This window comes from Gallinula chloropus, assembly GCF_964237585.1.
Source record: "Gallinula chloropus genome assembly, chromosome: 14".
NCBI classification, from domain to species: domain Eukaryota; kingdom Metazoa; phylum Chordata; class Aves; order Gruiformes; family Rallidae; genus Gallinula; species Gallinula chloropus.
Window position 1 is genome coordinate 17,376,248 of NC_140099.1, and position 70,003 is coordinate 17,446,250.

The 70,003-nt window shown below is 57.0% G+C and overlaps 1 protein-coding gene across 1 annotated transcript; it reads left to right on the forward strand.

Annotated features, from left to right (window-relative positions):
• Positions 1–10,693: 10,693 nt before the first annotated feature.
• On the forward strand, positions 10,694–13,622 carry LOC311196875 (leucine-rich repeat and fibronectin type-III domain-containing protein 5; the record flags this gene model as incomplete). The annotated part of the gene is made up of 2 exons (XM_084270528.1): positions 10,694–12,081; positions 12,680–13,622. 2 exons carry the CDS (start codon positions 10,694–10,696, stop codon positions 13,620–13,622), a joined length of 2,331 nt encoding a protein of 776 aa, XP_084126654.1.
• Between the last annotated feature and the right edge of the window lie 56,381 nt (positions 13,623–70,003).

Consider the following 70,003-nt stretch of genomic DNA (forward strand, 5'->3'; position numbering starts at 1 on the left):
GCTGGGCAGGGATGGAGCTGAGCAGGGATGGATGGAGCTGGGCAGGGATGGAGCTGGGCAGGGATGGATGGAGCTGGGCAGGGATGGAGCTGGGCAGGGATGGATGGAGCTGGGAAGGGAGGGATGGAGCTGGGCAGGGATGGATGGAGCTGGGCAGGGATGGAGCTGGGGGCGGCGCGGGGGGCTCAGCTCCGGGTGGGTGCAGAGCACAGCCCTGCCAGGGGCTCTCCAGGCACTGCCTGCCCCGAGGGAGCCCCACGGGCATCCCTCTCCACGCCGGGGGCTGTGCAGAGCTGATCCAGGTCAGACCCCTTCCCACGAAGGGGCATCGCTTGGGCTTCCAGGCAGGGACACGTGGTGGATTAATTAGATAGTTAAGTGCTAATAGCAATTGAGCAGAGCTGTACTTGCTGTATGCCCCCAAGTTTGAATTTATTAAAACTCCTTTCTGTATGGCCTATTAATTTTTGATGACTTTAGATAAATTGCACTCAGCCTGAAAATAAATTAAAATGAGTGCATATAAATCATTTACTATTCCTGGCTCCTGCAAAACAGATTTCCCTTTCAGCTCCTGTTGTCCTTCTCTTATTACATGTGTGTTGCCTGCGCACATCACCGGTTACCGGGTGGGAAATCCAGGGGAGTATCTCCTGGGCAGGGCTGGGTTCTGTGTGGAAGTGCTGAGGCTGCCCTGGGCATGGCACCTCATACATGGCTCAGTACCCAGTTTTGCCACATCAGTTCTGATTTACCAGCCAACAGGCCAGACCCAAAGACCCAGCAGGTATCGGTCCTGCGGAAGGAAGGTCTGTGGCTCGTACCCAGTACTCCTTGGCATTGCATTCAACTTGAGAACTTAACATCCAGCTTATGTTTTATGATTCACATCCACAAGTGATGCTCAGGCAAGTGTGGAGCCAGCCCTACTAAGTGCCCGTCTGGCTTTGGATGGTGTAATTTACTCTGTGTTTATGCAGGAGAGCTGTGACTGAGGAAGGGATTGGCTGGGGCTGATCTCGCAGCGACTGCGAGGCGTTACTGCTGGGACAATAAATGTCCATCTGGAGTAAATCACTGTTAGTTTACTTTTCATTTCATTTTGAAGGCTGTGCAGAAGTGGGGCCGAGGAAGGAACGAGTTGTTTTTACAGCTCTTCATAAAGCCTGCCGACTGTTTGGGCTCGGGAATCTGCTTGTGATTAACCCCCAGCTTTGCTTGTCACACCGATGAGCCCCCACCCTTCTCAACAGCGCTGTCCCCTCTGCTGCTGTGTTCTCCCCATCACATTGCCCCTGGGTTTGGTGGGCACATCGTGTTTGGTGGACAGGTCAGGTTTGGTGGGCAGGTTGGGTTTGGCCATAGCACCCTGTCCCCCTTCGTGCCTGTCCCCTTTCGACCTTCAGGCTGGTGAAAGATGGTTGGGGAACATGGGTGTCTGTGCATTACAGACCTCGCTGTCTGTCTGTTAAAGGCAATCTTAGGAATCATTTCACTACATCTTTATCACAGGATCAGTTAGAAGGGGCTGGCATTGGGCATCCCATACTGAGGTACGGTGTCAGGGATGGATAGCTGCAGGGACGGGTAGCTTCAGGGACTTGGAGGAGGGCGTGTGGCAGGCTCTGTCATACATCCATGTTCTTCCCGGGGCCATTCACTCACTGTCACTGGAGTAACTCATCATCTTGGCTTCTTGTGGGTACCCTCATCACTCCCTGCTGAGCCAGGGAGCAGCCAGGCCGCACTGGTGGAGGGTCTGACCGCACAGATGGGTCCAGAGGCAGCAGCTCTTGGGAATCTCACGTGTCTTCCTCTCTCCCACAGTAACCACAGGCGCTTGCAGAGCTGATCCTACAGGCAGGTGCAGGGTTTGGGCCAGCCCTGGGGTTTGAATCTGTGACTTGATGCCTTCAGGCTTTTGGCCGGTGCCAGGATGGGGCTGCTGGTGTCCCCCTGCATCCCTCCTGGTGCTGCAGTGCGATTCCCTCTGCCACATGTGCCGGCAGGACTTGCCTGGCATGTCCAGACCCCTCTGCTGCAGGAGGGGGGCACGTGCCCAGACCCCTCTGCTGTGGGTGGGGAACACATGCCCAGACCCCTCTGCTGTGGGAGGGGAGCATGCTGGCTGCCCACAAACCATCCTGGCCAGGGGATGGGCTGGATTCTGGCGGGGCTGCAGCCCCCCAGCGCTGCCGGGGAAGGGCTGCTTCGGCAGGCGCGGTGATGGAGAGGTGTCAAAGCAAATCCCTTCCCGCTCCTGTGGTGTTTTGATGTTGTGAAAACACTTGGTTTCAAAAATGCCACAATATTCCAGTTCAGCACCAATGTTTTGATCAGTTTAAAGCTGGTTGGTGTGAACAGTTACTCCCTCCATCCCTTGGGCTGGCTCACGGCGTGAAGCTGCACAGTTAATTTAAGGGCATCTGTGTAGCATCCCATGTGGTGGCACCTTGGAGGTGGCAGGTGCCATAGCTCGGTCCTGGGCATAAAACCCACATTCACTTGCTCAGGCACCTGGGATGTTTTTTTTGAGGGCCCCTCTGCAGACCTCAGCCCCAGGGGGCTGCTGCTGGGGGGCTGGTGCCCCTGCTGCTGGAGCATCCCCCAGCCCAGCCCAGCGGCAGCTCCCACCCTGCACGGGGGGCGATGGGTGCTGGGGTCAGAGCTGGCTCAGGGGTGCTGCCACCCCAGGGGTGGGCAGGGGGCTGCAGCTGGCTTCCCACCCACCTCGGGCCTGTCCCAGCAGCACTGCGGGGCTGTGAGCTCTGGCAGCAGCTGGAGAGGGCCATGGATTTGGCAGAGGTGGTTGTGCTGCCGTCCTGCACCGCATCTGCCCGCGCGAATGGCTGCTGGGGTCCGGGGTGAGACAAGGAAGGGTGACTGTATCAAAAACAGTGTGGCCAGTAGGTCTGGGAAGGTAATTGTGCCCCTGTACTCGGCATTGGTGAGGCCACACCTTGAGTACTGTGTGCAGTTCTGGGCTCCACACCATCAGAAGGACATTGAGGTCCTGGAGCGAGTCCAGAGAAGGGCAACCAGGCTGGGGAAGGGGCTGGAGGGCAAATCCTCTGAGGAGCAGCTGAGGGAGCTGGGGGTGTTCAGCCTGGAGAAGAGGAGGCTGAGGGGAGACCTTATCACTGCCTACAACTACCTGAAGGGAGGTTGTAGAGAGGTGGTCGATGGTCTCTTCGGCCAGGTGACAGAAGATAGAACAAGGGGCAATGGCCTCAAGCTGCCCCAGGGCAGGGTTAGATTGGATATTAGAAAAAAAAAATTTACTGAAAGAGTTGTCAGGGCTGGACCAGGCTGCCCAGGGAGGGGGTTGAGTCATCTTCCCTGGATGTGTTCAAAAAAAGGGTAGATGAGGTACTTAGGGATATGGTTTAGCTTAGGATGGGAATGGTTGGACTCAATCTTCAAAGGTCTCTTCCAACCTTGTGATTCTGTGATTCTGTGACTGGCATGCTTTTTGGGGTCTGGGAAGATGAGCACTGTCGGGCTGAGCCAGCGGTGTTGGCAGAGCCCTGCCAGGCAGGACAGCCCTGTCAGTGCCCCGGGCTCTGGACCTGCCTGACCAGCCCGGTGGCTGCATCACTGGACATGGACAGAGCTGTGGGTGTCATCTCTGGATCTCTGCACGGCCTCTGACACGGTCCCCACAGCATCTTTCTCTCTAGGTTGAGAGAGATGGATTTGATGCTCGGAGTGTTCAGTGGATAAGGAATTGGCTGGTCACATCCAGAGGGTGGTGGGCAGCGGCTCTGGGTCCAGATGGAAGCTGGTGACAAGGAGAGTCCCTCAGGGGTCTGTGCTGGGCCTGGTGCTGTTCAGTATCTTTATCAGTGACACTGACAATGGGATTGAGTGCACCCTCAGCAAGTTTGCTGCTGACACCAAGCTGGGTGGTGAGATCAATGTGCTGGAGGGACAGGATACCATCCAGAGGGACCTGGCCAGGCTGGAGAAGGGCTCAGGGGATCCTCATGAGATTCAACAAAGCCAAATGCAGGGTCCTGCCCCTGGGTTAGGACAACCCGCGTTATCTATACGGGTCAGGAGATGATGTGCTGGAGAGCAGCCCTGAGGGAAAAGACTTGGGGGGACTCATGAACAAGTTGGACATGAGCCACCAATGTGTACTCAGAACCCGGAAGGGCAACCCCATCCTGGGCTGCATCCCCAGGAGTGTGGCCAGCAGATCAAGAGGGGGGATTCTGCCCCTCTGCTCTGCTCTGGGGAGACCTCCCTGCAGTGCTGCTTCCAGCTCTGGAACCCTCAGCACAAGAACATGGACCTGTTGGAGCAGGGCCAGAGGAGGCCACAAAAATGACCCAAGGACTGGAGCAGCTCTGCTGTGAAGCCAGGCTGAGAGAGCTGGGCTGGTTCAGCCTGGAGAAGAGAAGGCTCCAGGGGGACCTTATAGCCCCTTCCAGATCCTGAAAGGTGCCTGTAGGAAGCTGGGGAAGAACTGTTCCTGAGGGCATGGAGTGATGGGACGAGGGGGGATGGTTTCAACTGGAGAAGGGGTGCTGCTGCCTGTCCTGCCCGGTGCAGGGGCTCAGTGCCAGCCACACCGTGCTGCTCTTGGTGTGGGCAGCCGGCAGTGGGAGCAGGTCCCTATGTGTTTGGAGCACCTTGCTGGGGCAGGCGGGTGTGTGAGACCGTGCAGGGAGAGTGGGGAGCAGAACAGGAGGGCAAAACAAGCCTAATCCCTTGAAATCCCCCGTGTGCTCCCTGGGGTCTCCAGGCCTTGTGCCGCTGGCGGGGCACGAGCTGCAGGTGAGCCTGCAGCCCCCCAGCTGGAGCCCATGTGGGGGTCCTGGCCAGGGCGGTGAGCATGGGGCAGAGCCCTCAACGCAGGGCTGGCTGCAGGCTGGGCATGCTGCACATCCCCATGGCTCCAGGAGGGCTCTGGGGCTCCTCTGGAGACACAGGGAATGCTCCTGCTGGAGCCCTTCAGCCGTGACTCGGGATCCAGGGCTGGTGCAGGGAACCCCACATTGCCTGGACCTTCTCTAGGCCGTGGTGTTCTGAGTGCCATCTGCTCCAGACAATACGAAGCACTTGTAAAATGAAGTGCTTTAGGAGTAAATAAAGGGTAATTACCCTATTTTTCTCCTCAGTTTCCCAGCTTTATGGGCATGTTTATAAGCTGTGCTCTGCAAGGACAAGCACCAAGGCACTTTGTTGTGTAGAAGGCAGCACGGGTCTGGAAACAGAGCTTTTGGGGAGGGAACAGACCTTGTGCCCAGAGATGCAGCATCCCCATGTGATCCAGCAGTGCCGGGGTCTCGCCTTGCGCCTGCTTTAGCAGGGCTCCTGTGCTGGGACAGCCCTGATGCCCGAGGGACATGGCCCCAGCAGCTTGAGACCACCCTGCCTGAGCAGGGGGCTGGACGGAGGGTCTCAGAGGTGCTGCCCACCTCGGCAGTCCTGTCTTCTGTGAGGGGTCTGCCTGCATGGGGGCGAGTGGCCTTTACACCATTGCCCCTCATCTCCTGAACGAGCCAGGCAGCTGCCACGGTGCAAGGATACAGAACTGAGAGAGAGATACCTCATCTACCTATCTGTCAGTCTGTCTGTCTATCTGTCTGTCTATCTGTCTGTGAAGGTGCTGTGACATCAGTGATCACAGGGGCACTGGAACTGAGGAGGGATGTGTAGTTTGGCAGTGATGGGTGGCACTGCAGGCTGGGATACCCACATCCTGGGTAGCAGGGCACTTGGGAAGGAAGGCTGGAAGCAAAGAGGGTCTGTCCCTGCCCCAGGGATGGCCGTGGTGGTTGCTCTGGGCTGCCTTCTGGGAGGGGGTGAGGGTCTGCTGCCTCCGTGATCCTGGTGATGCGATGTTGTGTCACACATCTGATGCTCCTGCTCTCTGTCCTTGTGCCCTGGATGATGTCACATTTACACTCTCCTGCCTGGCACTTCCTGGTGCAGATGCTCTCATCTGAGCGGGAGCCCAGCCCAGGGAAGGGGAGATGGGGACCACTGCCTCCCCCACGCTGGAGTGCTGGCTCCCCACAGCTGCTGCACAGCCCTTCGGTCCTGGCGTGTGGGCACCAGCTCCCAGGAGATGCTTGGAGCATGCCTGGAGCTGCGGGTGGGGGAGGTGGTTCTGGCAGGCAGCGTTACCAGTGAATGGACACGACCCTCTTCTACCTCATCTGGAGGGTGACCTGGCTGTGCTGGGCAGCCTCCCCATGGTCCTGCATCCCTGCCAGGGACTCGCCGTGCAGGGAAGCTGTCGCTGTCATGCAGCAGTCAGTGAGTTTTTCTGGCCGGTTCATATTTGCACTCCTCCTCAGAAATTCAGCTGTGTCAATTTAGTGAGCGGCCAGTTGATTAAGAAAGCAATTAAGAAGTTAATATCCTGACCGGGTGGGCATTTTGTCCTGCTGTAAAGTAATGACTGTGCCATTACTGCAGCCCTGAAACTAAGAGTACCAGCCAGAGTCAGGGTACCTGAGCTGGGCTCTGGCTGCCAGCACTGCCTGGTGACACGCAGTGGGATGCTGGTGGTGGTGGTGCTGGTGGTGCTGGAGCTGTGATGGCCTCGCTGAGAGGTGCTCAGGCACTGAAGCACAAGCCAAAGCAGCCTCAGGCTTGGGAGCCCTGGATCTGGCTCCGTGCAGGGTTCCTGTGCAGTGCTCTGTGGGCTGTGCCGAGCCCGGCCTTGCCACGGTGGTCACCATCCTCCCCCCTCTGCAGCCCCAGGCAGGTGAATGTGCCGGCACTGAAAGGCAGACGTGTCCCCTTGTCCTTGGCTGCACCAGAGCAGGGGGAGACTCACCTTCACCCCCCACACCCTCCCATCCTGCCTGGCCTCCTCGCTGCCGATACTTGCTGATTTAAGCATCCTCTGCCCCTGGGATCCCCGGGTTGCAGCCACACTGCAGCGCTGTGGTCACCTCAGTTCTCTCTGGGAAGAACAGTTGGCTTCCTGCTGACCCGAGGAGGACTCTGTGGCTTTGGGAAAGGCCAGTGCAGTGCATGCCCACCTCAGTGCCGCGTACGGAATGCCCAGTCAGGCGGGATGTGCTGATGTTCTGCCTTGGAAGCAAGTGAAAGATGCCCAGTGCCCTTCCAGCCTCTGGTACAGACCCTCTCCCGCTCCCCCATCCCTGCATGGGGCTGCATTTTCACCCCAGGGGTTTTGGTTCCTCAGCTGCCTCCCAGAGAAGAGCCACTGCCAGCCCAAGTTTGCGGCTGGCTCCTGCTGCTGGCACCCCCAGCCACTGCCTCCTTTCCTGCGTGCTCCAGGGAAGGGGTGCAGACCCCCGCGAGCTCTCAGGCAGGCTGCCTCACACCTTATCACCGAGCCCTGCCGCCGGCGCAGAGAACAGCGGCCACTTCGCTCTCAGGCATCAGCCAAGGCGTGTGGCACGGCCTGGGTCTGACTGATACCAGTTCTGCTTTCTCCAGAAATCTCTTTAATTAAAATAATTGTTATTGTTCACTTTAATTAGACCTCATTACAGGGAGAAAGATTGCCTCCCAGAATGCCTCGCGCTGCACGCGCACCGCACCGTCTGCGGCTGGCGGCTGGGGAAGATGAGAGCGGCTCGGTGAAGCAGCTTGTTAGCCATCCCGCCTCCAGCGCCGGGCTGCACCTCGTTCTTCACGGGGACGTAACCTCTGGAGGCCCCTCGCCGCCTCCACAGCGGCGCCGCGCACCCAGGGAGGCCCCACAGCCAGCCCCGTTTGATGTCCCGCAGCTTTTGGATGTCCCGGGGGTCGGTGGGGTGCAGCTCTGTCTGTTGCGGTGTTTGAAGCCCTTGAACAATGACTGTGCTGCTGGATTCCCTCTGTAGCATGTCCCCTGCTCAGTCCTACAGCAAGTAGTGCAGGCGTCAGAGAGCCACAGCGGCAGCAGGCAGGCCAGCCGGGCGTCGGGAGGAGCTGAGGGCAGCTCGGGGCTCCTGGCTGCCCATATCTGGGCAGTTGCTCCTCACTGGTGTGAGAGGGCTCTGCAGCTGCTGGGGAGCTTCATACTCTCTGCTGGGGCAAGAGACCATGATCCTGGCCCGTGGTCCTGGCCCATGGTCCTGGTTTGTTGTCCTAGTCCGTGATCCTGGCTTGTGGTCCTGGCCCAGGGAAGGCTCCAGGTGAGGTTCTGAGTGTTTGTTTCCTTAGGTGCTTTGTTTCCGATTCAGCCAAGCACTTGGGTGTGTTTACAGACCATTGACCTTTGGGAAATTGAAGCTCCTTGTTCTCTGCTTAAGTAGCTTGAGCAGCTCTACACCATCTATCACAGCGTCTTCATTTATATGCACCCGCTTTAGCGTGGCTGCAGGATGCCTTTGGTGACTGGTGCCAGCCATTTCCCCATCCTTCATCCCCAGCAGGTGAGCATCAGCAGCTTCCAGGCGGTTTTTTCCCACCACAAAATTGCATTTGCAAAGACCTTGAGAATCACAACGTCTGCTGAGGCCTGGGGGGTGGGAAGGCAGTCAATAGCTCCTGTCCTGACCTTAGTGATGACAGATTATGTCTGAGCCAGGCACTGTGTTAGAGCTGGCTCTGAGCAGCTACCAGCGTGCTGTGTCGGGTTCCCCGGCGCGCTGACTGTGCGTAGCACCTACCCTCTGAACGGAGCCGGTGTGCTGGGAGTTGTTGGCTAATTAATTACTGCCTCCCAGACCTTGCTGCTCCCCTTACGTCGCTCACACTATGTGAATGGCCCCGCAGGGCCCTGGACACGTGGGCAGATGCTGCACTGAGCATCGTGAGACCTGCTGCTCCCAGAGAAGATGGGGAGAACCTCCCCCAGCAAGCAGTGTGCTGGGGTGAAGCAGCCATCGGGCTGGCTGAATGACGGTCCATTCCCGTGGGATCCCTTCCTGGTGGGTTTCAGACCATCAGAGCCTTCAGAGTGACTCCGACTCTTGAATGTAGCGACAGAAGGAGTTACCAGTGAGGATCTGGGCGTATGGCTGTGCTTGTGCGGACACAGGTAGTGTGTGAGCAGTGCACATCGTCCTAGGAAGCTCCCTTGCTCCCTGCAATGTGCTTTGAGGTCACAGTGGGGTTCCCTTGTGTTCTTTAAGCAAGCAGTGAGAGTCAGACCATGCTCTGCTTGGTCGGAAAGGTGCTTTCTGCACGGAGCTGGAAGCTGTGTCAGTGCTGGGAATGGAGGGAACACACAGGCTGACTCTCTAGAGTGCTCTCACAGCAGCTACTCCTTGGTCCCTGCTGTCTCCTGAGGTATCCCAGTCATAGGCTGCAGCCATGAGGCAGCGTACTGTGCTGAGCATCCCCACACAGGGTGCCCAGAGAAGCTGGGGCTGCCCAGGATCCCTGGCAGAGTTCAAGGGTGGGTTGGGTGGGGCTTGGGACACCCTGGGCCAGGGGCAGTGTCCCTGCCTGTGGCAGGGAAGCACTGAGTGGCTCTGGGGTCCCTCCCACCCACACCAGCCTGGGGTTCGGTGATTCTGTGAAGACCCAGCAGCGTGCTCAGGTTGTTTGTGGTGTGGACTTGGGGGTTGGAGTCACAGCCATGAAAACCCACGGCCCCCAGAAGTGCCAGGAAGAAATAAAGGGGTGGTGCTGTGGAGTGGGGTTTGGAACCCAGGGTTTTCCCTTGGGAGCTCGTCGGCTCCTCCTAGTTTTCAGGGCCCTGTGGATGGACTATAGAGGGACGGGACCATAGGAGTGGCAGCTGCTGTTCTGACATTAAGGGTCTTCAAATATCCCTGGCCAGTCAAGGCTCCTGCTTTCAGCTAGCTGTGCAGCTTCACGTCAGCTCCCCCCGAGTTCCACATCTTGCGACACACCTGCCTGTCCCCTCTGGACACACCAGTCCCCCCTCAGGCACGCCGGTGCTTTTTCGCAGAGCCATGGGGGATGCTGGCACAGGGCTGCACCATGATGTCACTGATGGATGGTTCCATCTGGCCGGTGTGGGCAGTGCTGTTATCTTCCTTGTTTCCCTGCTCTGGGAGGATCCCGGCCTGGCAGCGCGAGCGATAAGGCTAATTGAACTGTCAGGCTTGCTGGGGGAGGCGCAGCGCTGCCGGCTCCAGCAACCAGGGAAACAGCAACCACCTAAAATTAGCCCGTGCTCCATTTTTATTTAGATCCCTGTTGTTGTGGGGGCTTTTCTTGGGGTTTTTTTGTTTGTTTTATTTGCATTTTTTTGGGCTTTGAATGGCATAAAATTAGCTCCTTCTGCATTTACTCTGAGAATAGCACTCGGAGCTTAAAAAGTTCGGTGGAGATGGCTGTAAACCTGTTGCACCGCCGTAATACAGGCTGGTGGGAGCCCCGGCCCAGCCAGTGAGGTGCTCATGAAACAGCCCCTGTGTCCAGTGAGGACTTGGCCTCATGGCAACACGGCTCCAGCAGATGCACACGGATGCAGGAGGGGCCTGAGGGGCACGGGCGATGCCGGCTGCCCCCACGTTGTTCTGCTGTTTGTACGTACGTGTCTGGGTGTCTGTACGTACATGTCCGTGTGTCCATGTGTGTGAACATGCCCACCTCCCAGACGTTCCTTGGGAAGGTGGGGTAGAAGCTCTCGTGTTGGGGTACGGAGCGCAGTAAAGATGATAACACACAGTTCCATGACCCTCGGCGTCAGGGTGTAACCACGGGCCCTCGGCTTGGCGTGTTTGCTGTGCCACGTGCTCGCCTTGCAGGCACTAACGGACCTTTGCTCTCCCTTGCAGGCTCTTGACCCTGATCTACAATGGAAAAACTGCTTTTGTTTCTGCTGTTCATTGGCATAGCGGTGAGAGCTCAGATCTGCCCAAAGCGCTGTGTCTGCCAGATCCTGTCTCCGAACCTTGCCACCCTTTGTGCCAAGAAAGGGCTCTTGTTTGTTCCTCCCAACATTGACAGGAGGACCGTGGAGCTGCGGCTGGCAGACAACTTTGTCACAAACATTAAAAGGAAAGACTTTGCCAATATGACCAGCCTGGTGGACCTGACGCTGTCCAGGAATACAATCAGTTTTATCACACCTCACGCGTTCGCCGACTTGCGCAATTTGCGGGCTTTGCATTTGAACAGCAACCGATTGACTAAGATCACGAACGACATGTTCAGTGGGCTCTCCAACCTTCACCACTTGATACTTAACAACAACCAGCTGACTTTGATTTCTTCCACAGCTTTCGACGATGTTTTAGCTCTCGAGGAATTGGATTTGTCTTACAACAATCTGGAAACCATCCCCTGGGATGCGGTGGAGAAGATGGTTAGCTTGCACACCCTCAGTCTGGACCACAACATGATCGACCATATTCCCAAGGGGACCTTCTCCCACCTCCACAAGATGACCAGGTTGGACGTCACGTCTAACAAACTGCAGAAGCTACCGCCTGACCCTCTCTTCCAGCGAGCTCAGGTACTGGCAACCTCAGGAATTATCAGCCCCTCGACGTTCGCGTTGAGCTTTGGTGGGAACCCTTTGCATTGCAACTGCGAGCTTCTGTGGCTGAGGCGTCTCTCCAGGGAAGACGACCTGGAGACCTGCGCTTCCCCCACGCTCCTGTCCGGCCGGTACTTCTGGTCCATCCCCGAGGAGGAGTTCCTGTGCGAGCCCCCCCTCATCACGCGGCACACCCACGAGCTGCGGGTGCTGGAGGGGCAGCGGGCAGCGCTGCGGTGCAAGGCCCGCGGCGACCCCGAGCCAGCCATTCACTGGATTTCACCCGAGGGCAAGCTGATCTCCAACGCCACGCGCTCCGTGGTGTACGACAACGGGACACTCGACATCCTTATAACGACCGTGAAGGACACGGGCTCCTTCACCTGCATTGCTTCCAACCCGGCTGGGGAGGCCACGCAGACGGTGGACCTGCACATCATCAAACTCCCCCACCTGCTCAACAGCACCAACCACATCCACGAGCCCGACCCCGGCTCCTCGGATATCTCCACGTCCACCAAGTCGGGCTCCAACGCGAGCAGCAGCAACGGGGAGGTGAAAGTCAGCCAGGACAAGAAGGTGGTGGTGGCGGAAGCGACGTCCTCCACTGCGCTGCTGAAATTCAATTTCCAGAGGAACATACCTGGGATACGTATGTTCCAAATCCAGTACAACGGTACTTACGATGACTCCCTTGTTTACAGGTAAGGCAGCCACAGCCCGCCTGGGCCCGGACAGGCTGCCCGGCGCTGCTGAGGTTTGGTGCCCCTCGGCACGCTGGCTGAGCAGAGCCCTGCGCCGCAGCCCGTGCGGAGCCTCGGAACAGCTCCTGCTCCCAGACAGGGAAATGTCCTCGGGCGGTAGATGTTTTTAGATAGTCCAAGCAGACCTCTGATCCTCCGAACCAATCTGATGGGCAGTGAAGTTGGATGAGTTGAACAGACCTTGGGGGTCCCCGCCTTGTGAGGGCACAGGGAGTGGGGGGCCAGCCAGCCCCCTCCTCGCAGTGCTTTGTGGTGGTGCCCGTGCTGTTGGAGTGCAGAGGGGCTCTGTGCTGCGGGTGTGCCCGACGCACCGCTCAGAGCTCTCTGCTGGGCAATTTCATCAATGTTTTTGTGGTGGTCGCTCTGATGGGGGTCTGTGCCACGCTGCGCCGAGCCGAGGGGCCTGGCAGAGGGCAGCATCTGCTGCAGCAGTAGCGGGAGCCCCGGTGATGCTCACTGCGTCCAGGGGCTGCGGCACACGGCGGGGAGGTGCCTGGGGGTCTGCTGGGTTCCTCACGCTCGTTTTCTTCTCCCCCAGAATGATACCTCCCACAAGCAAAACCTTCCTGGTCAACAACCTGGCCGCTGGGACAGTGTACGACCTGTGTGTCTTGGCCATCTACGATGACGGGATCACCTCGCTCACTGCCACCAGGGTGGTGGGCTGCACGCAGTTCACCACTGAGCAGGATTACGTGCGCTGCCACTTCATGCAGTCCCAGTTCCTGGGCGGGACCATGATCATCATCATTGGTGGGATCATCGTGGCCTCTGTGCTCGTGTTCATCATCATCCTCATGATCCGCTACAAGGTGTGCAACAACAACGGACAGCAGAAGGCCACCAAGGTCAGCAACGTGTACTCGCAGACGAATGGGGCGCAGATCCAGGGCTGCAGTGGGGTGCTGTCGCAGTCGATGTCCAAGCAGGCTGTCGGGCACGAAGAGGGCATCCAGTGCTGCAAGGCTGCCAGCGACGGTGTGACGCCGTCGCCAGAGACCGGCTCCAGCCAGGACTCGGCCACCACTACCTCCGCTTTGCCTCCCGCCTGGACTTCCAGCTCTTCTGCCTCCCAGAAGCAGAAGCGGAAGCCGGGGCCAAAGCCAAGCAGCGAGCCGCAGAGCGAGGCCGGCAGCAGCGTCGAGGCCCAGAACACTAACAGAAATAACTCCACTGCCCTGCAGTTAGCTAGCCGACCCCCCGACTCTGTCAGAGGGGCCCCCACGTACAAAAGAGCACAATCAAAGCCAAGTAAGTTCCTCACTTTGCCAGCTGACGCATCCCGAGCCAAGCGCCGGCTCTCCCTGGGCGGTGAGCTGATGGAGTCCCGCTGCCCCGGCAGTGCCCGGGGCGCCAGCGGATTGCGGTCCAAACGCAGCATGTCCATGAACGGGATGCTGGTCCGCTCAGACAGCTCTGATCTGGATAGTGGAAAAGCAACTTTCTCCAGTTCTGAGTGGATATTGGAAAGCACTGTGTGACCTGCTTTTTTTTTTCTTTTTTTCTTTTTTCTTTTTTTTTTTCTTTTTAAATTTTAATTTTTATTTTAATGAAAAACAAAACACCAAACGTTGTGTGAAACTCCCTCTCCCGGGGATTTGGATTGGGAAGTCCACTGTTGTCTCGCTGATTAATGGCTTGTTCATGCGGGGTTCTGTCTAAGCCACCCAGTGCACACGGGGTTTTATTTAGTTCTCATTTGATTTTATCAGAACCGAAGGCAACGTCCAGAGTTTGTTAGTCCAGAGATTAAAAGGGGAAAAAAAAAAAAAAGAAAAAAAAAAAAGGAAGAAAAAAAGATTAAGGGGTGAAAAAAAGCATGAAACAGCACCAGTGCCTTCCCTACTCTAGGACTGGCTTCCTGGTTCTGCAGTAGCAGAAAACACGAGAGAGTTTTCACAGAAAAAGCCTTTTATAAGGGAAATAAAATTTCCTCCAAGCTAACAAATAACCACTTCTGGATCAATCAGTAAAATGATATTTTTAAAACGGTCAGACTGTACATTTCTTTTCCGTGACAATGGTGTTGCCTTTGTTTTTAGGCAGATGCTGTACAGGAACAACAACGCTGTGTTGTTATGTTGTGTAAAATAAAATACTCACTCCGTACACCAGCCAGCCTCGCGGTAACTGCCCGCCCAGCAGCTGTGCAGGGCCCGCCGCGGGGCCAGGAGGAGGAGGGTGCTGGGGCGAGGGGTCCCTCTCCTCCCGCCGGGGTCCGGCTCTCTGGGGCTGGGCGCCGGTGACGCCGCTGGGCTCTGCTGCCGGAGGGTCCCTGAGCACCCTCACCCCGCGGTGCTGGGTGCGGCAGCGGGCGCCACTCGCTGCGCACCCTCCTCGTCCCCGTCCGGGAGCCCGGCGCTGCCACCATCACCAGTCGTCAGGGCAGGGGTCTGCCCGCTGCGCCCACACAGGGCGTGGCTTGTGGCTCCGTGGCCAGTGGTCAGTGCAGGGCAGGCTGTGCCCTCCCCGTCGGCATGAGGCATGGGCGAGGGAATCGGGGAGCAGCCCTGCACCCCAGGTGCAGACCCCCAGACCTCCTTTGGGCCAGGTCAGTGAAGGTGACCTGGGTGGAGCTCCCTTGGGGCAGGATGTGGGATGCAGGATGTGGAATGTGGGGTGCAGCCCAGAGTGGCAGTGAGCAGGGCCAGCAGTGTGGCCCTGGTGCAGGGTCAGGCTGCAGCAGATGGGTGCGTAGCCATTCAGGGACTCGTGGTGATGATGGGGAGGATGAAGCTCATCTCCCGTCCTAGACGTTTCAGGGCCCGTTGCCTCTAAACTCTGTGGTTGGTTCCCATGTCCTTTGGTCTCCGTGCACAGCGAGGGGCTGGAGGTTGGTCTCCTCTTTGGCCTGTGGTTGGACTGCCCGTGGGGCAGAATGTTTTGAGGCTGTGTGAGGACACAGCGTACGGCAGTAGGTGACAGGGGCTGAGTGCCTTGCATTGTGCAGGTGGCCGACCTGCTGCTGCACTGCTTGTTCTGAAGCAGAGCCTGCAGCCACTGCTAACTAAACCCTGGGGTCGTCATATTTAAAAGAGAGAAAGCTTAATCTGCAGCTCAGTGTGTTCCCAGGTGCCAGGCCATAGGCTGGATACGGCTCTGCGGTGTTAGGAGGATGAATAGTTGTGTGTTAGGCCTGGTGCTGTTCTTGAGGGCAGGTGCCTGAAGACACCCTGGCTCTGACTAGGGCAGCACCTCGGCCCCAGAGCAGCTGTGGCAGGAGCAGCCCCCGGCTGTCCTGCTGGCTCCCGCAGCTCAGGCTCAGCGTGGGGTGCCTGCTGGGGAGGGGCAGAGGCTGGCTGGGGTGGCGTGAAGGACATGGAGAGGCTGCCTCTTTCTAAGAAAGTCTGTTTAGTTCCCTTGGGGAATTCACAGACCAAAAAAGGAGGTGAAGCCTCAAGATCAGAGTAGCCACTTCCTGCTGGGGAAGTTAAATAAAATGAACCCCCCCCCGGCTTTTGGCAGGAAGCCCGTGTGGTTGTGAGGGCTGCACAGAAGGTAGCTGTGACCGTGGTGTGCTGTCAGAGCCTGTGAAGGGATTGCCCAAGTTCTGGTGGTCCGAGAGCCCAGCCTGGGAAGGTGGTTGCGCGCCGTGTGCCATCAGGAGCGGGTCGCTGCAGGCAGTGCTGCCCCTCGGCCGGGGCCTGCCGGAGGTGTCCGTGCTACCTGTGCGTCTTGAGAACATCAAAGGTGCTTCATACGTTGTCTGAAGTCAGATGTGATTGTGTCCAACGTTCTGTGGAGGTGCTGAAACACTGATAGCTTCTCCTGGTGCAGGGGGGGTATTTTTATATTTTTCATTTCCTTACCCAGAGGAGCCCTTTTCTGAGCGCTCAGCTGAGTGTTGTGTCGCAGCGTGTCTGTGTGAGCAGCTCACAGGGACCCTGTGTCCCTGCCTGCAACTCGTTCTCCACTGATGGCGTAGGGCTGGCCAGGCCTGGGTGCCCGAGTGAGGAGCATCCCCCCTGGGAACGCGCTGCTGGATTGCTGGGGGACTGGTGCAGTGGGACGTTGTCTGGAGTGCAGGCCTGGTTCAAAGCGTGGGAAGCCTTCCAAGGAGGAAACGCTCTGTCCTTTCTGTTCTGCAAAACCAGAGGTTGCCAGCAGTCTGAGGCAGAGGAAGTGCTGCGACATCCCTGGACCAGAGCAAGATTGGCCTGTCTTCGTCAGGGTGCAGCACTGCAACACTTACCAACGCTTCCGAAATGAGGGCGCGGGCTCGTGGGCCCAGGCAGGGTGTTCCCCGTTGTGGGTGCCGGGTGCCAGCACATAGGGCGGTCCTGGGGGCAGTCCTGGCTTCGCCCCCCTGGGCATCACCGCCACGGGTCTGCTCCCCAGCTCTGCCTGGAGGGAGATGAGCCGCGGGTGCAGCCGTGAGCCCACGTCTCTTCACTGGTACCGGAGGAGAGAACCTGCTTCAGAACCACGTTGTTCAAACTGGGGGCTTGTCCCACCCCCCATCCCCACGTGCTGTTTCGGGGGCCGTTTGGATGGAGGAGCGGGGCGGTGCTGGGGGGTTGTTGTGCCTCCACTCTCGGTGCTGCCTTGTGTCCCGGGCGTGTTCCTTACACCAATACATGGTCCTGTTCCACCCTGGGTGCCACTGTGGCTTTATTTCTGCTGGCGTGTTCCCTGTGCCTGGGCAGCCCTGCTGTAATGTGGAGTGACCTGGGAACCGACGGCGACGTGTCCCAGGCCTGGCAAGGGGCTGCGGCTCCTGGGCATGTGCCGTCCCTGCTGGGAAGGGCCCTGCAGCCCCCGCCGCCTGTGCCGCGGTGAGGTGGCTGATGCTGGGGCGCGCTGCCTGCCCGAGGGACTGGAGAGGTTGTCTGGGCCCCACCATCCGCAACGCTGCTGGAGGCTTGTGGCAGCACCGGGATGCTCCTGCCTCACTGGGACTGCACAAGCCCCACTGTCACTGCTTCGGGACTGCACGAAGCACCTCCCGGAACCCCTGAGGCACCCAGGTGCAGTTGCTGAGCCAGGCAGATGCCTGGCGTGGAGCATCCTGCACCAGAGTGATGCTGAGCCGCGATGGGCAGCAGTCCTGCTGCAGCCAGCGCTGGCTGCACACATGTGCTCGAGACGTGCAGTGCGGCTCTTCCTGTGCCGCTGCGGAACCGTGCCTGGAGCCTCCACAGGCACCCTGCGCTGCGAGGGAGCGCGTTTGGTCTTCCCCAGGGACTGGCTCTGCCAGAAGAAGTGATGGTCCCAGCCACTGTCGCTTACTGCTGCTGCCCTGCCTGTCGCAGTAGCCTGTTGTGATAGCCTGAGAACATCTCCTGTCCTTACACAGGGCTGGCAACCAGGGCTGTGCTATTGCTCTCCTGAAGCAGCACAAACAGCAGCAAGGAAATCCTGCAGTGCCTTGCCCCTGGTAACGCAGTGAGTGATTTTAATGCTGGTCAAGGTTCTGTTTAAAAGACGCAGCCCATGGCCACGTGGATGGGGCCCTGCTTACAGAAGACATGTCCCCAGTTTTCCCTTTGTAAACATCCTTCTGTGTGTCGGGGTGCCTGGACCTGGTGCCGGAGCCAGTGCTGCTGGATCCTACCCGTATGGGTAAGTAGCCCCCCCGCAGCACCTCTGCCCAGCAGCTTCCACGGCAAAGAGCCCCCATTTCTTCTGCACATTGTTCCACAGCACTGACCCCCCCTCCCCACTGACATCGGTGCTCTCGGAGCTGAATTGTCCCCCTGGGCATCAGGCACCCGCGGAGGGTTCTGGCCGGCACCGGCCCACCCTGCACAGCAGGGCTGGGGTCTCCTCCCCACAGGCTGCAGGCAGGCATGCTGCGCCAGACATCGGATGTGGGGTTCCATCGGCTCTGGCAGTAAGAACACAGGCGCTGGCTGCTGACCGTGGCTGCTGGAATGGGGCTGCGGTCTGGCTGCACGTGAGGTGGAAGTGTCTGGGCCAGCAGGGCTGAGGTGGCTGAAGCACTCACTGCCCGGCACCAGTCGCACAAGGCCAACGAAAGGCCAGTTGTGCTGGTCGTGCTGGCTGCCGGCTTTTCCTGTGGTTAATGCACTGGCAAGGGCTGGGCGAAGGCGGCTGCATGAGAGGAGGAAGCTTGGTGTGCAGGGATGGAAACCAGAGCGGGATAAAGCCAATGTGGTGTGTGGCTGGATGCAGGGACCCACGCTGGGAGCTCTACATGGAAAACCAGAGTGAGGTGTTGGCTGAGCAGTGCCGGACTGGCTGTGCCACCCCTGGTGATCCCCAGCGCTGCCCGTCGGAGCACTCCCGGCTGGGTCTGGAGGTCGAGCCCCGGATGCTCAGCTAGCCCTGGAGCTGGTGTTCCTCCCACACCGCCCGCTCTGCGTGCGAGTGCCACACTGCTTGTCTGGCAGTGCCAGCCGTGCCCCATGTGCACTTGTGCAGCCTCGGCAGGCACAGCCCCTGGGAGAGGGAAAGGAGGAACACCCGGCAGGGCTGCAGCCCTGGCCCCAGTTCCCCTTGGGGCACTGGCAGAGGGCAGCACCAGCTGGCCCATGGCATGGGCACCCAGGGACCCCCCTACCAGACCTGAGCCTTGGCTTCACGTGGCACAGGGGAGCAGCTGGGGGCTGGAACCTGCAGCAAACCACAGATGAATGTAAACATGGTGCCTAGCTTGTATGTACAGGCAGCAGCTGCAGCTTTGTGTTCCCCAAGGTAAGTGAAGGCACGCAGCCTGGAGAGAGCTGGGTGGCAAGCAAGGCAGAGCTCCTGCTGTGGGCTGACCACCACGCCATGGGTCGATGCAGATGGTGTGGGAGCCCAGGGCAGGACGATCAAACATCTGCACTTCTCTCTACAGTGACTTTTGCACCTAAACCTCCGGAGGCAGTGCCAGATTTTTGCCCATCTGGGCTCTGGGCCCATGTGGGGTTCTGTGCAACCCCTGAAGGGTGCAGAGGTGGAACCCCTGCTGTGGAGCAGAGTCCAGGGGGTTAGAAGCAAATCTGGAACCTGGAAAACTCTCTGGTTCTGGAATGAGTTTCATTGCTGCTGGTTTGGGTTTCTGGGAGGTTTTTGGTTCGTTTGCTTTCCCTTCAGCAGCATCACGGCTGCTCTTCCAGCAGGTACCAAGGCTGGCAGCCCTGATCCCAGGATCCCAGGGGATGCTGGGTGCCACTAACCCTTTCCCCTGTCGGCTGCCCCCCTCTGCCTGCCGCTCCCTGGCCTCGGTGGCACTGACAGACCGAACTGGGGGTGCCGGGGCCAAGGGCAGACTCTTACCCACTCCCTGCCTGGCACAGCTTCACAGGCAACTCCCAGGGCTGTTGGCACGGTGCTCAGGCCGGCCTGGCCGAGCAGCTCTTGGCATCACCTGCCCCACAGCAGGTCAGCTTTGGCCACGGGGAAGGGCTGTGCCCGGCTCCCTGTCCCCTCACAGTGTGTTTTGTCTCTTTGCACAGAAGCTGGTGCTGACCCGCAGGACTCCTGCCCTCCTCCGCTCCCCGAAAACGCGGCCACCGATGTGCTTACGCGGCAGAAAGCAATTCGGTTCCAACTGGCTGAGGATTAACGCGTCGCACCGCGCCTGCCCCGCCGACACCCGTACTTGAAGCTGCAGCCAGAGCCGGGAGGCCGCCGGGGTTGGCTGCGTGGGATAAACTTTCCTCCCCTCCGTTCACAGATTGCCCATCTCCCCTCCACCACATGAAGTCGAAATACCTTTTTTTTTCTGGTGTCCAAGGTTTTTATAAAACTCCAAATGACGCTGAAAGATCCGGTGGCAGCAGCTGCAGTCCCGAGTCCTGTTACATGTCACCAGTGGCGAGGTCACGAGCTGTAAACATGGTAGCTTCTATCACCCCAACAAATAAATGTTTTCCTATGACGGTGTGGGCATGTTGGCTGATCCGGAGGGCACCAGGTGTGCCCGTGGGTGTGCGGTGACGCTGCTCCGCACCCAGCAGTGGTGAGCAGGGCCGGTGTTGTGGTGGGTGATGGCAGGGAGTGCTGGGGCTCTGCAGGGCCAGCAGCAGCTGCTGGTGCCACCTGCCCTGGGTCGGGCGCTGATGCTGCAGGAGAGCCGCGCTGCCGTGGTGCTGGGTGAGGGTTTGGGGTCAGAGCGGAGAGGCGGCATGACCCCCCAGCCCTTTCGGCCACGCCACACCTCTGTGCCAGGCCGGGAGCTGGGATACGGCGGGTTACGGCACCACAGGCACCGTGTGCCAGGAGTGCCATGATGTGGGCTGAGCACTGAGGGCTGGTGTGCCGTTGGATCGTGTACAGTGCCAGCCCTTACATGGGGGGCAGCTGGGACCATCTGAGGGTCACACCCCTCCCCAGCTGCAGCCGCCCTTCAGCCACGTCACCAGCCCAGCGTGACAGTGGGGCTCCCCATGGTGCCTGGCTTCCTGAACCAGACAGATTTCAGGGGCCTGGCTTCCTTCTGCACTGAGAATCCGTACAGCCGACTGCAGCTTCTGCAGGAACAGTGAGTTACCCAACTTTATACAGCTGCTGGAGAGCAGGTTGCAGCCAGTGTCAGCGGGCCTGGCTTTGCATTGCCTGTGCACAGGGCAGGAGCTGCCATGGGGTACCCCCACACCAGCCCAGCTGCCCCCATGGGGTTTGTCCCACCGGTGCCCAGTGCCATGCCGTGCACGTGCTGGATCTCTGGCTGGGCAGCTTGCCAGAGGTTTGTCCCTACCCGTGGGGACACTGGCACCTCACCCAGCAGGTCCAGGCAGCCCATGTGGGGAGAGTTGGAGCTGAGCCGGGAGCCTCACCCTTGGGGCTGCTCTCACCTCCCTCCTCTGATGGCTGGGGGCTGTGGAGCTGGGAGCAACAGCCAGGGCTCACCCCAAGGTGTTGGTGATGGGGACCCCAAGCTCTCTGGTGGGGTTGGCACCCAGGGGCTTGTGCACAGGAAGAAAACTCGGTGCTGGTCTGGGCCCACAGACCCCAGGGATAAATGGTCCCTGTTGTATCCAGTGTGTGAGAATGCCATGCCCAAAGGAGAGTCCTGGGAAAGCTGGGGATTTGGGTTGGCAGTTGGACTCCTCACTGGCACTGCCCACTGCCTGGATTTTACGTGGATTACAACAGCACCACAACCTGCTCTTCCCTTTCCTCCTGCGTGGTGTAATTGGGGTTCAGGTTCTGGAAAAGGATGAGCCCAGAATAAACTGTTCAATGAAATGTTTTGGTGACAAACTCGTCACCTCCCAGTGCAGACCCAGGTGACTGGTGAAGTCGAGGATAACCGACCTGTCTCAGTGAGTTACAAGGACAAGGGCGAGGCTGCAGCTTCCCTTTGATGTTAGGCTGTGCAGCTGCTGGAATCCTTATTGAAACACCAGGCTCCCGACTCCCACTGAACAGACCCCATCAGCTCTCAGGACTCCGTTTCACATTAATGCCCTGTTATTACCCTCATCCAACAGCTCCAATTTCCAGTTTTCATGCACAGAGCAGAGCTGCCTTCCCCTTGCTGGTTCCTTTTTGTATCCTTTTAATTAATTGTGAGGTAAGTTCCACCTGCCAGCTTGGTGCTACCTGGAAATCCAACATTCCCTGTGCCCAGGTGTCCTCAAGTTGAGAACTGGAGTTTCAACCACCCTGTCTGGGGAGAAGGATGTGCCTACCAGCCACTGTCATGGACAATCCTGCTGCCTTCAGAAGCATTTCACCTGCTGAGAGACTGGAGGGATATCGGTGTATCAACAAGCAGAAGGGACCTGGGGCTTGGATACTGACCGAAGAGTCATGGCAATCTTCTCAGCCGACAAAGCTGGAGGAAGTTCTGGTCCACCAACAGCATCTTCTCACTGCTGGTGGGCCCTGTGGCAGCTGACATTTGTGGGCATCAGCATCCCCAGCCAGGGCACGGGCTGGGCTCCTCTCCAGCCCAGCAGCTGTAAGGCTTTGGGGCTTCCTCTGTGGGTGACTCCATGGGCCTGACACCTCTCTGTGCTCCATGTCCCGATGCTACTGAGACCAAAAGAATGGATTAATACTGGGCAGCACGTTTCTTCACAGGCTAAGGCGGCCAGGGAAGCGTGTCTGCAGGCACTGAGAAGCTGGTGGTGAGCTGGTGGCCTCGGGAAGGCAGGTCAGTCGGGCTGTCCACTGTCAGTGGGGCTACTGCTCACCAGGGTGACATTTGCATGGCGTCACTGTCACCACAGTCACGGCTCTGCATGGGCTGTGGCTGTCTGCCACCCGTGGCCATGCTCCCCAGGCTGCCCTCGGAGGGGCCATGGAGATGCCGGTTCGGCACCGGGTGCAGGTGTTGGTGGTGAAAGTTTGGTGGCTGCTCTGGAGCCACATGTTGCCGTGCCGCACGGCTCGTGCTGGCAGAGCCCCGTCCCAGCCGTGCACCCCCCTCCCCAGCCTGCCAACAGCCCCTCTCCTGCAGCTCTCACACCAGTTCCCGTGGAGGTGTGGGTGTGTGAGGGCCTCCTGGAGCACACCAGGGGCTGGCACCCCGCCAACTGACGGAGCAGAACCCATCCCTGGCCTCCCCACCCCAGATTCACATGTGCTGCCAGAGAGGCCACACCAGAGGCTCAGGCAAAGGGTGAGCTCCATGCCGGGCACCAAGGCAAGGGCTGGGGGGATGGAAAAGCTTCCCCATGGGGCTCATCCTCCTCACCTTGCCTTCTGGGAGAGGTGGCTCCGACCTTCCAACAGCACAAGGAAGCTGTAAGCACCCGAGAAGGTTCCCATCCCTTCCTCGGAGGAGTCCCTGCACACGGACGCAGCTCCTCCTGGCTCAGGGCCCAGGGTGAGAGCTCTGGGCTCCTGGTGTCTGGGGGGCTGCAAAGGACCTGCACAGAGGTGGTAGTTGCACCTTCCAGCTGCTGCCCAGCCAGAGGCACCCGGAGTTCTGAGGTCAGTGGAAAAACCCTTCAGTCTTTGCATTGTGGGGACCTTTGGAGTTCCGTGTTTTCCAGCAGCTCTCTTCCCCAACTTACTTTGTACACGTGAAACCTGAGGTGGGCTGGTTGTGAGGACACAAGTCATCTCCCTGCGCCGAGCAGGGCGGGGAAGGGATGCTGCGGGAGGGGGCAGCGCGCCCAGCCCCCCCTGGCCCGGCATCTCATCCCAGCTGGGCTGGGAAGGGTGATAAGGGGCGGGGGAGGACGGGAGGGGAAGGCGGTGCTGTGGCTGCACTTGATTTCCTCTGTGAAGCTGGGCCGGGAGCTCACCTGGGTGAACCTGCGGAGGCTTCCCGGGAGCAGCTCAGCGCCTGGGAGGGGTTTGTGTCTCTCCCGGGAGGGACGGGCGCGCTGCCCGGGGGAAGATGCTGCCCGGGCCGGCGGGGGAGCGCGCACAGGTCGGTGCCGGAGCTCGGGATGGGGGGGTGTGAGTAGCCGCTTCCCGCCCGCCCCGAGCCCTTGCCGAGCGGTGCTGTGTCCGGGACGGGCTCTGGCTGGGCATCCCCGAGGGAGGCAGCCCCGCTCCCTCCGGCCCGCAGCGTCCCGCCTCCCCGTGCTGCGGCGCGGGGACCCCGTCCCTGCGGGGCTGGGGGGTCCCGGGCACCTCGGTAGCCGCTCGGTGGGGTGGGTCGCGGTCAGAAGCCGCTGCCGGGAGCGGAGGTTTGCTGCGCAGGAGTTCCCGAACCTCCCGGGGTTGGGGTGATGATCACTGCGGGCGGCTGGAGGTGCGGGGCGGCTGCGCGGGCACCGGGTCCCGGCTGCGCTCCCTGTTCAGCCGCCTCACGGGGATCGGCTGCCTTCGCCCGCGGGCTGGGGGGGCGGCTTCCCTTTTGGGAAGTGACTGGGCGGTGCGGGGCCGTGGAGCTGTTTCTGGCGCTCGGTACTGGGGATGCTCCCGGCACCCGCCGCCTGCCCCAGCCACGCAAGCAGCTGAGGCTCAGTAGCGGGGACCACGGGTGGTTCTCCTGCGACTTTGTCGGGTTAGTTTTGACTTTCTCTGACCTCTCGCTGCTGTGTGGGGAGGGGCCTGGCAGGCGTGTTTCTGGGTGCTGCTGTGAGGCACCAGCTCCCGCACCACATCGCTCTTCCTGCGCCCCAATGCACTGAACTCCAGCTGCAAAACCCAGCCCAAGCCCTGGGTCTCCCCTCCACTCGTTTCGGGCCCGGGTGGGCTGCCCGGGGTTGTGGTGCTCACGGACAACGCGCTTCCTTCCCCCGGGACCCGCAGCCTCTGCCACCCTGCAGAGCAGAGACTTTTCCTACCAGGATGCTCTTTGTTGTGCAGCTCGCTGGAAACACAGAAAAACTGAAGTCAAGGCTGCGTGTCCAGCACTTTGTCAGGTTGCAACCTGTCAGAACAAGCAGGCAGGATGCTAACGCTCAGGAGAACATCGACTGTGTAGTTGTGTTTAAAATGAACTTGACAGCACACGCTCACAGAAGTTGTGCTGTTCTCAGGCGGCTTCTTACTTTGTAGGTGTCTAACCCGGGACTGGGGCTGGCCTGAGGGTCCTCTGTACCCCCAGTCGGGGTAAAGCCAGGCACCCCTGGCTGCTCCCTGCCTGCAGCTCGGGCAGAGCTGCGTGCTGTGAGGGTTTTGGGGTCCCTGCACAGCGAATACATCTCACACCGCAGTTGGTCACGGCAGAGCAGCCGTGCTGTGGGGCCGCTTCGCAGGACGTGCTGCCCGCAGCCCCGGTACCCGTGCGGGGTGAGCGTCTCTTTGTAGTGATGCGTGACGGTGCTGCTGCTTTACAGAGGGGCCGAAAGATACTTGTGCGTGTTTGCTGATGCGGTAGATGAAGGTAGTGTACTGTTCTCTGTCCTGTCACTCCCTCACATCGAGAGAAGGGAGAACCATCCCTCCTCCGTGTGAAGGTGCGGGCTGCACTCCCGCGGGCAGGGTGCGGAGGGCGAGCCGAGTTTTTGGCAGGCGGCTGCAGCAACCTGAACTCAGAGTCCCTGCAGTTCAGAAGGGCTGAAGCCGTGTTTGTTTTCTATCTGGAAGCGGCGGCAGCGTTACTGGCTTCGCGCTTCGCTGTGCGCATCCCCCGCCGTGCCGCCCCCTCCCCTCCCCGGCAGTTGGGCAAAACTGCACCGAGTGCTGGAGGGCACGGGGGGCTGGGGTCTAGTGCCGCCCCGCAGCCCCTCCGTATGCTGTACAGCCGGGGGCTGCGGGGAGCATCCCGCCCCGCCGTTGCTGGCACCGAGCAGGGTGTCCGGCTCTGCTGTGCCGGCTCAGCCCCGGTGCTGGGCTCCGCGGAGCCCCTGGGGCTGCAGAGCGGGGATAGCGCAGGGGTAGACCCCCCGGTCGGGGCTGCGAGGAGAGCGGGAGTGATGCGGGTGAGGAGGCGGCGCTGCTTCCGCGGTCGGGTCCGCGGGGCCGGCGCGGTCCAGCCCCTGCCCGGCTCATCGCCGAGTACCGGGGGAGGCTGGGGGACAAACAGCCTTCGAGCGCACCCGCTTTTCCTGGCAGCCCGTGTGCCCCCGGCCAGGCGGGCGGCACTCGTGACAGGGGGCTCTGTCCCAGCTGCCAGCGGGACCGCGTCCTGGCCCGGGTGCGGGGCTGGGCAGCTGCTGTGCCCGCTGCGGGCAGCACGGGGCTGGGGCGCTGGGTGCGCACACGGGGACGGATCCGACATCCTACCGCCCGCTCAGCACCCAGCAAGGCGTGCTCTGGGGACGGCAGCGGCAAACGTGCCTGAGGACGCCCCGTCTCGGGGTGCAACAGCTGCCTTGGGGTTCACATAGGCACAGTGCCCACGCAGCAGCAAGCCCCCGACCTTCTGCGGGGCAGGGGCAGGCAGCTTCCCTGGGGATCCGTTGGCCCTGGCACACTCTCCGTGCCTTGTGCTGGGAGCAGCACGCTTCCCTCTGCTCTGCTCTGTGCGTGCTCAGTGACAGCCCACCCAGCTGCCAAATATTCCCACCTCCACCCCTCTAAATAGCACCAGCAGAAGCTGCTGTTGGGCGGTGGCAGATGGAGTTTATGAAATGCTCTCCCTGCTTACTGTGAGCGTGGTGCAGAGCGAGCTCCATGGGTCTCACTCGTTGGGGAGTGTGAGTTCAGGGACAGGGCAGGGGCTGTGCCCCAGCCAGGGAAGGGCCCCTGCGGCATCCCATGGCCAGTGCTGCACAGGGCTCGTTAGGGTTGAGTCCTGCTCAGCATCGCCAGCCTCACACCCTGAGTGTCACGATAAACCCCGTGCTGGGGAGCGGGGGAAGGATGGGGAATGGGCCCTGGGGAGGTGGCAGGGAAGGCTCTGGCCACTGCTCCATCCCTGCAGCTCCAGGGCAGAGGGGTTTGGGCCTGAGGGCTGTGCAGGAGCTACCAGAGGGGTTGCCTTGCACCCCAGTCCAACGGCTCTGTGTGAGAGGAGGTGTCTGAGCATCTTTGAGCACTGCTCAGTCTAAGCAGCAGAGGATGGGGCAGCGGGGACTTGCTGAAGGTGCACAGCAGGGTGTGCCTGTTAGTTAAAGGGCTCTCCTTCCTCAATCCCTTCTGACTCTGCCTTGCTGCTGTAACAGGCTGGTTCTGGGTGGGCTGCATTCAGCCTCTGAACAGAAACAGAAGGCCAGACCTGAGCCCCTCAGGGTACAGTTCCCCCTTCTCTCTTCTCTCCTGCTTTTTTAGCCAGTGCAACGTGGGGTAACCGATCTCCTGCTGTGGCACTGAGCACGTAGCTTTGGCCCCACCACCAAGATGACCTGTGTGGGCTGAAGGTAGGCAGAGCCCAATTCCCTTGGGAGCAATTGCTGGTCACCCCCCCACACACACACCCCATGCTGCCTCCACGGGGAGCAGAGCTGCAGGCTGAGGAGCAGTGCTGGTGATCACTCCCCAGGCAGTGCCGGAGGGGTTGCTCGGACCCTGGGCACACCGACACCCCCCACCTCCCTCCTCCCTGACAGAGCTCTGTGGGAGGGAGGCAGCAGGAGGGGGGCAGTGCTGTTCTTACGCCTCGCCTGCCTGCGGTGACGGCGCGGATGCTGCTGCGGAAGGAGGGCTCGCCTGGCTCAGCCCACACAGGGGTATTTCTGTGCCGGAGGAACGTGTGGGTTTTGTTGCCGTCGCGTTCCCGGAGTGCCGACAGGCACGGCTGGCAAAACACAGCCCCCTGCTCGGGGGTGAGGGCTGTCTGGGGGCGGGCAGGGCCCGCCTTGGCAGCGCCTGCCGGATGCGCAGCCGGCTGCCCGTGCCAGAGCCCGTCTCCTCGCTTCGTGCCCGGTGCTGGGCGGGCAGGGCTGGCTGGAGACCGGAGACCCGTTACCAAGTGATCCCAACACTGAGCACGCAGGGGGCAGTGACACACACACACCACACACACACACACACACACACACACACACACACACACCAGCCGAAACAGCTTTCCTCAGTCCCGTTTCGCTGTTCCAGCTACAACTTGTCACCTCGGGCTGGTTTGGAAGATGCTGGCAGTGACTGTCAGTGTGAGGAAGCTGTTGTAGAAACATCACAAGACTGGCCAGGGGTCCTGGAGCCCCACCGGACACAGGCAGATGGTGCTGAGGGTGAGGATGCTCTGCTGCTGCACCCGGAGCAACCATGGTCCCAGCATGGCTGGGTCCCAGCTCGTGTGACAGCTCCTGGCTGAAGGCTCCTGTGCTCCAGGGCTTGTCCCAACCGTGCCATACATAGCCCCACTTTTCACTTGCCCATGTGTTTAGGTGCTGACCCAGGACCCACCTCTGCTCGCTGTGTCCAGCCTGTCCCTCCACCCCTGTCAAGACATGTCTGCTCCACCACAGAGGCACTTGCTGCCTCTTCATCCCTCCTTCCCGCTCCGTTCTGGTGTCAATGGAGCAAAATTAAGTGTCCTTAATAGGCTCTTGTGGGGATCTTATCGAAGGCGTGCGCGGTTCTTCAGGCATTTTCCTTCTGCTTTATACAGAGTGTGTTTGTGGCACGAAACAGGGTGCTGAAGTCCAGCCAGAGGAGTGCCAAGGGTCTCGTGGGATGTCATGGGTGAGGATGAGACCCAGCTGAGCCGGGTCACTGCCTCGGTCCCTGACCCCAACCAAGCGCTTCCGAAGCTCGCAGTGCTCCCCTCTGCAGAGAGAGGGGGCAGGTGGTGGGGAGAGGACCCCTCACACCCCCACCCACCTCCTCTGACCATTAACTGATGCTTCTCTGAAGCCAAGGGCTGCCCAGCCCTGGCACTAGCCACTGCCACTAACCAGGCTGCATCCCTGCTGCTGCCCCCCAGGTGCCCCTCTGCTGCTCCCCCTCCCCCCGACCCTGTGGCCGGAGCAATAGGAATATTTCAGGAATAACAGAGGAAGCAGGAGGGACTGGTGTTCCTGTCTGCTCTTCCAGATTGTCTCCATGGAGAAAGTAACAATTTGTCATCTTTAATGGCTCGTGCTCTCACCTCATCTCAGCCTTTTCGGAGGGGAAACAAAGGGTGTTTATTTTTCCCCTATCTGGTGCATTTTCCTCGGCTTTATATTTATCCTGGGATTACTCATCTCTGCGCCCTACTCAGAGGCAGGGAGGGAGGGAGATGCAGACAAGAAGCTGTGTACTTTAGCAAGGGTACGTTGGGCTTTGCAGTGGCCACAGTCGTTGCTGGAGTGGGACAGCCAGCTTGTTTTATTTTGGGGTTTTGTGGGGGTTTTGGGTATTTTTTGTGAGAACGTGCTTTTTCCCAGCTCCTTTGCTGGCTGGGACCCCTTCATTTCTCTGGTGTTTCCCACTGTTGTTCTTGCTGGTACCGAAGTGATTGCAAAGACATTTTTCCCATCAAAATGTGCTAGAAAAATAAATCACCCCTGGAATGCTTGTTATGTGTGGGCATCTGCTGCCAGGGGCTGCACTCAGCTGAGGGGAGGTGTTCCCCCAGCACCTCTCCTGGTGGAAGGAGACTCTGGACTTGTTGAAAACGGTGATGGATGGGGCAGACCAAACACTCGGGGTGTTAAACTTGTCACCAGTACCTCTGGTGACCCCTGCAGCCTCTGCAGAGCTGAAGGTGGGTGTGGGTACCAGCGAAGGGCCAGTGGGCAGCCGTGAGCTGGGCAGGGGCTGGCACTGCCTGAGCAGCAGGACTGTGCTGAGCATCCCCCCTTGGTGCTGGACAGGACGCAGAGGGCGGAGAGGAGCCCAGACCCCACTGAGGGGCTAGGAGGAGGGGGCAGCCGTGCCAGGTTATGTGAAACACTTTCCCAGGGAGCCTGGGCAAGGAGTTGTGTGGTGCTGGTGTGCTTCCACTGCATCCCCACATCAGCCTGTCTGGAGCCAGCTGCCTTCCCACCAGTTGCTCCCTGTCACTGCTGGGGATGGTGCCAGCGTACGTCTGATGAACGGAGCACACGAGGTCACTGCCTGGCTGGAGCTGTGGCTGCACAGGCTCTGGTCTTCCTGCTGTGCTCACACCTTGGAGAGGAATCTTGTGCCCTGGGTGGCCATACAGCCCCTTAGCTGGCCAGGGGTGTGTGGAGAGCAGCTGGTGTGTCCCTGCGCTGCCCTCCCTCCTGAGAGCTGGTGCCTGGCTGCTCCAGGATGGGCTGTGGTGATCAGTGAAGGGGCTGTATGGTGCAGGACCTCATGTGGGGCTGAACCAAAGGGTCTCTTGGGCTGGAGAGGGATTGTGATGGATCTTGTCAGTATTTTACTTCCAGTGCTGGTCAGAAACTCAACAGTCATACTGGTTTTTGCAGATGTTTGCTGTAAAACACTAAAAATTCTATGTCCCTGGCTGTTTATGGGCAAACTTGGACTAAAAACGTTTTCTGACCTTGGAGGAGTGAAAAACCCCTGAGTTGGGCAAATGCATCCATGTGATGTCTGAGGAAGTCGTAAATCCGAGCTGGAATGGAATTTAGCCATCCCTTTGGAGTTACTGTCTGTAAGCAAATACATGCTGAATTGCAAATTTGCATCCAGCTTTGATGTGGATGGTACTTGGCTGCCAGCTTAGAAATGTGCACCCTACCCTGTGTCTGAGCTCCCAGGGGCCCAGAGAGGAGCTGGTTCCTCTGCAGCCCCAGAGGCTTCGCTCTGCCTGGGAAGAGCTGCTGGGTGCAGAGTGTGTTCCTGGGGAAGCTGCTGCCAGAGCGGCTGGGCCCAGGCTGGGACTGTGCTTAGAAGGGTTCGAAATCAAAGGAAGTCTGTGGTCAGCCCAGCAGCTGGCTGGGATGCTGGGCAGCTGAGCTCCTGCTTGCTCCCCAGCAGCACCTGGGACCAGTGCCTGGAGGGCAGGGTGCTGGCTGGTGCCTGCCACGCTCCCACACTGGCCTTGCCATGCCAGCCTTGCCATGCCAGCCTTTCCATACTGGCTTTTCCACACCAGCCTTTCCCAGTCCTCCTGTTCCACCCCAGCCTCCACTCGCAGCAGTGCTGGGGGCTGAGTCTGTGCCAGGGGCTGTGTTGAGGGGGGAGCAGCCCAGACCCTCGGACCAGGCCCTCTGGGGAGGTGGGAGGCATCAGCCCTCAGTGCTGGGTGCTCTGGGCAGCATCCTGCCCGTACATGGGTCACTTCTCTGCTTCCAGCAGTACTGGGAAGGAGGTGCTGTGGGCTGCTGGTGTCTCCAGCCATCGCCCTGCGTGCACATCCTGCTCTGGGTATTTTCCCTGTGTATTTTATAGCAGCTCAGCTTTTCCTCATGTCTTTCCTCACAAGTTAACTGTTCTATCAGCTGTAGTTTTGCTCCTGCTAGAGATGTGCTGAGGCTCGTGCTGGCCAGGCAGTCTCCAGCCTGGCACGGGCTCTGTGAGGGGCGATGGAGTCGGGGTGCCTGTGCTGGGACAGGGGAGGGGTGTTGGGGGGGGAGCTGCTCGCTGCTGGGGTGCTGCTGCCTGGCTCTGCTTTGGCTGGAGTTTAACTCTCATTCCCCTGGCTGTCCCCTGGGGGGTGGGGGCAGAGCCCTGGCTGTCCTGGGGGGAGCTGAGTGTTCCTCACAGGAGCACCAAGGGATTCACCCACAAAGATTTCAGCTCTGGTTTTGATGTATTTTGAAGTCAGGATTAGATAATCTGGAGTGTGTTAGTGCTGTTGTAACTGGACTAACAGTAACTGCTCCTTGTGTTTTGATTGGGCTGGTAAAGCATTAATTAGCCCAGCACTGAACTCTGGCACCTCGGGTGTGCGCTGGCTCTTGCCTGTAGCAACATCCCAAGTATAACAAATGAAGGGTGTATATTTTTATGGCAAGCCATAACGCTTCCTCTGAGGTATCTCAGGTTCCACTGGGTGATTCCAGCTAATTGTCCTTGAATTCATTATGGAAAAAGCTCTCTGCTGTTAGGTGGACTGAGATTTTTAGGCAGGGAAAGTGACTGTTCAGCAGCAATAACCTGCCAGAGTCTCTTATTGCCCAGTCCTGCGTGGAGTATCTTGCTGTTCCCTCTCTGTTTCTGCTAATGAGAGGCAATAATTACCATTACTGTGTTGTCTGCTTGGGGTGGGGCTTGTCTCCTGAGCTTCTCTGGGTAGAACAGTGAGTCTGTGTGTTCCGATTCCTGGAGTGATGCTCTGAGCTGGTGCAGCTGAGGGTGGCTGGAGCTGCTCGCCCGGGGGCAGCACCGGCACCTCGCAGGGGGTGACTCCTGAGACCCCAGCAGCTCGGGTTCCTCCTCACAACCCCTTCAGTGGGGTGATGAAGCAACTGTGCTCCTGTGGTGCTGCATGTGTTGGGAACACAGGGAATGAGGATTGTGGGGGGTGGCAGCCCTCCTTCCCAATGGGCATGGCTCTTCCATGAGGTCTTCCCTTTCCCTCCTTGCTGGCATTTCAGTGAAGGAAGGGTTCGAAGTGCAGCAGGTTTTACAGCTATGAATAACCATTCCCACCACCTGATTTATGCTAACTTCTGCCAAGACTCCGAGCTTAGGGAGTCCTCTTGTCTCCAAGGTTTTCCTTTGCCCTGTTTGTGCTGAAGGGTTTCTGATAGGGAAAGGGATGCACAGCAGAGTGTGCACGAGGAGCAGATGGTCACAGAACTGATGTTTGCAACTCCCTTAAAGCTTTCCACATACACTGATGTAAAACCTGTGACTGGGCTGTGCCAAACTGCTTGGCATATGGATCCGTGCTGTTTGCCTGTGTTGAGAGCAGGAAAGATGGTACAGTGAATCCCTGGGGACCTTGGGGGGTCTCACTGCTGAACAGAAAATGAGTTTATTTCAACTTCAGGTGCCTTCACCCTCTGTGACAGCAGAGTAGTCACCCAGCCTGGTGTCCCTCACAGCCTGGGCAGGGTGCTGGCTTCTTGCAGGCTGCTCCCTGGCTGCAGAGCCGTAGGCTCACACCTCACACCACGTTTCTTCTGCACATCCAGCGCTGCACACCGGTGCAGGGTGAGACCCTGGCCTCTGTACTCCCCGAGCACCACTCTTCATCCTCAGAGGTGGTCCTTGCCCTGACACTCAGGACATCTGTTTGTCAGAGATTGAAGCTGCAATTGCACCTGGATTCATTTGAAATGTTGCAGTTGGCCTAAGGAATAACGAGGAACTCTCCTAATTCATATTCCTGGCACTGCCTGTGCTGTGTGCCGGTGTCTCGCTGCCGTCAGCGTGAGCACCGCCGCCTGTGCCGCAGCGGGGCCACCAGTGACGTGTGTGGCTATCAGGGTCCCTCCCTCCCTGCCCAGGGTATTGTGCTGTGTGTGGCAGGGTGACACACACACACCCTGGCAGTGCTGACACCCTGGGCAGCTCAGCCCCAGCGCTCCTATAGCCAGGGGTGCTGGGAGCTGCAGGGCTCACTGCTGGTACCAGTGCAAGGGTGGGTGTTCCCGCACCGCTGCTCTCCGGGGTGCAGCCCGTGTGCCATCCTGCCAGGCACCACATCCCATTTGGTGACCATACTGTGCCCAGCACTGAGGGCCAGCAGGAACAGCCACCCCAGCCTGAGCCCAGCACTGCAGCCAGGGCAGGGTGTCTCCTGTTCCCAGGCATGGAAGGGCAGGGTCAGGTTGTCTCCTCCTCAGGGGCCTGCAGCAGCATCCCCCCTCCACCTCCCCTGCCCTTCCCTTTCTGTGGTTGGCTTCTTTTGGCTCCAGGGAGGCTGAGGCCAGTCTGTCAGCAAGGAATGGAGGACTGGTGGTGGTGGCCTTGTGTGTGCCATCAGCAGGGCACGGGGCAGCAGGACCATGGGGATAGGGAGCTGCATCCCTGCGGAGAGCATCCCTGGGGAGAGGGCCAGTGGCTCACAGCCCCTCTGCCCCTTTCCCACAGTGGGAAGCAGGGGGACTCGGGTGTAAGCTGGAGGGGCTTGAGGGCACTGGGAATGCTCACAGTGGTGCTGTGAAGCAGGCGTTGCCCTGTGGTACCTTTGGGCTTCTGCAAAACAGACCAGGCAAAGGTAACTCATTTGCAGTTGTAGCTTGAAAGAGCCTTTGCTGGTTTTCAGAAGTGTGGTGGCCAAAGTGTGGGTGAAAGGGTAACAGACCGTGGTGTCTGAGATGAAGCTGCCTGTGTTTGGCAGGGCTGGTGCTACAGCTCCATGCTAAGCCCATTTCCCAGGTCCCTACTGGAGTCGTGTTGGGGAAACTCTGACTTTACCCTTCCTGTAAGTGGAGGAAAGGCTCAATTTCTTTGTTTTTCAGACTAGCAGAAGAGGTAGCCTGCCAGACTGCCCTTAAAAAAACAACAATGAAAGGCAAGAAAATCACTTGTGCCTAATGCAGGGGCCATTACAGCGCAGCAGCTCTGCGCTCCGTTCATCTGTACACAGGAATTTGGTCTCCAACTGGCACTTACATGAGGCACTCTCCTCGGTGAATGTGCTTCCAGGGGAAGTCTGGGGCTGGATGGCTTTTTGTATAAACCCTTCAGCAGAGGAGACCCCAGAGTGCTGCTCTGAAGCTGCTGCTTGTGTTCAGAGCGTGTGGATGGAGAGGCAGTTTCCTTTCTCCCTTTCCTGGAAGAGCCTCTGGATGAAGCTGTTACAAGGGCACGGCCTGTCAGCCCATGGCACGGGCACACGGCCTGGGCTGTGGTTTAAACATTAGCTCACTTACTGGGATCTGGGCACAGCGTTGTGCAGACAGGGATGGATGGAGATCTCTGGTGAGCCCCGTTACAGAGGCGCCTGCAGACCTGCCCTGTGCCTTTGCCATGGAAAAAGGGTCCCAGCCCAGTGCTGGGGTCAGTGAGTGACCACCCCGTGGCGGTGGGGGGGCTGCATCCTGTCTGCCCCATGAGCAGCCCCTGTGACCTCCCCAGCTCTGCTCTGCCACCTCCCCAGACCTGTCTCACAGTCCTGACCCTACAAGCGGCGGCTCCGCACAGGTGACCGTGAGACACAACCGCTGCATGGCCGCTCGGTGTGGGGATGGGGACACGGTGCAGCCACAGCCCACGCTCCTCGCCCAGCAAAGCGCAACGGGGCTGGAGCAGAGCGGACCCAAAGGGCCTTAGAAACATCAGATATGGGAAAGGCCTGAGTTTGGTGCAGAGAAAATGGCTCTGGCAGGTCAGCTGTGCCGGGCTGTGTGTTCAGAGGACAAAGGCCCCACTCGCCATCAGTCTGAGCTGAGGGACACGTACAGCCGGCGCGAAGCATCGCTCCTGCGCAGCGCTGAGCACCGGGGCACGGCCACCCCTCGTCTCACCCGCTGCCCGACCGGCGAGCGGAGGGAGGGGTGATGCTCTGCAAGCCTGGAGGCAGAGCTGTGGTGCAGAGGCAAGGAGAGAGATTTTTCCCTCTGCTGACTTTGAGTTTTACTCCCATGGGTCTTCCCAACGAGAGGATGAATAACTGTGTTAACGCAGTGATGGAGCAGGTAGGTCACAGGGAAGGCTCAGGGCTCAGCCCAGCCGCTGACTTGTCTGCTGAGCCCTGCAACAAATGCTGTGAGACCTGGAGGATGGGAGTGCAGGGTGGGAGGGAGACCTTGTTTTGGGGTCTGAGGTGGGGGAGAGCGTTAGATTCCTTGGGCAGACTTCAGGTCCCTGGGCTTCCCATTCCCACCTGTGCTCAGAAACAGTGACAGCCCCTAACCATCACTTCTTTCCCAGGCTGTTTTGCAGGCTGACCATGCTATTCCTGGTGTTTCCACCTGGCTCCTGTAGCACAACGGAGCCAGCTCAGGGCAGAAGCCTTGGCAAACCGAGGTGGGATGCAGAGACCTCGATCCCAGCCCAGACCTGCCTGTGTTTGCCCTGCAGCCTGGGTCAGAGCCTTCTCTTTACCTGGACATGGGGTGCTGGTGTCTGTGGTGTCTGTTTCCTGCACAGGACCCTGATGTCGGGGTGGGTTATAAAACCAGCACAAGAATGACATCAGTTGAACGACCTTCAGTCACCATTAAACCCAGAGGAATTCCTGTGTGCTCTTGGGCCTAACCCCTATAAAATGGGGATGTGGGGCTTGATTGGAAATGTCAGAGGCATCAGAAGGCTGATGACCTCCTGTAAGACACAGGATGTAACAAACACAATTGCAACAGAGCAGAAAGCAGCAGATATCTGCTACTCTGACCTTCCTGGAAATAAAACCAGGCACTCAATGTGAGAGCACTCTGCTGCAGTTTAATCATCTGTGCAGTAGGTAAACCAGGCTAAATCGGTTCTTTCATAACCCTAATGGATAGCTTTGTTTCATCATGACATCACTTAGTTAAATATCGTGTTCATGGTGGGTGGTTTGTCAAACTAAGTGACTTAGGACATATTTTATCTTCTTAATTATTTGCACCTTGGCTCCATTAAATAATTGTATGTATGTATTTGTTTATGAATACTGACTTCACCAGCTCACTGCACTAACTGGGAAGTTCCAGGTCCTAGAACTAGACCGTGCTGCCAGTGTGATGAATCCGGGTCCTGCAGCGCGTTGCAGAGCATCACTCCTGTCCCTTGGGAACCAAACCACCATGGAAGGGAAGCTGTGTGCATGGACCAGTGACCTGGGTGTGAATGCACCTGGAGGTGGGGTATGTGATGCTCTGTGGGGGGCTGTGACCTCAGCAGCCCCAGGAACAGCGTTGGGTCTCTTGCTGAGCCCTGCAGCTGCCGTGTCTGTGCTCACGCTGCTGCGCACGGGGCCGTGTCCAGGGTCCAGCCTCTGCTCTTGGGCCATGTCCTCACCCCACAGCGACGTTCTGGGCTCATACTGACCCAGCGCAGCTGCCCCAGAGCCCACCGTGGGGACCTCCGAGCCCCATGCACCGTGTCCCTGTTTGTGAGGCCAGGAACTCCTGCAGTGGGAGTGCTGCTCTCCTGCTTACACATGAGGATACCACGGGCTCCAAAGCTGCCCTCTAACTACAGCATCCTCCTCCAGCCACCTCTCCTCAGTCTGAAGGCACCAAGTGATGATCAAATGGTCCTGGCCCACTTCAGAGGATTTGTTTGATCCTTTTCTAAGTGGCTTACTCTCCTTTTGCTCTGAACACACAGAACCTTTTGTTATATCCAATTAAGGTTTCTCCTGGGTGTGGGGAGCACTTCACTCCCTGCTCAAAGATCTCCTCTCCCTGCTGCAGAGCCTGGCGAGCTGGTGCTCAAAGACACAGCCAAGGGGGAAGCACCTTGCTTGTTTTTCTGGTCAATTTGTCAATTGAGCAGAGCATCTCAGAGGCACAAACATGGGATAATTGGCTGCACTGTGCTTTCCCACATGACTACCTGGGAGCAACGGTGCTGCAGAGAAGCCAGGTCTGCTGGGGTGCTGTGGGTGATGGCCAGTGGCCTGGGATGGACCCTCGCCCCCATGTGCCCCGTGGAGGCAGACTGAGGAGAGCAGCCTGTGTGTCTTCCTGCTGGCAAAATGGGGTGGGGGGGGTGGGGGGTCTGGGGAGTTACCTTAGCAGGGCTGCCCACTCTGTCCTGTGCCCTGTCCCATCTCCTTCTGTGGGGCGTCAGCACTGCTGTACCCTCATGGTCCCATCTCCTCACTGGCTGTGGGGGGGGTTGATGGATGCATCAGTGAGCTAAGAGGACACAGCTCAGATATAGAGAGGCTTTTTCCCTGAGCAGTTCCCTGATGCCCCAGTGCTGTAAATCCTGCCTGCCTGGTTCTGAACCCCGTGGCTGCTGCAGTGGGAATGCTGAGCTGAGCTGTTGTGTCCTCCTGCATCCTCAGCAGTTCCACCTGCATGGCCAGTCAGTTAGATCTTAGCAGTGCCTCTGAAGGCATTTTGTTTGCAGAGGTGTCACTGAAGATTAAGTTTAGTGTATGAAGTCTATTATTTGAGCTCACGCTTCCCCTATCCCTGGGAAGAAGCTTGGCTCAGTCATCAGAGCCTTGGAGAGGTTTGCAGAGCTGGCAGCTGGAAATGCAAACATCCTCTAACAGCTCTCTCAGTCTCACAGAGATAAAGCCTAGCAAAAGCTCATCAGTGAACGCTAAGACCTGACAGACTCAGCCCAGACGTGGGACACAGGTTGTGATGGTGGCTGTGATTGCCCAGGGCTGTGGCTCACCCTGGGGTGTCGTGAGTCCCCATCGCCTGAGCTCTTCATGCCAAAACTGGGTGTCTGAGCAGCTGAGAGCTGGGGGTAGGTCTGTAGAGGTGATGCTTTGAGGGGGACTCTGCTCCTCACCCAGTCAGGGGTATTTCCCCGGGGATCCCGGTGAGCAGGGACTGCTCCAGTGCAGTGTGTAGGTGAGGAGCAGGGAGGGGACAGGGGGATTTGTTTTCCTGGGGCTCAGAGCTGTTGTGGCTCCAATGCCAGGTGAGGAATCCATATCTTGACCTTTTGCCATTTCCCTCTTTCCTGGGTTTAGTGATCACTAACTGGGAATGCACTGCAGGATGAACTCCAGCTCCCTGCTGGGACAGAGGATGAGCTGCGGATGGAGCATACCTGCAGACAGGTGAGCCATCAAGGGCTGGGTCCCCTGGGATGGAGGGAGCTCACCTGAGGAGGGGCAGTGTAGGCAGTGCATCCTTCTGCCCCAGGGGACATTGCACCCCAATAACTTCAGTGCTCCTGCCCTAATGAAGCTCCTGTCTCCTCTTGGTCAGCTGCTTCAGCATCTTGGCCTTGTTGGGCTGCTCCCCTCCCTGCAGCTCTGCCTGGTGCCTTTGCACATCACTCAGCTCCTCCTCGTGCTGGTTACCCATGCCACAGTTGGTATTATTGTTATTTCCATTTATTCAGATTGTTTCCTAAAGTGCTGTTGGCCAGGGTCAGATACCTGAAGGAATCAGTTAATATACAACATTCCAAGCCAGTACAAGCTGGTATGTTGTGCTGTTCTCTGCCTGGCACATTGAGGTGGTCAGCAGTCTGGGGCAGGAATGGACTGTTCCTGAGCACAGTCAGTACTTGGGAAAAGGTTTTCCTCAGGGTAGGAGAGGAGTCTGGCCTCTGCCATGCACAGTGGTAATGGTGTCAATGGGTGTAATCCCTGAAGTGACTGAGCTGGAATACTCGACGCCTAAATCAATCTGAGAGATTTGTGTGAAGTTTTATATGAATTAGTGTATCCTTAGGAGTAAAATTCCAGGGCTTGAAATTCTCTGTGGAGTAAGTTCAAAGATCCTTAATCTCTCCAGAAGCGGTTTGCCAGCGTTAGCCTGGCTAAGCCCTGACAGACACACTCATTCCTGTGGCTGAGAAGGCTCTGCCATGGAGTGGGATTCACAGGGGGAACAAATATCCCTAATAGCAGGCAGTCAGCACGGCCCCAGGGATGTCAGTGCAGCAGGGGTCTGCTGGTAGCAGCCCCAGGGGTGTCAGTGCAGCAGGGGTCTGCTGGTAGCAGCCCCAGGGACGTCAGTGCAGCAGGGGTCTGCTGGTAACAAATTGCCAGAGGAAAACATCCTGGTGAGGATGAGATGGGCTGGGCTGGGAGGACTGGGGTGGTGGTGGCACAGCCAGGGGATGCCTGCCTGGGCTGCACAGCCTTTGGGGCTCTGCAGGCACGGCAGGAGGTGACCTCAGAGGTGCAGAGGAGGCCACCTGGCACCGCAGGCAGGTTTGGGAACGGTCCATCCCATCCCATCCCATCCCATCCCATCCCATCCCTGCAGCCAGCAGGGACGCTGTGTCAGCAGCACGATGCAGGTCAGGGGGAGCCAGCGGCTCAGCGCCAGGCGCGGACCCTGTAGCTGGCTGTGTACCCGAGGAGATCGATTTCCCGCAGAGCGGCTGCTGAGTCTGCTCTCCAGCCGCCCTCCCGGCTCTGCTGAGGCCACAGGTCCTAAAGCCAGGTGGTTAGTGAAGGTCCTGCCAGGCTCCACGCGCTTCCTTTGCTGGCCAGGGTGTCCTGTACCGCAGGGTGTCCCCGGAACACCTGGGGCACCGCCACCTCCTCCCACCATGGACCAGTTTGTCCATGTTTCCTGTTGCATCGCACTGATCCTGGCAGCGAAATGGGAAGAAGTCAGAGCATGACATCACTTGGCATCACTGCAGCCTCGCTGGAGGCTGGCACGAGCCATCACTGCCCCTGATGCTGTGGCATGTGGCTCTCAGGCTGCTCTGGCCAGTAGTGCCCCGGGCTGCTGCAGTGCTGCCCCAAAGCATCTCTCTGAGCAGTGGGAGAGGCTGTGATCCAAACACCTGGCTGGAATGCCCTCTGGGCTGTGATTTCTCACAGAGCCTGTGGTGTTTGCACAGGGGAGCTGTAGGGAGCAGCACACTGGAAACCTCACTGGGCTCTGCACAGGCGACTGCTTTCCTGATTCTTGGAAGGTGTTTTGGCTGCTGAACCTCACACAGGGCTGGGCTGGAGAGGAGGGTGGGTCAGACAGCATCATTCCTGCCCGTGCTGAGGGGCTTTACTCTGCTGGGCACTGTGTTGCACATGGAGCTTTCTTGGTGTTTCTCTGCTGTGGAAGGACCAGAACAAGGTGTGTGGAACTCGAGCACTGACCCTTTTCCCAAAGGCAGCCTTTCCCTTAGGGCTTTGGGGCTGGTGCTGCAGTCCCTGGAGGTATTGATGGGGGCTGTCCAAGTGCAAACCAACACTTTCTGGAGACGAATTCCCATTTTTCAAGGCTGCTGTTGGTGCAATTGCTCTCTGCTATTACCTTCTCAGTGGTGTAGAGGTTAAGTGTACATTAACAACCACTTTACCTTCCCGCTCGCTCCAGAGGCTCACCTCTGCAGGTGTTTTTAGAGCTGACTTTTCTGCAACGTGACCTTTTGAGCAGTGAAATTACAGAAGCAGATCTCTCATCAGACTTGCTTCAGAGCCTGAGTCTTTCCACTTGTAAAATAATCCCAGTAAGACCTCACTTACTGCCCTGAATTAAAGAGTTGCAAGGAGCCCACCCTGTTCCCTGCTGGTTGTGTGCTGCCCACCTGACAGATCTGCATTTGTCACCAGGATGGGATGTGCCATGTCCCTGTTTGGGCCTGAGGATGTCCTTGGTCTGCCCTTGGGAAAGCAGCCCCCACTGCTGCCGTCACGACGGTCACACACAGCACTTGCAGGTGCTGGGGAGTGCTGAGCCTTACACTCTGTGTTTATTGCTGGGGTTATTTGTGGTACCTCATGATGCAGTTGTGGGTTTTGTCCTTCTCCCTGGAGGAAATCCACACCCACACCATGGATCCTCACTGCTTGAGGTGTCCCATCCACACCCACACCACGGATCCTCACTGCTTGGGGCGTCCCATCCACACCCACACCACGGATCCTCACTGCTTGGGGCGTCACATCCACACCCACACCACGGATCCTCACTGCTTGGGGCGTCACATCCACACCCACACCACGGATCCTCACTGCTTGGGGAGTCACATCCACACCCACACCACGGATCCTCACTGCTTGGGGAGTCCCATCCACACCCACACCACGGATCCTCACTGCTTGGGGCGTCACATCCACACCCACACCACGGATCCTCACTGCTTGGGGCGTCACATCCACACCCACACCACGGATCCTCACTGCTTGGGGAGTCACATCCACACCCACACCACGGATCCTCACTGCTTGGGGAGTCCCATCCACACCCACACCACGGATCCTCACTGCTTGGGGCGTCACATCCACACCCACACCACGGATCCTCACTGCTTGGGGCGTCACATCCACACCCACACCACGGATCCTCACTGCTTGGGGAGTCACATCTGCTCTACCTGCTGGTTGGTTTTTGGGCAGCTCGCTGTGTACCTCTGGGAAGCCTCAGCCTGATGTACCGTGGCAGCAGGTTGTGCAGAAGGGCAGAGGGGATGTGCTTTGAATGTCCTTAATCTCATATTTTACATGGTTTTGGGCTTTTCCCCTCTCTAGTCCATGAAGTGGGGTGTTGTGACCCAGCCCCAGTCTGGCTTTGGGACACCTGCACTACCTGAACCCTGCCCACCTCAGCAAGGGCTGTGCTCAGCTGCTGCTGAAGCTGTGCTTGAGTCTCAGCAGAGCTGACACAGCTCATTTTTTCCCTGGAGTCATCAGCTAATTGTGCTCCCCCACACCCCCACTTCCCCTGGCAGGCTGAGCTCTGTGGCAGCCGCTGTCCTGGGACAGCCAGGTGATTATCCCCTTCCCTGTCCCCTGATGGGTCTCAGCTCTGCCATCCCTGAGCTGGGACCTGCCCCCAGCCCTCCCTCCCACCTGTAACCCCACGGGGGTTCCACTGGGTGTTTGCACCATTCCCACCTCCCTGGGACAGGGCTGTGTGAGGAGCCTGTTTGCTGCCAGTGAAAGAAAGGGGTGGCTGGGGGGGGAGGTGGCTGGGGCTGTCAGTGCTGGAGGCACCACCACGTGCTGCAGGTCACATCCCAGCCAGGCAGGTGCCCAGGGCTGGGCATCACCACCTGCACTGCTGTTCTCCTGCTGAGCAGACGTGCTGGGGCTCTGCTCCCCGTGCTGGGGTGTTGTGGCTTTTCACACTCATGTCTCTTGTTTGAAGCTACTCAGGAACTTCACTCCTGTCTTTGCTTTTGCCTTCGCAGCACGAGCTCAGACACTCTCCCTCAGCTGGGCCAGCAATGGTTCTTGGTGAAGGTGAGCCAGGGTGACACAGCTGTCCCTCCAGAAATGGGATGGGGGCTGCGGGTTCCCCAGACATGCCAAAAAACACACTGGAGCTGCTGGGTCTGTGTTGCTGCTGGGTTCTGGTCCAGGTCTGCAGAGCGTGCCGGGCATCACGACACGCGCAAGGGGCTGTGCTGGGGCTCAGGAGGTGTCTGGATAGAGAGAGACGATCCCCCGGTGGCCTCCCAGGCTATTTAAAGGGTGTGAGTTACTCTGCCTCCTCCTGCCCAACGCTCGGCTGGTGACCAAGTGTTTTGCCTGTCAGCTCATTTTTAGCAGCCGCACGGTCTCCTCCTCTCAGTGTCTCTGATGAGAACTGCTCAGAGCTCGGAGCCCACGGCGCTGCGTGGAGAGCATCACGAGCCAGCCTGGCCCCGGTGAGCCTGTGTTCCATGAGAAGTGTCTCCTGCCACCAAAGCCAGGGCTAGGAACATGGCAACTCAGCCAAGCACAGAGCCTGGGAGGCATCCTGGTGCCAGAACAGGGGCTGGGACCTGGTCTTTCCCATTCCATCTCCTGGTTATCCTTTTGCAGCAGCTTTGGAGGTAATTATCACTTCTTTTGAGAGAGGAGGCTTTTCAAAGCGTTTGCCATCTGGTATCTTCCACATTATTCATAGTCCAAGGACCAGACTAGTTTTGACTTGAGGTTTCCTGAGTAACTGGGTTTCTCCATTTCAGATGCTATTATTGACAGGTCTGGAGTTCTGCAGGATACCTTATGTTCCTGTCGTTGCTCGAACGGAGGAAAGCAAACAAAAATAGTCCAGACCCCACAAATCTGCAGACAAAACTTGGGCTCTGACTGTGCACCCAGGCTTGGGAGAACAGAGAGTCTCTGGCTTTGAAAGTGTAACAACTTAAACTTGCATGACCCAAACTGGAAAGCGTACCTCTGGCAATATTTTAATATTGATAGGCAAAATTGTGATTCATCAACATCAAACTGTTTAATTCATTAGCCAACAACTTCTGTGCAGTGTGGGAATACATTTGAAAGAGAATGAGATGATACCAAGGATTAATTATGCAGTCATTGCACAAATTAATAGCTTTATGTCGCAGAGAGCTTCCTGTGCATTAACACTTCAGAACATGGGCTCACAGAAGGGTCAGGGCTGGGAGGGACCTTAAAGACCAGCCAGTCCCACCCCCTGCCATGGGCAGGGACACCTCACCAGCCTAGGCTGGTCAAGGCACCATCCAACCCAGCCCTGAACACCTTCAGGGAGGGGGCAGCCAGCACCTCCCTGGGCACCCTGTGCCAGGGACTCACCACCCTCAGAATGAAGAATTTCTTCCTAAATCCAACCTAAATCTGCCCCCCTCCAATTTAAACCATTCCCCCTCATCCTGTCACTCCAGGCCCTGATAAAAAGTCCCTCCCCAGCTTCCCTGTAGCCCCCTCAGGGACTTTAAGAACTTTGGCTCTTTGGGGGTACGTGGATGTGCTGTGTTTTCACAACTTCTCTCCAAAGGGTGGGCAGACCTGGGAAAGAGGGACACAAGGGCACCATGGTGTGGGTGGAGTTGAAGGTTTGGCCTCTCTGATGTCTGTGTGACTCTGGCATGCAGCTGCTGGTGAGAACAAACCTCACGTCTGGCACCTCCCAGCGCTTTCCCTGCCTCCACCATCTCACCTTGGCCACCTGAGCAGGCCAGAAGGAGCTGTCTGAGGGCCCCAACCAGCCCCTGTGGTGCCACACACACCCCGAATCCAGATGGAGGGGCCGGTGGCATGGGGCTACCAGGAGCCAACCTCTCTGAAAGGCTGGCAGAGGCCTCACCCTGCCCCTGCGAGGTGGGGAGAGCAGGCTGAGCCCCCGGAGACACGCTGAGCCCCCGGAGACACGCTGAGCCCCCAGAGACACACAGACCCTGCGCTCCACACCGGCCCCTTCGAGACCCACAAAGACCCGTGGCCAAACTCCATGGAAGTTCAGCTCAGCCCTGAGTTCCCCCTGCCCTGCCTGCAGCACGAGGGTTCAGGTGAGAGTCAGGCTGCAGCCAGACGTTGCAGGAATGTTTCCCTGAATGAGGGAGGGTGGTGATAATGCTCCAACTTCTTGGCTGCTGCCTGCTCCTGGCTGAGGTTTCATCTGCTAACGACTGTGTTGCTGAAAACTCCAAATCTGCTTTTACAGCTGCTTCACATAGGATGTGAAAACACTTTTTAACAGCGTCGTGTTAATGAGCTTTGCTATTTCCATGGTGTAATTGATTTTGCATCTTAAATTACCACGTTTCTGCTCCTTGACAGAGAGGTGCAATTTTATTAAACAGGTTGTTTTTTTTTTCATTCCTCAGATAATCTTTTCAGTGAGCTTTATGGTTTTGGATCTATAGTGCAAGGACTAAAAGAGATCTTTCCACCCCCCGCCAAATGCCTGAGCATGTGGGCAGGGATGCCTGGAGGGTGCCTCCAGCTCCATTGGCTGTTTTTCATACTCCTCTGTGGTTTCTTCAAATATTTTTTTGCAAATTAATTCCTCCAATGTTTCCAGTAAAGGGGCTGGAACATTTACAGAGGCCAGAAAATTGAATAATTTGCTTTAGAATTCCTGAAGGCTCCTCGTTTGCTCCATCAGAGATGGTGACTTGTTACGTCTCACTCATGTAGCTGCCCCTGTGCAGATGCAGCAGTGAAACCCAGCTGCCTCTGACAAGGGTACAGCCCTTGAACTGTAAAGCAGAGAGCACCAGTCTGGTTTTTCCTGTTAATTTGCCTATTCCAAAAGAAGGAGGCTGATTTTTAATATTTTTCAGCACATTTTGGTCAGTGTACCTCTTCCTAGCAACTAGTGCCTGGGCGCTGTCTGAGCACACTGCTAAAAGCACCCAGGGAGCAGCATCTTTCTGGTGGCTGTCATCATCCCTTCTGCCACACACCCCCCTGCTCCAGATGTGTCCAGCTGTGTTTCCATCTGCAGGAGCGGCTGGTGGCCAAACCTCCACGGCACTGGAGCCTTGGCAGTGCTCAGCTCAGAGGGTGGCACTTTCTGGAGGCTGTTCAGGAGATGGAGCTGAGGAATGAGACACAAAGGATGGACAGAGCTCATTACGTGAAGGAGACCTTGTGGTGTTCAGGCACAACTAGACAGGAGCAGGGGAGAGGCAGAGGTGAAGTCTTTGTGTTAACAGGTGCAATGAAGCATCCCTGACCTCAGGTCACGGCTGTACTTGTTTCTCCAGTGCTCCCATTCACTGTTTGCTTCAGTTTTTATTTTCTCCAGGTTCTTCCTTGTCTTTCATTGCTGTTTGCAGAGCCAGAGGCCTCTGCAGGGTGAGCAGGGTGCAAGCCCAGGTCTTTTGACTGCTGCACCCTGACTCCCATCACCGTCAGCCGCTGAGCAGAGAGGTCAGCTCCACAGCTGCCTCTGGTGTCAGCTGAGGGGATGGGGGTGGCTGGCCAGGGCCAGACCTGTGTGTCCCCTCAGTTTACAGGTCAGTTGTGCTGACTGGAAGGAGTGGGGAGGCTCCTGCTGCTTCCCAGTGTCGGGGGCGAAGCCTGGCTGGCAGCAGAGGGGTACCCTGCTCGGGTACCCTGCTCGGGTACTCACCTTGTGGGTGAGAGAAGGAGGAGGCAACGGCAGGATTTATTCTGCAAGTGGGTGAATGCAGCTTTGCAAGGAGGCGTTTGTTTTTGGGGTGAGGTGTAGGAGTGACTTTCTTGGTGTTGAGGTGGTTTTATGTGCATGTATTCTCCCTGGAGCTGGCCAGGACAGGCAGCACAGCGGGAAGGGGATGCTGTGTCCTCACAGCCGGGCGTCAGGGAGCCCGGGGCTGGAACACAACGGGTTAAACTTCCCCAACCAAGGCTCAAATGATTCTGTTTCTGTTTTGGACAGCAACACTAAAACCAAGAGAGACAGGGAAAGCCTGCTCTGAGCCAAGACAGTGTTTACAAATCCTCCTGCAAGAACCCAGTCGATAAATCCATACGTGCACCCTGACTCACCAGCGTCACGGAGCCACACGTGGCTGTCCAGGTGTGTGTGGAGGGGCTTGTTGGGGTTTTCTTGGGTTTCTTTCCTTTCTCTCTGGGTTTTATATCCCCATCTGGGGAAGGTGTTTGTTTAAGGAGAGATGAGAACCACACAGCCCCCTGTCTGGTGAGGGCAGGCTTCCAGAGAGTCGCTGGTGTGAGAGTTGGGGTGTTGGCCCAACGTGGAAAAGGAGACAGAGAACAGGGGTTGTAGGTGTACAGGCACGACATGAGAGGCTGTGAAGCACGGCTGGAGGTGTCCGGTGGTGGGATCCTGGGGGGCATCAGGAGGTGTGTGGCCAGCAGGTCACAGGAGGGGATCCTCCCCCTCTGCTCTGCCCTGGTCAGGTCCCACCTGGAGTGTTGTGTCCAGTGCTGGGCTCCCTGGGATAAAAAAGACAGGGATCTCCTGGAGAGAGTCCAGAGGAGGCTACGGAGATGATGAAGGGCCTGGAGCATCTTCCCTGTGAGGAAAGGCTGAGTAAGCTGGGGCTGTTCAGCCTGGAGAGAAGAAGCCTGAGAGGGGATCAATGGGTATCAATAGCTGAAGGGTGGGACACAGGGGGACATGGGCAGCCTCTGCTCAGTGTCTGTGGGGACAGGACAAGGGGTGATGGGCTCAAGTTGGAGCACAGGGAGTTCCCCACCAATCTAGGGAAGAACTTCTTCCCAGTGAGGGTGAGGGAGCCCTGGGACAGGCTGCCCAGGGGGTGTGGAGTCTCCTTCTCTGGAGAGATTCCAGCCCCGTCTGGACACCGCCCTGTGTGCCCTGTCCTAGGGACCCTGCTTTGGCAGGGGGTTGGACCCCATGGGCTCTGGGGGTCCCTTCCAACCCCTATGGTTCTGTGAATCTGTGATTCTGTGACAAGTGGGAGCTGGAGCTGATGGGGTGCAGATGGCACTGGGGACTGGGTTTGTACTGCTGTCCCATGGGAAGGAGAGGGGGCAGCCCAGCGTGCAGGGCACAGCCGGCCTCACTCGGACTGAGCAGTGTGCTGGGGGTCGGTCACCTCACCGGGTCTCCTCTGAGCCCCTGGCAGCCCCTCGCTGCTGGGCAGCTCCATGTGACTCCTCCCTCCCTCAGGTATTCCAGGCTGGAATGAGAACCAGACCCTCCCAACACACGTGGGTTCCTCTCTGTCTGCCTTGCCCCTTTCTCCAGGGGCTGGTCAGCACGTTGCTGTTGGTGCTTCCCAACACCTCCAGCTTTGGGTCATCAGCTCCTGTACCACAGAGTGCCCCTGCCTCAGACACCGTGTGTGCTGGTGAAGAAAAGGCATCACAGGGGGCACCAGGGAGTGTTTGAATCATAAATGGCAGAAATTGGAGGTACACAGGCATTGCTCCAGGGTACACAGGGAGCTTACACCAGTCCTGTGCTGGGAAGGGGAATGAGGAGCAACTGGGCACTCCAGTTTGGGTAAGTGACTCATTACAATTTCTAGGTTTAATAACCAACAGTAAACTCTTAAACACCCACTGCAGACAAGCAAACCTCTGTGCCTTCCTCGTGTTTGATGTGCTGAGCATAAATATTCAGCTCAGTCTCTCAAGAAAACATGAGGTTTTACACAAGAACCACTGTCCCAGATGAGCAGGATTTATAGCTCCAAAATGGTCTGGTTCTGTAATTTGCAGAAGCTTTAACCTTTCAAGCATTTCCAAACCTATTTTAGCATGCAGAGAGTAGTGGTGCAGAGACATTAACATTAAAACTCTGTGTGTCTCCAGTGAATATTCCCACAACAAGAAGCATGGTGTATCTTTCTTCTTGTTTCAGTCTCTAATATTTCAGTGCTGTTTGCTTCCACGACAGGGAAAAAAGGGAATATAGTGTTATAAAATTAACAAATACTGCAAAGCTTTAGATACCAATTAAGATGAATAATTCAACATGTAGATATCGGTGCATGACAACCTTCTGCTTCATCTGCCTGCTCCCCAGCTCAGGGTGGAAACCTGAGGCAGATTTGCTGCATCAGGTCACCTTCCCTTGAAGGTCACTTAAATGGATGTCTAGGTTTCCTTTCAGTCTGCAGGTGATCCCCTTAATGGCTGGAAAACACAAACAAACCAACCAGCCCCAGACACACACAAGGAGGAAGGGAAGCAAAAGCAGATGGAAGGCACCGTAGGGCAGAGCCTGGTACCCTGAGGTCACACACCAGCTCTGCAGGAGTCAGGGGCGACCTTGGTTCCATCCTGAAGAGCTGAAGACAGCACACATGAGGAGCTGGAGTGCTTCATCTCCATGAACCCCAGGGCTGCAAGGCATCTACTGTCCCCTCTGTTCTCCAAGGGAAGGTGAAAGTGGGTCCCCTCCACCTTGGCTGCTGCTCCTCTCTGCAGACCCTCACAAGGGCTGTGCAGGACCCACCGCTAGCCCACCCACCCTGCATGGTGTCAGGGCAGCCAGCATGGGGATGCAGCTGCCTGGAGACATGGCTGCCTGGAGAAGCAGCAAGGTTTGCTGGTGCCTGCCTCCTCCGGGCACTGGTCCCCATGTGGAAGGTGGCAGGGCAGGAGGAGACGTGTCAGGGCCAAGGTAATCATAGGGCTGGCAAATGAAGGGGAGTAGAATGGATGGGTGGGCTGACATTTCCCTGGAAACCCTTTTGTGTGCACAGATGGCATCCACCTTTTGCTTCCCTGGCAGTGAGCTGAAGACCTGTGTGTGCCTTGTCTGACAGCAGAAGGTGGGACCTTGACAAAGGGCTCTGGCTCCTGCCTTTAGCTGAAGTGGTCTCTGTGTACTCATGGTACACGAAGCACAGAAAAGAGGGCTGGGGAAAGGTCCCTCTGGATACTTAAATAATTATAATGCCTGGCTTTAATAAAGAGGCAACCCCAAGACTCCTACTGACTGTTCTGGGGTGGACATCTCGCTACCTGCCCGTGCCTTGGCTGCAGCTCTGCAGGCTCTGCACTGCCAGGGGGGATTCTGCTGTCTGGCCCTTTTAAAACAATCCATACTCAGCCTTGGGGAAGGAAGTTTGGGATGAAAGCTGCTGGTTCACATGCATCTGCTGCACTTGGGAACGATCTTTATCTGTCATCATCACCCTGATGGAATCAATTGTACCAGCAAGTATTGACAGCTGCGGGCAGGGGAACGGATCCATCCTGGTGCAGACACACCTTGATGCTGTCGATTGATGCCAGGCTTCCCAGTGGTGCTGTGCTTCCTGCATCCTCTTGCGACAGCTGAAGCTCCAGTGATGGGAAGGGAAGGGCAGACCTTGCTGCTGGGGTCTCTGCTCACAGTGAGGCAGGGGTGAGCTCTGTGAGCATTGGGTTTGGGGAGGCAGCTGAGGTTGGGTGCTCCCTCACCACAGGCCTCAGGACAGCCTCATCTTTCCCACTGGGCTATCTTTAAAAATGCCTCTTAAACCCTTCCCTTGGCATAGACCCAGGCAGTCCTGGTGCCTGGGTCACTGTGTGGGGCAGGAAGAGGACTGAGCAGAGGAGCAGTTTGAACTTTGCAGCACGTGGGCCCCAAACTCCTCCTGACACTGGGGAGCAGGATGCTGTGTGGTCCTTTTGGCTGGTGACCCCCCCTTGTTCCAGCCACGTGTCATCCTGCAGGGACTTATCCTTGGGAAAGCCTTCGGGGCTTGGGAGTGTAATCTGGTGAGACCACAACATTTTGGAGTGGATCATCATGGGGTGAGGCAACAGGCACCAGTGTTATTCCTCCCAGCACATTCTAGCAACATCCGTAGGTCACTACTTCTGCCAGCTTCTGGAAGGGTCTCACTGTGACTCCACGACTTGCCTGGCTGAGCTCCCTCCATGGACACGAGAGGATGATCTGTCTGAGCCAGCAAGCTGGGGAGCTGCCAGCTGAGCAGCTCTCAGGCTTCCAGCGCAAATCCAGTACCCAGGCACACTGGGGAGAGCTGCCCCTCACCTCAGGAGAGCTTGGAAGTGCCAGGACTGGTTCATAATGAAGGGTAACACGGGGACAGGCCTGTCCTGGCGCTGTTATCAGTGATAAGGTTGGTGATAAGGGTGAACGATGCTGCGGTTCGTCGCCCTGTCAGGGGTGGATCTTCCAACCTTCCTCTTCAGAGACAAAATGAATCTTACAAGGCTTCTGCTCCAAGAAAGGGTGTTTGGTGATGAGCACACTTTGGTTGTGCATAAATTGGAGTGTTACAGAGCACTATTGATAGTTCTGGTGATGATTCTGACCAGCAGTTTGCTTCAAACACCAGCGTGAGGAGAGCAGCAGCACTGTACCCGCCTGGCTGTGGCAGCCAGCACCGTGCTCTGGACATACAGCAGCAAAACTCTGCAAGGAAATGTCCCTGCCACAGCAGTGGGACACCTTGTACCACTGTGAGCACCAGTGAGGGCGGCTGGAGACAAGGAGGGTGCAGTCTGGGGAGGCTAGGTGGGATCTCTGGCAGGATGCTCTGGGGTCCCTGCTTTGGAGGGGAGCTGGTGTGCACTGTGTGGGCTGCCAGCACTGCTTGGCTCTGAGTGGAGGAGCTTAGGGCATGTCACAAGCATCTCCATCAGCTACCTCTGTGCTGTCCTCACGTCAGATTCACAAGGCTGGAAAAGCCCTTTAAGCTCATTGAGTCCAACCATCCCTGTCCTGTGCTGACCCAGATCCCTGAGCACCTCATCTCCCCTCTGTTAAACACACCCAGGGGTGGGGACTCAGCCCCCTCCCTGGGCAGCCTGTGCCACAGCCCCACAACTCTGCCAGGGAAGAACTTTTCCCTCCCAGCTGAGCTGACCCTGCCCTGGGGCAGCTTGAGCCCATTGCCCCTTGTCCCATCTCCTGTCCCCTGGCTGAAGAGACCATCACCCACCTCTCTGCACCCTCCTGGCAGGGCAGTGGAGGTGGGGAGAAGGTCTCCCCTCAGCCTCCTCTTCTCCAGGCTCAACACCCCCAGCTCCTTCAGCTGCTCCTCAGAGGATTTGCCCTCCAGCCCCTTCCTCAGCCTGGTTGCCCTTCTCTGGACTCGCTCCAGGACCTCAATGTCCTTCTGATGGTGAGGAGCCCAGAACTGGACCCAGCACTCGAGGTGCAGCCTCCCCAGTGCCCAGTACAGGGTACATCCCCACACTGCAACTAGGTGGGTCGGACAGGAGCCCAGACACCAGGCTCCTGGGTCAGTGTGGAACACTCAGCACCAGAATCACCATTCTGCTGGTGCAGTCGAACATCAGAGGTGCCTTGGGTCAAACGTGGTGTGGTTAGAGGGGTTTCTCAGGGCAGCCAAACCAAGCTGATGGCTCAGACACCAGTGAGTGATGTGATGTGCTGTGCAAAGCCCGTGTGGCTGCTGCAGCAGCTGGGAGAGTGCAGGGAGCAGCTCTGGCAGGGATGTGCTGAGGCTGCCTGGCTCTGTGAGCAAGGTGAGATTAATGCTGCGCAGCAGAGAGTGCTCAGAGGAAATGGGGCATAGTGAGTACAGGAAGCAACACCTGTGGCACCCGTAACCACTAATTACTCTGCAAATTGGGCTAATTGCTCACTTTCTGCCAACTGAAATCTTAATCTGTGTGCACTGAATTGAAAGGGAATTCTCTCACCAGGTCACCCTGGGAAGGAAAAGTTCTTCTCTGAGCAGCTACACCCAGTGAAAAATGAAGCCCCCCCCCCCCCCCCCCCCCCTTGATGTAAATGCCAGATTTAGAAGAGGCTCCGTGTGGTGGGTCTGCAGCTCACTCAGCATTCGCCCTGAAACCGTTCCCCTTCTTGCCCCATCTGTGCTGTGAGGATCAGAGGCTTGAATCCTTGGAGATCCAGTACTCATCCATCTCTCCCTTCTTTTCCAGGCAGAATGGCAGTGTGACATTATCCCATGTTTTGCTGTCAGCCTGGGCATGCTGGAGGAACCTGGTGTGTACAGGTTTGCTCAGGGCTAGCCAAGAGAATTTCAGGTAACTCTTTTAACACTGCTGTGGCATTGCAGCCCTTGGGGCTTCAGAACCCCCCTGCAGAGATGCTCCCCCCAAAGTCTATCAGGGTGTTTGTGGGTGTAGGGCAGGAGGGCTGCCCTTGATTTGCTGTACTGAATCACTGGCCAAACCGGTGGCAAGAAGTCATTTCTTACACTAAGGAAACGACTACTTGCATTTCACAGGGACTAATTAAACCCAAGTGACCCCGAAAGTGCTGCCCATTGCAGAGAGGTCTGAGGAATCCACGTTTCAGGAAGAGGATGAATCCCTGCCCGCTGATGAGTGTACTGCAGCAGGCAGAGAGCACAGCGTTGGAGGAGAGCTGGATGCACCCCGAGCACTCCTAATCTGCTCCTTCCCAGAGAGATGGATGGATTCTCACTGCCAGGGTGCTTCAGCGCCCGGCTGCATGGCACTCAGGGACACAGCGTGTCCTGCCTGGCCGGGCTCTCTGGTGCAAGGGGCTCGGGGGGTGTGTGTAGAATTTCCTGGCCTGTCTTCAACCAGGCAGCCTGGAAATAAGGTATGAGGGAGCCAGCGGTCAGTTCAGTGGGGAGACATGGGAAACTCCTTGTTTTGGTGGGAATAGAGGAGAATGGGCACTAATGCCCTGGAGAATGCCCGGCTCCAGAGCAGCTGTTCCGAAAGGGATCTGGGAGCTCCTGTGAATCACAAGATGCCCAGAGTTCAAATCTCCCTGGTGTGAGGGAAGCAGTGTGTGGGCTTCCATCTCTGAGGAGAAGCAAGCCAGCAAGCTGGGGACACATCCCCTCTGCCCCTCAGTGCTGGCTGGGCCGTGCTGCAGCTGAGTCTGGGCTGACCCGGCCGCAGGTACCCCGAGCCAGGAGCACGAGGACCCGGAGCAGGAGCTCAGGCCCTGGAGGGATCCCCAATATTTGGGGAACAGAGAAGATGCCATCAGCTGGAATGCATCTTATGGCATAAACCAGGCAAGTCTGTTTCTCCTGCTGCATGTCCAGGTAGGAATATTTTGTTCCATAATCATGGAACAAATGATATGAAGCCCTCAGTGCCCGTGGCTGCTGCACAGAGGCACATCGCAGCTCCCAGCACGGCAGCCACGGGCAGAGCTCTGAGATAAGGTGATACCCAATCCTGGGAGCTCAGCTGGGGTTAAGGTCCCTGTGGCAAGCAAACCAAACAGTTAAACTGCATCCTAGGCTGCTCAGACCTGTGAGGAAATCCTGCCTCTCTGGCTGCAAATCAAATAACCTGCTCCTCAGAAACACATCGCTGCAGCGTGTTCCTACACCAGCCTAAGTGGCACTGCTTTTGCTTCTTAATAAACCTCTCTGGAAAATGTCACTCACTATAAAATTATATATTTTGAATAAAAGCTGAAGTCTCAGCATGCATAATATATTATTCCTGTGTCTGGGCCCATGGCCTTTTATCCCGTACAGGGAATAAAACGATCGCTGAATAGAAACTTCTGGAGTGTTCTGGAAGTCGCAGCTGCCACCACCCACCCCCTTGCTGACTGTGGGACTGCTGCTCCTTCCCTGCCTGCTTTGGACAGACACTCGTACAGACACACTTGTATCTGAGTGCTAAGGACATGCACAGAGCTCATCACAGCCAAACTGGTCTCCTGTAGAGCTGATTACACACTGAACCCCCTAAAACCTCATCCTGCTCCCCTGGGGCTCGATGCTGGGAGCTGCAGCCCGCGGTGACCAGGGGCTGTTTCTCACATGCTGAGCAGGGGGATGGTCAGGCTCACAGGTCAGGGTCTCTGGACACAGACTGGGCCTCTCGTCCCCCAGAAAGATCCCATGAGATCTCATGACCAACACCTGGAATATGTTCCTTGAACCCACAGCCAGGTCCCAGCTGGCTCTGGCCCTGCCCACCCCTCACAGAGGATTTGGGTTGCTGAAAGGGAGCTGCCAAGGGAGGCCCTGCACAGAGCTGTCCTGACATCCTCCTCCTGAAGGCTCCCACCATCATGCTCCCTGTGCACCGGTTGTGGATCACAGGGGGAATGCTGTTCGGTTCTGGCTGCTTTGTATCCCTCTGGCATCAAACCTTGGCCTGACCCACAAGCCCAGGCCGGGGGTCACCTCACCCAGCACTGCCCATCCTGCATGTCTTCACCATTGTCTCCTCTGCTGGAGATCCTCTGGGCTCGCTGGCCTCAGGGGAAGCAGTGGCCACGCTCCGGGGCTCCAGTGGTCCCAGGAGGCTTGTGATCAGCTAAAGGCAGCATCATAACTGGCACCTCCTGCTGAGCCATGAATGTGCATGATGTGTAGTGGTGAAAAGGGTGAGTCCCTTGTCACCCCCCCCACTGCAGCCACAGAGGGAGAGCCATGATAACCCAGCCTCTCTGTACCATCCCAGCACGTCCCAGGGGACCCCTGGGGCACCAGGTAGTGCTGGGTCACCTCAGAGACCCGGCAGCCTTTCTCACTGCTGCTCTGCAGACACAGCCAAGCATCTGCCCTGGGGTGTCCCTCTGACTGCTGCTCCACAGCTCGGCCTGACCTCTCCCATGCTGATGGCTCCTCCATTCCTCACAGCTCCAACTGGATGTGTAGTACTCATGTGGCACTGCAGCACCTTGCTCGCTCCAACAAAGCGCTGGCACCTTCTGGGGTATTTTGTCTGGAGAAATCACTGTATTTTTATTTTCTTTGTAATCCATTTAGTGATGAAGGAACCCAAACAGGTGGTTTTCAAAGTGTTTGGATGCAAGATGCATATGTCTCACTGTCACAACAGTTTGTCTCATCACACAGGGTACAATTCCAGCACGTGGATGTGTTGCTTGCGAAGGGAGAACCAACAGTGCCAAGTGCCCCAGCCCCAGTCGATCTGTAACGGGGTTGTAACTTGAGGAATTTTGGTGCCTCAATCTCTGGAAGTTCATCTGAGGCCAAGGGAATAATAATAATTTTGTTATAGAAGAAACAGCGTCCCCTTGCCTTTTATATCTTTTTATTGCTTTATAGCCTTAAGCATCTATTTACTGATGCTTTGTGCTTTGCAGGGTTGCAAATATAATGTTCCCTTTCCCTTTGTTTACTTTAGCTTTTTCTGTTTGTTTTTTGCTCCTTCTGATTTTAATTTTTTTTCCCTTTACCCCGAGGCCCTTCAGTACTTTACATCCCAAACATCTCCTGCTTTGTCACACGTGTCATCTGAATTTCTCTGCAAAACGCAGCTCTGTCTGAGAGCAGCAGTAAATTAATTATCCACGGCCTTTGAGGTGCTCTGCCTGTGCTGAATCACAGATTCACAGACTCACAGGGGTTGGGAGGGACCCCCAGAGCCCATGGGATCCAACCCCCTGCCAAAGCAGGGTCCCTAGGACAGGACACACAGGGCGGTGTCCAGACGGGGCTGGAATCTCTCCAGAGAAGGAGACTCCACACCCCCTGGGCAGCCTGTCCCAGGGCTCCCTCACCGTCACTGGGAAGAAGTTCTTCCCCATGTTGGTGTGGAACTCCCTGTGCTCCAGTTTGAGGCCATTGCCCCTTGTCCTGTCCCCACAGACTCTGAGAAGGGGCTGCCCATGTCCCCCTGTGTCCCACCCTTCAGCTATTGATACCCATTGATCAGATCCCCTCTCAGGCTTCTTCTCTCCAGGCTGAACAGCCCCAGCTCACTCAGCCTTTCCTCACAGGGGAGATGCTCCAGGCCCTGAATTATCTCCATAGCCTCCTCTGGACTCTCTGCAGGAGATCCCTGTCTGTTTTACCCCAGGGAGCCCAGAACTGGACACAACACTCCAGGTGGGGCCTGACCAGGGCAGAGCAGAGGGGGAGGATCCCCTCCTGTGACTTGCTGGCCACACTCCTTTACAGAGTGTTCACAGACCTTTACAGAGCGCTCTTGGGAGTGTTGGTGCTCTGAGCTTCAACCCCGGGTTTGGAAACGGGGCTTTGCAGGGAGGTTGTTTGTGGGAGCAGCTGCAGGAGCAAGCAGGACCAGACCCCCACCTGTCCTGGTCCCTGGGGGCTGTGGCAGTGTGCAGGGTACTGGTGGTGTGGGTCGCTCCCCAAGCCCAGGTACAGCCCTGGGGCAGGAGATGAGGAAATGCAACGTGCCCTGCAGGGTAGCTCAGCATGCAGCCAGATCACTGCATGTCCTCTCCACACCTTGCTGCGGGGGGTGGGAGCCCAGCAGGTCATGGCTGGGAAGCATCACCTCCTCCCTGGCCTCCCTGAAGGACCAGGTGTGTCATCACGCTGCCATGAGGCCGACCCACTCCACTGTGTCTGGAAAACGCCAGCGCTCGCCTCTCGTGGGACAGCAGCTCATGGGTGCAGAGGTGAGGCAAGGTGGTGCCCAGATACACAGAGGTGAGCGCAGCTGAGCCCCTCTGAACCAGGGGTGCACAGCTGAGCCCCTCCAAACCAGGGGTGCTCAGCTGAGCCCCTCTGAGCCAGGGGTGTACAGCCGAGCCCCTCCAAACCAGGAGTGATGAGCTGAGCCCCTCTGAATCAGGGGTGCACAGCTGCACCCCTCCGAACCAGGGGTGCACAGCTGAACCCCTCTGAATCAGGGGTGCAGAGCTGAGCCCCTCCGAACCAGGGGTGCACAGCTGAGTCCCTCCAAACCAGGGGTGCTCAGCTGAGCCCCTCTGAACCAGGGGTGTACAGCCGAGCCCCTCCAAACCAGGAGTGATGAGCTGAGCCCCTCTGAATCAGGGGTGCACAGCTGAGCCTCTCTGAATCAGGGGTGCAGAGCTGAGCCCCTCCGAACCAGGGGTGCACAGCTGAGTCCCTTCAAACCAGGGGTGCTCAGCTGAGCCCCTCTGAATCAGGGGTGCAGAGCTGAGCCCCTCCAAACCAGGGGTGCTCAGCTGAGCCCCTCCAAACCACCATCAGCTGGTGGCTGTGGTCGGTGTCCTCTCCCTCACGGGATGCAGGGTGATCCTGCCTGGGATCAGTGAGGAGTGGAGCAGGGAGGTGAGGCTGTCACCCTGCCCATGGGGCTGAAGCCCAGCTGCAAGCTCAGAGGTGGGACTCAAGCGTGAGGGCAGCGGAATGGTTGTTCCAAAGGGAGTAAGTGATGACAATGGAGCTGCTGAGGGCAACCAGCTTGACTGACCCTCAGCCTGTCCATAGTATCCTGCAGCACTGTGGGGAAGGCTGGCTGATGAGGAGAGCAGCTGGAAATGAAAGGCTTTTCAGAGGGGCTACTAAAGGATCCAGATTTGCTGCAAGAGAAGTAATTACGTGCTCATTACTCTGGGGCTGTAATAAAACGGAGCTCTGGTGATGACAGTTCTGCAGCCCTTGTCCTGAGGTTGTGGCTGCACCGCTCTGTAGAACAGCGTTAATTAACCTTCGGCCAGAAGCACCCTGTAGTGAGCTGTCCTGCCTGGCACTCTTCTGAGGGATGCTGCTCCTCTTCCCAGGGAAACGAGTGGCAAAACACCCCTTGTAAGATGTGTCCTGGGGTCGGTGCCTCCTGTGAGAGACAGGGAGAGCTGTGTAGCAGCTCACAGCACCTGCACTCTGCACGTGAAAGTGGATTTTAGCTGCGCTGGAGGGTGCCCCAAGCACCCCAAGGCTGGAGAGCCAGAGCCCAGCACTGGGTGCCTGCCCATCAGCACACGCTGCACCAGGACCTGGGCTGGAAATGTCAGGACAGCAGCTGAGGGGGTTGGGAAGTGTCCTTGCAGGGGGTGGCTCCCAGGGGAGGCCAGGCGGCTGTGATGGGATGCAGATCCCCCTCGCTCCCTGTGGGGAGCAGACTGCCATGCACCAGGGCAGCCCTTCCCACTCGGATGGGGGTCCAAGGCAGCCCAGGCATTGGCAGACCTTGGTGGGGTCCCCGTGGGGCAGACCCCTCTGTCACCTCTGCCATGTTGAACCCAGGCATTGCCCAGTCTGTCCAACCTGCACCCAGCACCTCATCAAAGGGCCCTTGGGAATCCTCCCTGAAGAAGCAGCATCCCACCGTGGGGCTGGGTCTGTGCCTCTCCCCCTTCCTCACCTGACAGTTCTGCCCACCCTGGTTCCAGCCCCTCGAGTGTCTGACATGGAGATGTCAGGGCTTGAAGTGCTGCTGGCCCTCATGCCTCTTCCCCCCGCCCCATCTTTCCACCAGAGATGTGGGTTGGAGCAGGATTTGCCCAGGCTGGTTAGAACAAACACACTGAACCAGGCAGGGCACCAGGAGCAACATGAACACGTGAACTGGGCACCCCCAGGACCTTTTATTTATCAGGTCAGCTCCTGGCTGCCGCACTTTAACCTGATTAACAGGTGTCTTGAGTGGCCTGCTGGAAATAAACCCTGCTCTGCTGAGAGGCTTATGTTGGGGGAGGCAGAGGAGGGGAAAGGGAGCAGCCGGGGAGCTCCCCTGAGCCCCAGGACACCGTCCTTGCTGGGGGCCTGAGGCCAGGCGTGTGGCTCAGACATGAAGCAGCAGCAGCTCCGTGGTGTGTCTGGGGGGTGACAAGCACCAGGCAGGGGGACAGGCACAGTTAAGCCTGGTGACACCCAGTTTTCTGACGTGTTTCTTGCCCTATTTTGTTTGACAGGGACATAAACCCCTCCGGGAAGGTCACCAGGAGCATCGCTGGTAAGGAGATTATGGCAGGGCAGGTGCCTGCCCTGTGCCACGGGACCTGAGGCTGCACAGTCCTCCCTCACAGGAAGGGTTTTTCCTTAATTAAGTAAAGAGATGTAAGCAGACAGCCTTTGATCCTGCACTGTGATTCCAGAGGGCTGCTCCAGTGGGGAGGGCGGGCTGGGATTGGGAGCAGCAAAGCATCCTGTGGAGAAAAAACATGAACTGGGACAATTAAAGTCCCTGCCATCCTGTGCAGGTCAGGGATGGGCATCAGGGAGGGAGGCTTCAGGGACAGAGTCTTCTGTGGAGGTGGGTGGGGGAAGGAAAGGAGATGCTCTGCTGCCCAAGCTTCCTGTGCTGCACTTGTGTTTCTCCCAGCAGAGCAGCTCTGCCTGGCACCACTGGAAAGCTCCAGCGCTGCATCCCTCTCCTTCCCAGGGCAGGGACGGGAGGTGTTTGCTTTTCCTTCTTGCAGAACAAAATTCAGACTTCCAGCTTTATGCTGAAGAAAGGGGCCAGTCAGCACGTGATGCTGCAGGGCAGCCTCTGTCCCCTGAGCAGAGCACTCGGCTGTGATGGGGAGACCCCCCCCCAGACCCGTGCTTGGGCACGGCACAGCCCTCGCCATCAGCCTTGCTCCGGAGCCTTGGGGCTGGTGAGACTCCTTGGGGGATGAAGGAAAGAGAAGTGTCATGAAAAACTGCTCCTTTTTCTGGAAAAGACTTTGCTGCCATGAATTTTCCCTTCAAAAAGTCCCCAGAAGACCCTTGGTATCAAACTCCTGATCCCAGTGATTGCTTGGAAGAGAGTGATTTTGTTTTTGCCAGGGGAGCCTCAGCACCCTGAGCCCCGGTGATGTGTGAAGCTGTGTGAGGGCGCTTTGAGAAACGTCCCTTGGCTCCTCAGAACCCACACGGTGCCTTCCCAGCCCAAGGAGACCCTGGGGAGACTCGCAGGTGCAGGTGCTGGCGTGGGGCTGCAGCTGCCGGCACGGGGACCAGATGGCTCTGCAGGAGCAGGAGGGTGCTGGGAGATGGGCTGTGGCTGCCCAGGGTCCTGCCGTGCTCAGCCGACTGCAGCAGGAGCCAGATGTGCCAGGCGCCCTCCGATGAGAGCCTGACTTCCAGCGACCTGGCCTGACTCACCTGTGGCTTTGCTGGGGGGGTACAGAGCAGCAGGGGCTTTGCCAGGGGCTCTGCAGCCTGGATTTTGCTGTGAAAAGGTGAGGGGCATCTCCTTGGCTGCTGTCAGCTGATGCTGCTGTATGACCACACGCTGCCATGGCCACATCACGTCCTCTGGCATGTTATAGTCATGGTTTGCCCAGGCAAGCTGCTCAGGAGGCACCCAAAGAGCTGTGTGGGCTCCCAGTTAACTGCCCACTCATCTACCAGTGACACCGGATGCAGAGGAGGTATGGCAGTCTATGATTATCCTTCTGAGTAATGATAATAAGCAATGTATTTATTTATCTGGAGCCTTGTGGCAATTTGAACCTCTGATCCTGTCACTCTGGCCCTTCCCTCCTGTTTGGAATCTGCATTTTGTGGCTCAGTTCAGGAGCTGAAGTGCCTCTCTCCAGGGATGGCTCTGGCCAGGGCTCCCTAACAGGCTGCATCCCCTGAGCAGAGCCCCACTGAGGCTCTGCTCTGAGCCAGGGGTCTTTTCCCAGCCCAAGTCCCAACGGGTCAGCCCCTCAGCCACACTTACCCCCCCCTTACACCACCTCAGCAGGGGTGGGTGCCTGACACCAGCGTTCAGCTCTTCAGCGCTGCCATTCCCTGCCCAGCATCCCACACCCCTCCGGGATGGGACACCAGTGGGAGCTGGGGGGCTGCCTGCACCTCTCTGCTCTGGCTCGGGGTGCTCTGCATGAGGATGATACACCCCAGCACCGCCTGGGATCCTTGATAACCAGCAGCCTCCCCACTGGCTGGGCTACAGGGATGACCACAGGGCACAGGGACACCGTCCCAGACAGTGGATGCTGCTGATGCGTCCTTGGGCACCCCGTGAGAGGGCTACAGCAGGAATCGTGTCCAAAAAGGAGATAATTAGTTTTGCAAACCAGCACTGACTATATTTTATCCTCTCAGCTCTCTCTTGATTAACTTCCATAACAGATGTTCTGTTATTTTTTCCGGCATTGATGTTGGACTGACAAGTCTATAATTATCCAGGCCATCTTGCTTATTCTGTGTTATGATACTGATATACTTCCTTTCTTCTCACTTTGTGCCAGATACCCACAGTGAGATTTCGATCCAGCTCTTAAAAAAACCCCCTGAATGTTACATTATATATATATATATCCTTTTCCAGGCTGGGTGCAGCATAGCTTGATTGTAGAAAACTGCCATATAAAGTGATTATAAAACCTGAAGATAATTTCATGGGGGCAGAACAAGACCTGCAGAGCTCTGACCAGAGCTCCTGCCTGCTGCACAGCTTCTGTCTCAGTGCAGCTCCTGATACTGTTTGGCAGCCTGTGTCAGGGTCAGTTCGTGCAGCCTCCAGCATCCTGTCTGTGGCCATTCATCAGGGCTCATCCTGAGACACCCGCTGCAGCATCCAGGGTAAGGAAAAGCTGGGAGAGAGCTACAGGTTCCCATCGCCCTGCTAAGCGCTCCGAGTCCTGATGTGAACGTCCCTGCTGTACTTCACCCTCTCCAAACCAGCCATCTCTCTCCTTGCACCACTCAAATGCTGAGTTTACTGTTCCTCTGTGCCCAACATGCCCGTCCTGAGGCCCTGGCTGGCAGCCCCTTCTGGCAGAGGCTGGGCACAAGGGCTCCAGCAGACACCTTGGCTGGGAAGGGTGCTTGGAGACTTCAGGGATGTTCACCATGAGCAGCCCCAGGAGACCCCTGCTTCCCTGCCTGTGCCCCTGCCCATCCCTGCCCATCACCGCCCATGCCCCTCTGCCCCCACCAGCCCCTCATTCCCAATCTGATGCCCTGGACCCTGCTCCCAACGCCCTCACAAGCATCCCAGCTTAGCGCCTGGAGTCTGGATTGGAATCCTGCAGAAAGTAAATCCTCCTGTTTGAAAGAGAGAGATGAGAGATCAATCCTCAGCCGTCTCCAAGCGCACACATTTCTCCCTGCAAAGATAAGCACGATGATTTGCTGCTTAAAACCTCTTTTTCTGCTGCGTCTCAACGGCAGCTAACAAAGAAAAAGCACCCAAAAGACAGGAGAATAAATTGATGTTTAAGACCTTCATATTGAAAAACAAAAGATGCCTCATTCCAGGTGATATTTTTATTTATGGTTAGTGGGCTGTTGGTGTTTGCTGCGAGCTCTCAGAACAGGAGAGGAAGCATCAAGGCTGGCGAGAAGCCCCGCTCCCCTCCTTCCAATGGCCATCCCTGCATGTATCCAGTACCATCTCATGGCAAGGTGACAATAAATGCAGATATCCCCTGTTGTTAATGGTTCTGTACTAAAATGATCAGTGTATTCACTTGCAGATTCATCAGGGTGGTTTCTCCAACGAGTGCCCAAGGGCAACGTGGCGATGGAGGATGCAGCACTGCTGGTGGCATCACAAGCGATGCGTGTGGAGCTTCCCAGTGTGGTGAACAGGTAAGTATCGTCCCACCATCTGATGGTTTCCTGCAAGGGCTTCAAGGGTCTGTGCCTGAGATTTGAGCAAGGAACCTCTCTTCAAATGAAGCAGCAGAGATCTGCCCCTCTCTGGGGCACGCTGCTCGGAACAGCTTTCTACCTTTGCCCATATTTCTGGGGGAAGACAAACCACCCCTCATTTAAATCTTCCTTCTTCTCTTCTCCATGTCAGTAAAGAAGCTGTTTTACCTTCCCTGGATCACGTCCCTCCACCGGCTGAGATAGTGGGGTCTGCCTGGCTGGGGGGCAATGCATGTTCCCCTCCTCAGCGTGGTGTGGTCTCCAGTGGCACTCCATAGTCCCTGTCCCACTGCACAGCTCACCCAGGGGGTCTCAGTTCCTTTCTGGAGTTTCCTCATCCTGGTATCAGCAACAGCCTCCAGGAAAAATCTACTGACACCCACGGGAAGCTCTTTTCACCCTGTAATTTCCAGGGCTTCTCTAGGGCAGCCTCGTGATCCGCACAAGCTCTCAGTCCTGGCTTTTTCATTGCTTCCTCCTAGGTGTATCTTGACTTGGTAAGTTGCTGTGAGGACCATCACACGAGGCCCTCACTGGCCTGTTCTATCTCATGTCAGCTGCTTCTGCAAAGCACCTCAGGACCACCATTGGCTCACATTCCACATCCACCAGCGTGGATTTCTTGCATCCCCTTTGTGATGACTGATGAATATCTTTCCCTAAACTTATTCCTTGCCTTTCTCCTGTTAAAAGAAAAGCTTCTGTAGGATGAACTCCTTGGAAGCCTTCTGTCACCAGCCTTGATGATGAGGCCTTGCAAACTCGGTACGGAGTTCACAGCCATGGCAATGTTGCATCCCAGGGCTGCAGAGCTCCAGACGCCAGAGCAAGTCTTCAGTGGGGCTTCAGCTCTGTTTTCAGAGCAGTTGGTATCTTCCAGCAGCCCCCTTTCCCCTCGCAGCACCAGCCCACCCACGGCCAGTGTCTCCCCTGAATGATGAGGGTCACCCCAGGCTTGTCCTCCGCAGGGTCTTCTGGGCATAGGTACCCCCCATATCCCTTCTCTTCCATGATTTCTCACCTGATTTCATGCCTGCTCTCCCCTCAACAACTATTTATTGTGCTGCCGCTCTCCTGTGACTCGTTGTACCTCGGTGCTTGTATCAGCCATTGCACAAAGCCACCTGGGAGAACGCTGGGGACGACACTCCAACCAGCAGCCAGCGCGTGTTGAATTGAATTGATTATCCTTTAGCTATGGACAAGGGCACACTGGGGAGCAGAAAAAAGAGATCTGAAGCATGAAAAGTGTGTAATGAGACACAGTGTCTTGAGCTGCCTCGTTTCCAAGCCTCGTCCGTGGCAATTACCGCTCTGATTTCATCCTGGAGAGGGAGATGGATCCCTCCTCCTCCTCCTCCTCTTCCTGAGCCCAGCCCATTGCCAGAGACAGGGAAGATGGGGTCTCATTTGTGCTTTCCCCCTTCTGATGCTCCACAGGGAAGGGAAATTTGGGTGAGAGCCCCAGCACTGTCCTGCCTGCCCAGCTTGGTGTGGTGGCTGACTGTAGCTGTATCTCTGCCTTCTAAGTTGGCCAAACAAATCTCCCTGGGGGTTTCAGGACAGCAGAAGCTTAGTGCCCTGGATCCAGGAGCCTGGCAAACTGCCCCAGACCAGGAAGAGCGCTGGAGAATATCAGCCTATCCAGCCTAGTCCCACTGCACCCTGCAGCCAAGTCCCTTCTTGAGCAGCAGCAGAATGGAGATTTCAGGGAATCCCACACGCTGCTCTGTGTGGGATTACATCATCTCCCCGTGAGCTGGTGGTCCTGACACCTTGGTGCACCAGCTGTAGGTTAACACCGTGCAAAGGCAGGGACAGGGATGGGGGTGCCCCTTCCTGCTGCTGTGGGGCACAGCTCTGCCCCGCTCCCTGGTCCTTGTGCCCACGGGGCAGCAGCATGCCAGGCACACATGGATCAAAGCTCCTGGCTCAGCCCAGGCACCACCCTGCCTGGGGGCTGCCCTGGCTGCCCGGCAGACTCGGGGTTCCAGCTACTGAAGGGACTCGTAATGAAGGGAAGGATCAATAGTCTGTGCAGCCAGCACGCTGGGCTGCTGTGCTGCTGGGCTTTCCATTACAGCAGCACCCTGGTACGTAAACAGACGGCCCTGGGGAGGCAAAGGCACAGCACAGCCAGGGATTTCTTTGGGAGCAAATAATTAGTGCTGGATGTGGCTGTGGAGTTTAAAATGTGCCTCAGCAAAGCCTCGGGGTGTTGGCAGCAGGAGGTCACCTTCATCGCTCCGGGTCAGGAGCAGAGCCAGTGCAGCACGCTGCAGGAAGGCCCTGAGCCAGGAGAACCTGCACCCCTCACCTCCCCATTCACCTTACATTAACACCACGTGCATTATCCTTCCCTGTTTCATTTGAGAGACAGCTCAGAAATTCCTTTTGGCAAGAGAAACCTCGCAGGAGGCTTCCCAGCCCTTGAGGGCATGGCTGTGTGTGAGGTCTGCACGGCAATGTGTAAGGGCACAGAGGTGTGTAAGGTCATGGCTGTGTGTAAGGGCACAGTGATGTGTAAGGGCACAGAGGTGTGTAAAGGCATGGCTGTGTGTAAGGTCACAGCTGTGTGTAAGGGCACAAAGGTGTGTAAGGGCACAGAGGTGTGTAAGGTCATGGCAGTGTGTAAGGGCACAGTGATGTGTAAGGGCACAGTGATGTGTAAGGGCACAGAGGTGTGTAAGGGCACAGAGGTGTGTAAGGACATGGCTATGTGTAAGGGCACTGTGATGTGTAAGGTCACAGCTATGTGCAAGGGCACAGCTGTGTGTAAGGGCACAGTGATGTGTAAGGGTACAGTGATGTGTAAGGGCACAGAGGTGTGTAAGGGCACAGTGATGTGTAAGGGTACAGTGATGTGTAAGGGCACTGTGATGTGTAAGGTCACAGCTGTGTGCAAGGGCACAGCTGTGTGTAAGGGCACAGTGATGTGTAAGGGCACAGAAGTGTGTAAGGGCACAGAGGTGTGTAAGGACATGGCTGTGTGTAAGGGCACAGAGGTGTGTAAGGGCACAGCGGTGTGTAAGGGCACGGTGTGCCCAAGCACCACTCTGGATGCCACCCTCCCTGGCAGAGCACTGACCCTCTCCCATGCAATCCAAATCCCCATCTCCCCCCTCAGGACCCGTGGCTGGGTGTAGCTCTGAGGGACCCATCACAGGGAGGGGTGGTGGGTAGGGGGGGGCTTTGCCAAGTGTGGGTGCTGCATAACACCGAAAGGTTAAAGAAACAGCTGCAGGGCTTTAATCTCCTTGTAAAGGTGGTGATCGCTGTGTGTTCACCTCTGCTTATGCTTTCTTTAAAGATAAGGCTGTAGAGATAAGGTTATAAAGCACGAAAAGGCATTTCTAAGAAACATGCACTTAAAAAGTAATGGGAAAACATGTAAGCAAACAAAGCAGCCTGCACGGCTTATTGCATGGCATAAGGACTAACAACAGGAGAAAAGGGGGAATTACACTGTGTTACATTAAGTGAAAGGTTGTGAGATGTGTTTTCAGATGCAAATAATAATAATAACAATAGCAAAAGAGCAGATTTACATTTTATTTTAGATTTGTGTGTATAAGAATAACAGGCTATCGGTGAGTTACTGCAACTATTACATTTATTATCACAGAATCACATTATGAGTCCTAACAATAGATACAAGATGAGGGAGAAAGCCACTGCTACACCCAGTCTGGGCAGGGACATGGCATCTGTACCTAACAGCAGCTCCTCTGCTGGTGGAGCATCAGGATAAAGAGAAGATAAAACCACCGAGTCCTAATTAATAGGAACACAGAGAAGGTCTTTAAGGGAGGTTTTTGGGCTTGGCCAGGTGCTGTGAGTGTTGTGCACTCCAGTGCCCAATTCAAACTTCAGAATATTGAATTGGAAATGCAAAAGTTGAATAACAATCATCCCCCCACCCCCCCGAAATGTAACGAACCAGAGGGATGATCAGAGGAAGGGGCAATGTGCTCACCTATCCAGTGAGCATGTGGAGGCATCTGCCCTGATCTCTTTGGCCATGCATCTCTGGGATGCGTGTTCCCAGCTTCTCCATGGAAAACATGGATCCCTGTTGCAGGAGAAGCTCCAGCTCTGCTAAGCCAAGGGTGGTAGAGCAATCTCAGCCTACTGATTTAGGAAGTGGTATTCCCAGGCTGGATGTCAGTCACGTTGAAGAGGACTTTACGATGCCTCTGGCGACCTTTAGCGCTTTGTTTACCTACCCTTGCAGAGCAGCAAAGTAACTGGGCAATTTCTATTTTACTCTTGCTGTCATTGTTTTATTTGCAGTGCCAGGACTGAGGGGCTGGATTTATGGGAGCAGCTTAGGAAGCTTTGGAGTCCTCAGCAGCCGCCTCCGAGGCTGCGCTGCTGCTCCGAGCGCCGGGCAGAGGCTCTGAGGTGCCTGTGGAGATCTGACCCAACTTTCTCCCAACCCAGTGTCTTCAGGTCACAAGCTTTTTTTTTAGGTCACCAGTTCAGGCACCCGAAGTGCTTGAGGTCTCCTGGGATGGAATGCTTTTCTAGACACACCACTTACACCATCAATTAAACGCTTCCCTTGTTTAGATCTTGTTCTGATGTCTTCATCCGTGAAATGCCTTTTCCTCAGGAAAGATTTGCACCGGATTACAGAAGCCAGAGCTCTCAGTGGGCAACGAATTAACTCGCAAGGCTTCTCCAGTGGGGAGCCCTGGAAGCATGCCATCTCCAGAGGCAGCCTGGAGGTACAGGCAGGGCTGAGGATGATGTCTTTGAGAACTGGTGTTTCCAGGGACAGCCCCCCAGGCAGGGAAGGAGCCTGCTCAGCTCTCACTGCTGCCCACCTAGCACAGCCAGGCTCTGGTGGGAGAGAAGGGCAAGCTGTGTGAGCAGGGCACGGGCTGCCAACCCCTGTCCTGGCACTCAGCTCTCAGAGCAGCTCTGCAGAGGTGCTGAGCCTGCAGAGCATCTCCCTCCCACCAGGCACTGCCTCATCTTGTTTGGGTGTGAGGGAACAAGAAACGGGCTTTTTGAGTGGGAGGGGAAGGAAGAAGAAGGAAAGGAAGGCAAGGCTGCAGTTCTGAGTCCCCAGCACTCTGCAGAGGCAAGTGAGAGCTGGGCTCAGCACTCCCAGGCTGGTAATGGCGTTCCTGCAGAGAGGGTGGTCTCCAGCAGTGCTTAAAGAGCCGTGGGGGGAGACCCTCAGACAAGGAGATTGATTCTGTCATTCTCAATCAGCACTACAGGCAGCCCCACTTGTTTCTTTCAAAAGCATTAGCAAGACAAATTATTGAATGTGACACAGCCCTGGACAGACGTGGAGGTGACAGGCTGGATGGGGAAGGTCTGGGGTTGTTATGCCTTCCTTTATCTATCAGCACCCCACCTCTCCCCTGGCTGGGCAGGGGGGGCAGATGGCCACGCTGAAAGCAAGGCAGTGGCAGCACTGTGGGGAAATGGAGTGTGTTCATTTAGAAATAAATAAATAATCCCTGCAGCCCATTAACCAGAGCTGGAGGCAAAGAGCCTTTTAACAATGTCCTTAGTTAAAGGAAGAAGGCCATTTCTGGATCCAAGGGGATTCTGGGGCTGGGGACCTGCCTGCCTGGTGACAGTTACAGTTACTTGTTTCTATCCAGACACAGACACTCTTCCTTAAAGGGGGGAGCTCTGCTCCTGGGAACCCCCTCTTCCTTCCTCCTAGAAGCCCTCTTCAAGAGCTGCTGGGCTGCACCAGGGCCCCTCACAAACTCTCTTGCTTGGCAGCAAGGCAGGGCTGGGGAGGACAGGTTGGGTTTAATTGCTTGTTCTTCAAAGAAAAATGGAGGTGATGAGCTCAACCTCTGCCTTCCTGACTGCCCCTGACCCTCACCGATGTGGCCAGGCTGATCCTGAGGAGTCCTGAGGCTGTGTCCCCGTGGGTCCAGGGACGTGCCTGGTCTGTGTGGGGTGTCAGCACAGCCTAAGGACAGTCACTGCCCCCTCTCCCTGGCTCTGTCTGTCTGTCCTGGCCCTGGCACATGGACAGTGCAGACAGAAAGGGGCCAGTGCTGGCGTGCTGGTGTGCTGCAGGTGCTGGTGTGCCACAGGTGCCAGTGTGCTGCAGGTGCTGGTGTGCTGGTGTGCCAGTGTGCTGCAGGTGCTGGTGTGCCGCTGTGCTGGTGTGCTGCAGGTGCTGAGGGTTCCTGCAGGAGGTGGTCACCCCAAGCACCCCAGGCATCAGGAAGGGAACCTGATGCCTTTGGCACTTCTGGGTGCAGAGGACCAGAGACACCGACCAGGGTCTCAAATTCAACCCCGATCACCAGCAGCAGACACGGAATCACTTTGTTCTGCTCCCCCCTCTTCTCAGGCTCTTCCTGGGCCTGGAAAGCTTGGAACTGCCTGGAGCTGCCAGCCCATCTCCTCTTCCTTCTCTCCCAGAAATGCTCTGGCTTTGGATGGTGCTCAAAGGTGCACTGTGACTGACAGCCATTGGCACAGAGATTTGGGGTGGGAGATAGGTGCTGGTGGAAGGGTTCCTCTTACCAGCCTTGGCAGGGCAGAGGAGGCTGTGAGTGTCTGCTTGGGGCATCAGGCAAGATCTGCTCCTGCCCTTTGGAGTCCTAAAGCTCCGTGGAGACCTTGTGAGTGCTGCAGCCAGGTCTGTGTGCCACCTCCACAGCTTCAAGGTCCTGGGAAACGTCTTCATCCCGGTGTACAGGGATGGACTTGATGTTCTGCCCAACAACCTTTAATGAATCGTTAAACTGACTTTATAGTCACTATTACCCACTTAAATGTTTTACTGCCTCACATCTTCTTCTGAACATTCGTGTGGATTCTGTTATTGCTCCTGCTGAGAGGGCTTCTCATTCCCCATTGATAAGGGAGCTGCTAATTCTCCTTTATCATTCCATTTTATGCAGCTCTGAGAAGCGAGTGCTTTTGCTGTTAATATGATAATGTCCTTAGACTTTTCCAAGACAGATTAATTAATAGCTGGCTAGATGGATTAAATAAACTGAGCATCATCACCCTTCCAAAGCCCAAACTCATGATGAACTTCACAGGGATTTTGCAGACAGTCATTTCCTCCTGTCTGTTTTTGCTGCTAGCCCTCCCCTCAGCAGGACTGCAAGGGAACCTCCTCTAAAGGATGTCCACACTGCTCACAGGACCATCCAACCCCAGGCTGGTTTGGGTGGGAAGGGCCCTCAGACCCCCTGGTTGGCAGCCCCGTTCTCCCCACACCCCATCCCAGCAAAGCAGACACCCGATGATGCTCAGAGAAGGGGAGTTTGCTCTCAGGAGGGGACAAATGCTGCTCTGGTACAGGGAGGCAAATGCAGAGGGGTATGGGGCAAGGGGCAAACCCAGCTGGGGGGGGTTCTGCCTCCCCCTGACCCATGAAGCCCCTGCCAGCAGGAGGGTTCCATTGATGGGGACCTTGCTGCTAAACCACACACACAAAACCTCCCTCCCGAATTTTACAGCATCAGCTGGCTTGCTTCCTCCTCCTCCAGCAAAGTTAATTAAGTTTCCCTGAAAGCCTCACACAATCACAGGCAACTCATTAGAAAACACGTTGGGAAACAAACCTTATCCAGCCTCATCTGCACTTAACATGTTAAACTCGGCATTTTTAATGTGCTGAAGTGCACAGTTCATTTGGGTTTAAGGTAAACACTCCTTAAATACCAAACATAACAGAACTTCTGTAAAAACATTGCTTAGATGAGGAGTGAGAGCCTTGCCAAGTGTGTTTCTTTAGAGATAGAATTGCAGCCCTGATATGCACGATTGTTCCTGTGTGACTGGTAAATGAGGGAGGAATTGGAGTAAAAAGCAGGAATTTAAATAATGATGTGTAAAATGACAATAAATAACTGAATGGTTCGTTATCTCTTGGCATGGGTTTGGTCCTACCCCTACCCTGGGCGAAACAAAGCGCTTTCCCTCCAGCACCCCACACGTGGCTTCTCTTGCAGAGGCC